Here is a 68,451-nt window from a genome sequence, read left to right on the forward strand (position 1 = left end):
AGACTGGCAGGCTACAGTGCATGGGGTTGCAAAGAGTCGGACACGACTGAGCGACTAAGCACAGAGTGGGTGGGGCTGGGACTCCAAGGGTAAAAGACACGTGGAGAGGAGGAAGGACTCTTCTAGGTTCAGAGACGAGCCTGATCACAGGCCAAGCTCAGGATGTAAAAACACAGGGTAGGTTCTGCTTAGTGGGGGTTAAAAACGAGGACTCGGGTGGCAGACAGGTGCGGGGCGGGGGGTAGTCAGGGCTTGGATGTGGCATTCAGGAGCTGCTCCGTCACGTTTTTGTTGTCCAGTTGCTCAGTCGTGTCTGACTCTTTGCGACCCCAGGGACTGCAGCACACCAGGCTTCCCTGTCTTTCACCATCTCCCGGAGTTTGCTCAAAACGCATGTCCATTGAGTCAGTGATGCCATCCAGCTATCTCATCCTCTGCCGCCCCCTTCTCCTTTTGCTGCTCCATCTTAGGTGGATTATTTAAGCCTCGGTTTCTTCCATAAAAGCAGGAATCATGGGGATAAAGCTAGTGCCTATCCACAGAGCCCTTGCAAAGGATGAATGGAATAATATATATAAAATACTGTGCACAGGACTCAGAGAAAGTACAATGACAGCAGCCAAAGCAAGCAGTTCAGGGTGTCCTGGAGCAGTGGGTGGTATGGATGGGTGTGGAGGCTAGTGTAAACTGGAGCCACATCTTGAACACCAAGCTCAGGACTCCCAAATTATCCATAGACAAAGGGGCCCCACTGTAAGGCTGGCAAGGGAAGCATTCTGATGAAATCTTAAGAGAAATCTGTGATGAGAATAAAATAGGGAAAGCAAAGGAAGCCCCCTCAGAGCTTCCCAGGTGGCTCAGTGGTAAACAATCTGCCTGCCCGTGCAGGAGATGCAGATTCCATCTCTGGGTCGGGAAGTTCCATGAGAGGAGGAAACGGCAATCCACTCCAGTATTCTTGCCTGGGAAGTCCCATGGACAGAGGAGCCTGGCGGGCTGCAGTCCATGGGGTCGCAAAGAGTTGGTCACGACTGAGTGACCAACAACAAACAACAAGGAAGCTACTCGTTCATGTATCAGCCAAATGTGTACAACCCGCCGGCTTTGGGGACTTCCCCGGTGGTCCAGTGGCCAAGGCTGGGCACTCCCATTGCAGGAGGCTGGAGTTCGATCCCTGGTCAGGGAATTAGGTCCCACATGCAGCACCCAAGGCTTTCCATGCTGAAACTAAGACCCAGTGCAGCCAAGTAAACAAACACCTCGCTCGTGCTGGTGAAGCTCAGTGAACTGGAAGCAAGAGCAGGCTCCTGCCGCTGGAAGCCTTTGTCCTGGTGGAGACTGGATGGCCCCGAGGTCCCCAGACAATATACCCTTATCACACAACAAGGGGAGGGTGGCAGGGGCACACCCGTGGAGCCAGAATGGAGAATACCGGGGAAATGGGTCACTTCAGCTCCTGTGCCAGATGCAAAAGATGTGATGTGTTAGGAGCTTGGGATTAACAGATACAAACTACCATGTAGAAAATAGATAGTGAAGACATGTTAAGCATCTCATGTTTTCGTTATATTAAAAGGTACCATTGTTGTGTTCTAAGGAAAAATCCTCCCCAAACTTCACTGGCTATTTCTTCAACTTTTTTAATTTGGTGGAAATAACCTGATATTTTTCAAAAATGACATAAATGATAAGGACCTACTGTATAGCCCAGGAAACCATACTCATTATCCTGTAATAAACCATCATAGAAAAGAATATGAAAAAGAACATACATAATACGTATGTATAACTGAGGGCTTCCCAGGTGGCCCTAGTGGTAGAGAACCTGCCAGTGCTGGAGATGTAAGAGGCATAGGTTCGATCGCTGGGTCAGGAAGATCCCCGGAGGAGGGCATGGCAACCCACTCCAGCATTTTCACCTGGAGAATGTCATGGACAGAGGAGCCGTGTGGGCAAGAGTCCACAGAGTTGCAAAGAGCTGGACACAACTGAAGCGACTGAGCCCTCAGGGACGCATGTACAACTGAATCACTTTGCTGTATGTCTGAAACTAACACCACATTGTAAATCAACTATTCTTCAATATAAAAAAATTTAAAAACCCACAAAGTGATGACGTGCAGGGCTTGGGAAACGAGGATTCTGGGAGCAGTGAGAACAGCGTGCTGGCTCTTCTTTTCTGGCTATTCCTGGGCTCTTGCAGAAGCTCAGAGGACTTTGCCCCCAGTCTCCTTGCAGTTGACTCCTCTGATCCTTCCTTTTCCGTTCCTGCAACCAGAGAGGATCATCCAGCTTTCAAATGCCATGTAAGTGAACCTCCTGTTGACTCTCAGCCTGGAATCCAGGTCTGTTTCAGAAGAACGAGGGAACACAATCTCCGCGTCATTCAGGAATGAGAGAGAGAGAGGGAGGGAGATACAGAGGGAAGAAGACATAACTGATCATCTCAATGAATTATCCTGGCACATGTCCTGCTGTCCTGGACGGAGTGAGAGGATCGTAGGCAGGAGGTGGCATTATGTTCTATTCTGTCTGGGTCCCCGTGCCTCTGAGTCTCTTAGCTCATTTCCGCTCCCCGTTTCTCCTCATACAACCATTCCCGCTTTTGTAGCTGGGGGTGATCTTAAAACACAGGAGATCACCATTTTGGAGAACCGTCTCCTGTCCATGTCCACCTTCACTAATGCTGTCTGCGTGAAAGCCTCCTTTTCCTGAGCTGGGTTCCTGCCGTCCTATGCACACACGTCTCACACTCCGGTATCGTTCCCATGTCCCTGCCAGCATGCCACTTGCTGGTTGCTCCCTGAGGGCAGAGATGGAGGCCCTTGGCATCCCAAACCCACCTGCTGGCACAAGGTAGGTGTTCGCTGCACTGTTTGTTCTGGAAGAATAAAGGGATCGATGACTATCCTCGGAGCATGTGGATGGGCTGGAGAAAAAGTCAGAAACAAGTGCTGCGGGTGAGTACACCCAGTGAGCCCCGTGTTCTTTGCTGAGAGAATGAAAGAGTCAAGGAGTGGAGTGAGTGAAGCATGGGATGCTACGCAAGCTCCGAGCCCTGGACCACAGCTACATGGGCTGCTGGGCTCCCTGTTCAGCAGGCAGGCAAGCAGGTCAGCAGCTCTAGGACCCCCCTGGCCTCTTGCCAGGGAAACACTCCTTTCCCTGTGCCCTCATTTCCTTCTCTCCCCGCTCACTGGTAGTGAGTAACTGGGAAGGAAGCTGACGGGGAAAGCCCTGCTCCACGGCTGAGAGCCTGCTGATTGGCTGCCAGGCACTGGCTGGCCCACAAGATAAACATCAGGCCAAAAGCACGGTTCCTGTCACCTTGCATCCCACGCTGTGGTTTATCGTAAGTTTTCTCTTTCGGCCAACAGTTCTAGGAATCAGAGGAACAGAGAATCCTTGGGCTGGGAGACTCGATGGGGCCAGCAAGCCTCCGTCTCCCCTTGACTGAGCATGCCCAAAGCTCTGGCTCGGTTCTGAGCTGTCAGCAGGATGTGAGCTGCAGCTGCCTGGGATGCCTATTCTGGAATCTTCTCAAGCAAGGGAGTTTACCCACAACCGGCATCCCTTCCATTCAGTCGTTGTCTGACTCTGCTCTTCTGATCAGCTCTGGCATCAAGGGAGGATGCTAAGAACATAATGCCCATCCCAGCCCAAGGAGGGGCAGGAGGTGCTGGGGCCAAGGGCAGAGTCTCCGGGGACAGACCAGCTAGGACCAAGCTCTGGCTACACCATGTCCCACCTCCCTGGTCTCATATAACTGCCCTCAGACTCAGTCTTCCTACCTGTAAAACGACCATGATCCTTGGCCTCACACCGGCCCCTCCTCAGAGGGCTGGTCTATGAACTAAACTAGCTGTTGTTGCTATTTAGTCGCTAAGCTGTGTCCAACTTAGCAAGTGTCTCTTTTGCAACCCCATGGACTGTAGCCCACCAGGCTCCTCTGTCCATGGGATTCCAGAAAGAATACTGGAGTGGGTTGCCATCTCCTTCTCCAGGGGGTCTTCCTGACCCAGGGATCGAACCCAGGTCTCTTTCATTGGCATGTAGGGTCTTTACCACTGAGCCCCAAGGGACACCTGAATTAAACTAGTAAATACACCTGAAGAGCTCAGCACACCTGGCACACGAAGAAGAGTCAGCACATGTCAGCTCACACTCTCGGGGCTCAGACACACACAGGCAAATGAGGACTCACGTGAGCAGCTCAGTGATGTCTTTTCATATATACATAAGGTAGACCTTATAGCATGCTTTTATACTTATCTCATTTGATGAAAGAATGAGAAGTAATGAAGACAATTCGTTGCTGCTGGAATTACATGCATGGTGCTGAGAGTAACCTCAGAATCAATATAATAGCAAGCCATCGTCATGCAGAGAAGAAAAATGAAATTTAAGTAATCTTACCCACACCATGCATCTCAAAAACAGTGAAAGTTGGGAAGATAACCTTGGTCTCCTAACTTCCCCACAGGATGTCCATTCCCTACATCATTAGCACACACAACCAGGGTCAAAAAGATGAAGAAATCCCACTGGGAGCATCTGCCTTCTTGTCTTTTCCTTGGTGAGATAGGAACATGGAAGGAGGTGCTCCTTGGGGTCCAAGGCCGAGGAGACGAGAGAAGTCACACCTAATTCACTAAGTGGGGACAAAACTGCTTCTCAGACCTCGGGTCCCCATGTGTGAGCCTCTGAGGCCAAGTTGGTGCTGCCTGCCCACACCCCTGTATTCCCTATAATTATATTGTCATGAGCTCAGACTTCCTCTCTGAACCCAAAGGAGTGCTGGCCCTCTTCTTCCCTTTTACTCTTCCCCTCCATGGCCTCAAGGTAAATGTTAGCCCTAATTTCCTCATGCCCTCTGCAAGTGGAGGGGAGGAAAGAATGAGCACTCTTAGTAATTTCATACATACAAGTGAACTGCAAGAGTTCAACACTTCCCAGCTTGCTTGATCCAACAAACTCCATCCCAGGCACCAAGGTTTGTGGCCAAGCATGGTCTCCACTAAGTTAGTTCAGCTTTTGAGATGTCCTCAAGAGTCAGTGCAGATGGTTTGATGTCTTTTATGCTTGACTCGCCAGTGTAGGAGACCTGGGTTCAATCCCTGGGTCTCCAAGATCTCCTAGAGAAAGAAATGGCAACCACTCCAGTATTCTTGTCTGGAAAATTCCATGGACAGACGTGCCTGGTGGGCTACAGTCCATGGGGTCGCAAAGAGTCAGACACGACTGAGCATCTGAGCAGGGACGCATGCATGCACTCCTCTTAAGAGAATCAGCATGACCAAATCTCTCAGGAAAAAAATGGTCAAATTTATGGCTTATGCACAGAAGAAAATTTATAGAACAATCATAACTAAATCTACCAGCCCCTGCTAACCAAACGTAACAAATGACCCTCTTGCTTACTCAGATCTCCCTAAAGTGAATAAGCTAATTGTCTTTGATGGCTGCAGGTTCCATTGTATTTATTTCTATTGAGAACTTCTTCACAACAGCAGACGTGTGCTCCAGAATATCTGGAGGTTTTGTTCCCATGGTTTCTGAAGTTCCAACTTTTCCATACGGCTCACATCTGCCTCTTGACATTAACAAAGGAGTGAAGAATGTATAACTAGCCAAACTCTATCAGTGATGCTTTCAAATTGTGGTGCTGGAGAAGACTCTTGAGAGTACCTTGAGCTGCAAGGAGATCAAACCAGTCCATCCTAAAGGAAATCAACCCTGAATATTCATTGGAAGGACTGATGCCAAAGCTGAAGCTCCAGTACTTTGGCCACCTGATGTGAAGAGCCAACTAACTCATTGGAAAAGACCCTGATGCTGGGAAAGATTGAGGGCAGGAGGAGAAGAGGGGGACAGAGGATGAGATGGTTGGACGGTATCACTGACTCAATGGACATGAGTTTGAGCAAACTCTGGGAGATAGTGGAGGACAGAGGAGCCTGGAGTGCTGCAGTCCATGGGGTCGAAAAGAGTCAGACATGACTTAGTGACTGAACAACAGCAACAACAAAGCCCCATCCAGAGCACATCATTCAAGGCCTCTAGAGAGTGTTTCTCTTTCCTTCTGTCCTAATGATCCAGGCCCTTTCCGAGTTCCAAAGATTCTTGGAATCTGAACCACACTCCTGGTACACTGCTGACGAGCAACAGTGGTCAGCGGGGAGCGCTGAGGGTAGGGAAGGGGGCGGGGGTCAGCGGAACGCTTGGCCTCTGTACCTTTGCAAGGTTTCGTTTCCCAGGGCAAGAGCATCCGTGCCTGGACACAGGCGTTTTCTGAGAAATGATCATCACTGCTGCCCCTCTTCCTGGACCAACTTTGGCAGATGCTAGCCGGAAACAAGTCTCTTCTCTTTACTGGAATGTTATCCCTGTTGCTCTTTCTGGAATTAGCATGTCATCTCTGCCTGTTACACACCCTCCTTACTATAAAGAAACACCAGCCTCACATGTGGGACTGCGTCCGTTCACTTAGTCCATGTATTCAGTAAACAAGCATCAAGCGCCTTTTGTGAGCTCAGACCATGTTGGCTCTATGGATGTGGACACAGTTACTAGAGAATTAGAATTATTAGAAATATGCCCTCTTCCCAGAAAGACTACATAAACTAGGAGAAGCAGAGGACCGTTTCCTGAAGGCAGCGCTCAGATCAATTCACTTTTACATAGTCTTTGTCATAGCTTTTATCTTCATGAAAACTGCAGCCCAAACAACTCTTTTCCCAGAAATTGTATTCTAAGTACCCTAATTAAAGTTTCTCTAGTCAAGTTTATGAGGAAGGACACTTAACTAGAGAAAAGTTGTATAAAGTCCTAAAGTCCCTTCCTTGCTTTCAAATTCCACAATTCTCTGAGATCAAGCCAGATCTTGCCCTAAGTGTTAACAGGATTCATTTAAAAAATTCATTTAAAAAATGAATCCTAAAAAAAGGCAAGGACGCAGTATGATCAAAGTCTGGCAAACACTAGTGTCATTAAGGTAAATGTGTACTTTATATAGCAAATCTCAAAACATGAAAATGTCAGCTCCCTTGTCAAAACTTCTTAAAGTTTTGGAAAAAATTAAAATATCTAAGTGCTATCAATTTCTGTGCAGGTGGTAAGGCTCTAGAACTCACTACTTCCAAGAGTTAATCTAGATGGAAAATATAGTTGGGCTTGGGACAGAAATTATATAAGTCAGCAGATAAGTTATCATCATGGACATGTTTGGGGACATGTTCCTGACCTAATGTGTTCTGGCCCAGGTTCTACTAAGTGCTGCAACACTAAGCCAGCTGTGAAAACTCAGACAAGGCACTTCCCCTCTCTGGGTCTCATCTGGAAAATAAGGGGGCTGGACTGCATGATTGCCAAGTCCCTCCATTCTCCACCGTTCTGAGAAACCGTCTTTTGGAACAGCTGGAGAAAACAGGATAGAGGGCTACGTGCCCTTGTGGGATGCAACTGCAATTCTGAAAAGAAACCTACGGTGGCTTCTTTTGTAACTAATTCACTTGTTATTTGTGAGATTCTGTATGCTTGTTCACAATGACTTGAATGCATATAAGCAGAGCCTGCACATTGGAAAAGACCCTGATGCTGGGAAAGATTGAAGGCAGGACGACAGAGGATGAGATGGTTGGATAGCATTACCAACTCAATGCACATGAATCTGAGCGAATTCTGGAGATTGGTGAAGGACAGGGAAGTTAGCTGCAGTCCATGGGGTTGCAAAGAGTCGGACACCACTTAGAGACCAACAACAAATGTAGTGTGGAGAAGCTATGCAGTCTGGGAGCAGTCAGAGGAGTCCAGGGATGAATCTTTCCTGGATTTTGGAGGGTGATCCAGGCAATGGGAATCGGGAACAGAACTGTGTGCCCGGCAGTCACTAAGGACACCTACTGAAGCCACTGAGTATCAGCAGATCCCAGGACTAGCTGCAGGTCAGCCACTTACATGATGTGGTTCAAGGTGGGTCAGAAATTCCTCTGAACTCCCTTCCTCCAGTCAAAAACACCCCTCCCGCCAACATGCATGAAAATGGCCATACCTGTGGACTTCCTGACAGATTATAATTTGTATTTTTGATTAAGAAAAACCAAATCAGTGTTTCATGTCACTATGCTTTGAATTTCATTTCCCTCTTAGTGAGAGAGCTCATTTCTAGATTCTGTGGGGTCAGAGAACTTTATTGCCCCGAGAGTGCTGGGTTGGCCATCTGTACCTTTGCAACTTGAATGAGCAAATACAGACAAAGGTGCCAGCAGTTACCAGCTTGAGAACCAGATTCTAAAGGTGGAAATCATCAGAAAATTTAAGAAACCAGGAAGTTTCTGAAACAAACTAACTTTTAGTTTCCTCATCTGCAAAGCAGGAATCAGTATTCATTTCTGTAGGGTTATTGTGAGGGTCAAATGTGATAATGTCTGTAAAATATCTGGTGGGTAGAGAGCAACTAGTATGTTTTTTGTTGGGTGGGAAAGTTACGACAAATCTAGATAGCGTGTTCAAAAGCAGAGACATTACTTTGCCAACAAAGGTTCGTCTAGTCAAGGCTATGGTTTTTCCTGTGGTCATGTATGGATGTGAGAGTTGGACTGTGAAGAAGGCTGAGCGCCGAAGAATTGCTGGTTTTGAACTGTGGTGTTGGAGAAGACTCTTGAGAGTCCCTTGGACTGCAAGGAGATCCAATCAGTCCATTCTGAAGGAGATCAGCCCTGGGATTTCTTTGCAAGGAATGATGCTAAAGCTGAAACTCCAGTACTTTGGCTACCTCATGCGAAGAGTTGACTCATTGGAAAAGACTGATGCTGGGAGGGATTGAGGGCAGGAGGAGAAGGGGACAACAGAGGATGAGATGGCTGGATAGCATCGCTGACTCCATGGACATGAGTCTGAGTGAACTCCGGGAGTTGGTGATGGACAGGGGAGGCCTGGCGTGCTGCAATTCATGGAGTCACAAAGAGTTGGACACGACTGAGCGACTGATCTGATCTGATCTGATTCAATATATTGCTGTATGTTGGAAAGTATTCACATTTTCATAGACGCCTACTGGAGACAGATCCTGAATATGAAGGAATGAATTTTTCACAACCATAATGAGATAGCTGTTGGAGGAGGTACAGAGTTTCAGTGACCACAGGCTCAGAGGTATGGGGATTACTTAGGGATTTAAAAAATGATCCTTTTCTTGGCCAAGGTTAGGATTTCTCTGGCAACACAGTTTCCTTAATATTTTTGTTGTTGTTCAATTGCTAAGTCGTGTCTGACTTTTTGTGGCCCCATGGAATGCAGCACGCCAGACTTCTCTGTCCTTCACTATCTCCCTGAATTTGCTCAAACTCACGTCTATTGAGTTGGTGATGCCATCCAACCATCTAGTCCTCTGTCATCCGCTTCTCCGCCTGCCTTCAATCTTTCCCAGCATCAGGGTCTTTTCCAATGTGAATCAAGTGGCCGAAGTACTGGAGCTTCAGTGTCAGCATCAGTCCTTCCAGTGAATATTCAGGGTTGATTTCCTTTAGGTTTAACTGGTCTGAGCTCCTTGCTGTCCAAGGGATTCTCAAGAGTCTTCTCCATCACCACATGTAGCTTCCATCAATTTGCTTCTAGTCAATTCTATGACTTATTAATCCTCAACCAAAGACTTTATCTGGATGTGGTCTGAGTCCCCTGATAAGTGAGCTCCTGGGCGCAGTGTAAGGACCTCTGCCCAGAGGCACTTTAAATAACATTCCTGGGCAGGGAGCCCCCACCATAAAGTTGATCTTGCTGACACCCTGTCCAGAGGGTCTGGTGAAGAAACTCAAAGGAAGGTGTTTGGGAGGGTCCTGGCCAGTAAGGTTTTTATGGGCTTAAGTATCTCCTGGAAATAAGATTCCCACCTCCTTCTCTGCTTTCCGATTGGCATAATCTTGTCTCTTTCTTATAAGATTTACTAAAGGCCACCAAAAACAGTCAGTGCTCCAATATGCTGAATTTCCCATCATTTCCCCTAATACCACACCCTCAATGGGCACTCACTTATCATCCCACAGTTCTACTGAAAATAGTTGCATCTGGTAACTCACAGCCTCATAGCAGTGTCCAGCTGTCCAGCCTGGACCAGCGGGGATCTTGATGCTGGCTCCTGCTTCCCCACCTCCTCCCCTCGCCCATCCCTCATTTGAGGGCCACTCTCTTCCTCACACCTGTCACCCCTTGGCTGTGCCCCTCTGCATGCACACCTTTCACTCCCACAGTGGCAGAAAAATAACTGTAGACACATCTATCACATGCAGATACCATCACCCCTTTCATACACTTTTCTGCGGGAGCGAGAATTTTCCTGAAGCCCACCAACAACCTCTCCTTTACGCCTCACCCATCACACTGGGCTGTGTGCGCACTCCCAGGCCAGCCTCTGGTGCGGTCACCATGACAGCTTTCAGCATGTGTTTAGAGGCCCCTGGGGGCACTGAGGTCCTTTCAGGAGGTTCATGAAGGGAAAAGTATTTTCATAACAGTATTGCCTTTCTCTCTCAGTCTCTCACGATGGACTTTTACAGCAACTGCATGCTGGGTGATAACACAGCAGACGGAACACAGGAGCGAATGTGGGCATCCAGCTGTGCTGCTATGAAGCCGGGCGCTGAAAGGAGTTTTGCAGACACGTAAAACAATGCTGCTCTTCTTACTGAGTGTTTTTGGTTTTGGAAAATAAGAGGTGTTTTCTTTAAAATATGCTAATCAGGTTACCATCTAACTGGCTTCTTGTTGCTATCTGTAAATTAATTCAAAAGAGTTCTTAAATTCCCTACTTCTAGTAGCAAATACAGTGAATACTGACAGATATAGCCCCTAGAAATGAAGGCTCTTTGAGTTCTTCAAAAAGTTTCAGAAGTGTGACGGTGTCTGACACAGATGTATGGATACCAAGGGGGAGGGGGAAGGGAGTGGGATGAACTGACAGATTGGGATTGATGCATATACGCGACTGTGTATAATGTAGGTAACTAATGAGAACCTTCTGTGTAGCACAGGGAACTCTACTCAGGGCTCTGTGGTGACCTAAATGGGAAAGAAATCCAAAAAAAGAGCGGATATATGCATAGGTATGGCTGATTCACTTTGCTGTACTGCAGAAACGAACACAACATTGTAAAGCAACTATCCTCCAATAAAACTTTATTTAAAAAAGAAAAAAGAGGGTAAAGCTGTCTGAAACTGAAAAGTTTGAGAACCAGTGCTTAAATTAATCAGCTTCCACCTATTGAGGCTGGGGCGGCCCGTGGTCAGCCTCCCCAAAGCTTTTCATAGAGGAGGGGTGCGTGTCTGAGCCAATCAGGATCTGTTGGAAAGGAGTAAAGGGCAAATAATTATTGAGCAGGCAGACAACAGTGTTCACGACAGAACACAGAATTTTTAAACCAAACTTAGACGTGCACTCACTGACTTGCCCAAGGTCACACAAAAGCTCTGCTGGAGTCAGAACTTAAAAGCAGGACTTCTGATTGCTGGTTAGAATCAGTTAGAAGTCTGACTGTTATGCTTTCTAAGCCTCACTGCTTTTTTGCAAAAGGTCTGAAAGAGGTTCAGAAGTCCTGGCAAGGTTGCAGTGATGGGCCGTGCTCATAAAATGCTGGTCGGAGTATAAGTGGTACAACCCTTCCGGAGAGCAATTTGGCAGCATGAGGGGCAGTGCTGAAAGTGTTTTTACCCTTTCACCCAGTAAGCCCACTTCTAGGAATTCACACAAAGGAAGTCATCAGAATGCGAACACAATCTGTGTGTGAGGATATTCATCAAAGTGTTATCTCTGGTGATGAGACAACCTGGATGTCCAACAACACGGAATAGTTAGAAATTCTGATAAAGCTGCTGGCTGCTTCGAATGGTTTTCTCTTGAGTTGAGAATATCAGGAATGTTCATAAACGTGAATATTTTTCAGGGATAAGTTTGGTGATCCAGAAAAAGAAAGATAAATAATAAAAAATAATTATGACCTTGAAAAACTAATGGTGAGGGAAAACACAATACTGAGTTGTTTTTTTTTTAAATAAGCATGGTGCCATACCAAATATATAATATAATATCATTTACATATGTCAGGGGTGGATTTCCGGAAGGAAATGTTCCTAAATGTTAACATTTGACACCATCTCTGGGGTATGAGATTATTGATGATTTTGCTTTCTTTTTTTTTTTTTTAATTTTTTAACAGCAAAGACATTTTGTACTGGGGTATAGCCAACTAATAATGCTGTGATAGTTTCAGGTGAAGGGTGAAGGGACTCAGTATCCATTCTCCCTCAAACTCCTCTCCTATCCAGGCCGCCACATAACCGTTGCTCTCTATTAAATTTTCCAAGGCTTTAGAATGAGCATCTTTTCCACTTGTAGTCATGGGAAAAGGAAGGTCATTATACAAATATAATAGGTGGCCAACGAGACACGAGACGAATCCCACCCGGGGCTCGGGAAGCTTTTCCTTGTGTTTCCCCTTTATCGCTGCCAGGAAAATGTACGTGATGTCTGGAGTTGGAGTGGCCATCTTTCAACTCCAGGGTCAAGGCTGAAGAATCAAAATGATATAGCCCTGATGATAAGCCATTGAACCATTGCCAGCAAACACCTACTAATATTTTTTTATTACCTGAGGAAAAAACCCTCTCTGTGTTTGAACTGTTGGCAGTTGGGTTCTCTGTCAATTATAGTGGTAAATATTCACTTTCAGTGGCAAATATTCATTTCATGAGAATTAATCTAACAGACTTGCATAGATTTTTTTCAGAGCTATTCTCAACCTCATCCTTGAACCCAGAACAAGCAGAGTTGCTCAGACAGAGTAAAAAATAAAAAGAAGTGGTGTGGAAATTATGCATTCATACTACAGAAGTTGAAAGAAAAGGAAAGAAAAAGACAAAAAATAAATACTAATGTAGAAGAAGTTATTTAAGTTTAGTCTCTAAGTTGTGTCTGACTCTACTGCAACCCTTCAGGCTTCTCTGTCCATGGGATTCCCCAGGCAAGAATACTGACTTGGGTTGCCATTTCCTTCTCCAGGAGATCTTCCCAACCCAGGGATCCGACCCACGTCGCGTGCTTGGCAGGCAGATTCTTTACCACTGAGCCACCTGGGAAGCTCAGGAAGAACTGGTCGGGATCCATCATTAAGTGGATTAAAAAAAATAGACACAAAACTGTTTATAGAGTTGTTTTAGTTATCTATTTCTACATAACAAATCACTGTTAAACAACAATCAGTGGCTATGGCTTACAGTTCTATAAATGAAGAATGCGAGTAGGGATTAGCTGGGGGCTTCTGCTCCACGTCAGCAGATGGCGTCAAGACTTGGCTGCATTTAGCGTTGGCTGTGCTGAACCAGAGGGTCCAAGAAGGTTTCACTCACATGCCTGGCTTCTCTCTCTCTTGCCGGGTGGCTGACTTAGATTTCCTCACAGTAGGGCAGTCTGGTGGCATTCAGGCTCTTTACAAGACTGCTGGCTTTCAAGAGAGAAGACACTTCGTCCTTCCAAGTATAAAATCTAGGTATAGGAAACAATACACCTGCAAGGAAGTAAAGTGAAGCTGACCTCAGACTTCCAGGAGCATTGTTTAACTGATAAATAATGGGGCAATATTTACAAAGTTTTGAGGAAGAGAAAGTGGCACTCCAAATTATAACCACCAAGAAGTCATTTAGCTAAAGTCAAGAAACAAAATTTATCAAACCTGAAAGAACTTAGGAAGATAGCACCCAGAAACTCTACTTGGGATGAGGGGGAAAAGCTATTTAATACAATTTTATATATTAAAAAAGAATCCAAACAAAAATTCAGGAAATGAGAAACAGCTGAAAAAGTACAGGTGGTAAACACTAAAACAATTAGATACTGACTGACGACTACACAATCATAGAACAGCTTTGATGATGTAAAATTAAGAATATAATTAGCAAAATTAGGGAGTTGTGAGAACACAGACATGTGAAAGATGCTAATTATTTTATTTTTCATAGCCTTTACCCAATTTGAAACCGCCAAATTTAAATCAGTCACCAAAAAAATGTTGATAGATAGGCAATGATTCTAACCTCTCAATGCTTTTATAATATTTTCATAATTTATTCTCTTAAATGTGGGAGGATTTTATCAAAACAATATCTCTTGTGCAAATGACTCATTTAACTGAAGTTCACCAATTACTTTGCCACTTTAACTTCCATTGTTTCCTTCCATTAAATCCAAGTAATATCGAATTAAAACATTTTTGTGTAAAAACATGAATATGTAGTATGATTCCATTTTTGTAAAAACACTTCTGTTAATGTTTCTGCCTATTCTTCTATCCATAAAGATACACATGAAATGGTGGTGGTGGTGCTCAGTCATATCTGACTGTTTTGTGACCCCATGGACTGTAGTCCACCATGCTCCTCTGTCCATGGGGATTTCCCAGGCAAGAATCCTGGATCGGGTTGCCATTTCCTTCTCCAGGAGATCTTCCCGAGCCTCGGCTCGAACCCTGGTCTCCTGCACTGCAGGCGGATTCTTTACCACTGAGCCACCAGGGAAGCCTATATATGGAGATATATACAATAAAGTTCATTCAAGAGTGGATATTGATAGATGGCAGGGTTTTTTTTTAAGCTTTGTTCTTTCTACTTTATTCTTTGTTCTTTTTTCACTCTATTTTCTTAAGTTATTTATGAGTAACAAATTCTCACAAAACAAAAAAAGGTGTTCAATAAAGGAAGATCTAAAGAAAATACACTGAGTTGTGATCAAATAACTTTTATCGCTCAGACAGAGTATGGGTATTTTCTTGCCTCTCTACTTTTCTATAGTTTACAAAGTTACTCACCTTTCAGATCTCGGTTTAGCCCTCATCATGTCCTCCCGGTTATTCACTGTCCTGTTTGCCAGGATGTGACCCACTGACACACTTTCTCCCTATTGCAATATTTACCAACTCTTAATGCGATTCATGGGGTCGCAAAGAGTTGAACATGACTGAGCGACTGAACTGAACTGAACTGAATGTGACTTCTGAAATTGTCTTTCTTCCCTGCTAAACAGTCACCACTTTGAGAGCAGAGGTCATGTCTATCACTTTTTACTGCTAAAGTATCATATAGCAACACTCCTCAATAAAAATGTATTTTAAAAGTGTATGTGCTGAAGCTGTGTATCAAACAGCAAATATTACCACTGCACATGGCAATTGCTTTTTATTTTCTAAATCGAATCCTCTGGTTTTGCCAAACTTATCAGGCTATAAGGTACATGGACGTTTGAAGAAGGAAATCTTTTAAGAGTTTATTTTTTGATGCCAGTTTTGGGTTCACAGCAAAATTGAGATGAAGAAGCAGAGATTTCCCATCCTCCCTGCCCCCAACATGCACGCTACTGCTACTGCTAAGTCACTTCAGTCGTGTCCGACTCTGTGCAACCTCATAGACGGCAGCCCACCAGGCTTCCCCGTCCCTGGGATTCTCCAGGCAAGAACACTGGAGTGGCCCAACATGCATAGCCTTTTCCTTGATCAATATCCCACACCAGAGTGGTACATTTGTTACAATTGATGAACCATATTGACACATGATCATCCAAAGTCCATAGTTTTCACCAGAGTTCACTTCTGATGTTGTTACAGATTCTATGGGTTTGGACACAGGGATCAAGTGACAGATACTCATCATTAGAGTATTTTTACAGCCTTGCCTGTGTGCTCGGTCATATCCAACTCTTTGCAACCCCATAGACTGTGCAGCCTGCCAAACTCCTCTATCCATGGGATTTTCCAGGCAAGAATATTGGAGTGGGTTGCCATTTCCTCCTCCAGGGGATATTCCTGACCCAGGAATCGAACCCGAGTCTCCTGCATTGGCAGGTGGATTCTTTACCATCTGAGCCACCTAGGAAGCCCAAGAAATATGCAGTTTAAACCCAGGGATACATCCTCTCTGCTCTGCCTATTCATCTCTCCACCCCCAAACCCTGGAAATAACTGATCTTTCACTGTCTCCATAGCATTGCCTTTTCCAAAAACTCACATAGCTGGAATCACACAGTATGTGGCCTTTTTCAGATTGGCTTCTTGCACTTAATACTAGACAATGAAGGTTCCTCTGTGTCTTTTCATGGCTTGATAGCATATTTATTTTTAGCACTGGAAGATCCCTTGGAGGAGGGTAGGGCAACCCACTCCAGTATTCTTGCTTGGAGACTCCCCATGGTCAGAGCAGCCTGGCAGGCTGCAGTCCATGGGGTCGCACAGAGTCAGACATGACTGAAGCGACTGGCACACACACACACGGGGTAAGAGTATGTTTAATCTTGCAAGAAACTGCCAAGCTGTTTTCCAAAGTGGTAGCACCATTTTGCCATTCCCACCAGCAGTGAGTGAGAATTCCTATTGCTCCATGTTCTCGGCAGTATTTGGCATTGTCAATTCTGAATACCAATCTAATAAGTGTGTAGTGTACAGGTGTGTAGTGGTATCTTATTGTTGGTTTAATTTGCCTTTCCCTGATGACATATGACGTGGAGTATCTTTCTGAATGTTTATTTGGCATCTGTATAGAATCTTTGTGTGAGGTGTCTGTTCAGATTTTATGCCTATTTTTTAATTGTTGTTTGTTTTCTTATTGATGAGTCTTCAGATTTCTTTGTATATTTTAGCTAACAGTCCTTTTTCAGATGTGCCTTTTGCAAACATTTTCTTCCAGTCTGCAGCTTCTCTTGACTTTATCTTTCTCAGAACCAAAGTTTTCACTGTAATGACTGGTATCTAAAAAGTCATTGCCAAACCCAAGGTCACTTACATTTTCTCAACCATATTATCTTCTAGGAGTTTTATAGTTTTGCAGTTTGAACCCAGAATTTAAAAATAGCCCCTGATTTCTCATCTCCTTCCTTGATTGGAGAAAACAGTAATGGATGGATTAGCCCTGTAAGCCCTTCCACAAAGAAAGCCTTATGAGTGGAACAAATGATCCAAATGGCAGTGGTATTCCTGTAAAGTTTTTCTTTTTGTGATTTGATAAATCAATCACTTTTTCTCTTGAGTTTCTTAACTAATTAGCCTAGACCATCACCCTGTGGCTCTTCCTATTAATGTTTCTCCACACTTTAAAGGAATGTCCACACTCTCCACTTTCATCCCCTCATTTATCTTGCCTTCAGTCCACACAATCTGGTTTCCAGTCCTACTCTTTAGAAAGAACTCTTTGCAAAATCAAGAATGAAAAATCGCAAAGCCTGATCCCTGAGCTTGTGTGTCCTCTCTGCAGTGTTGGGAATGGTTCTTCACACCCTCTTTCTGGAAATCTTGCTTCCTCCACTCTCCTTTTTTCCTCTCCTCATTCCTGATAATTAAGAACAAACATCAGGGAGCTGAAGACTTCCTCTTCACTCCAGCCCTGGGAATGAAATCTCACACGTGAGTCAATTACCAAAAGGCCTTGTTTCTCGGAGGTGTACACCCTGGGGTTCTGACACACTAGTGGCTGGAGCTCTTTAGAAGAAGGAATACATAAATCATAGCTAGGAACATCATGGAGTACGTCACACCAGGCTCTTCTCAGCCACTAAGTTCCCTTTCTTCCTTCCCTTCTCTCTGCCTCCTTAGATACCTGGTGGGAATCAAGGCCAGGCTGGAAGGAGGAGAGACCAGATGGGTTCTACTCCGGCCTCTCAGAGGAGGGTCTTCAGTTATTCCCTTTATTTAACTGTTCGTTCATTTCCTTCTTTGGGAAGTCACTGGAGATGAAGGATAATCTGCCTAGAAGGAGCCATACCCTTGGCCTACCTGTTGCCACACCCTGGGGACAAGGCTGGGCAGAGAGTGCGCCAGGGAGGGGGCGCTGAAATGGGGCCATCTCGCTGATGTGGGTGGTGATGTTACTGGCCATGGGGGCAGCAGGGACTTGAACCCAGGCTTTCGCTTTGTGTTTGTTTTCCTTCCCAGTTCAGTGCCCTGCCCTTATATCAGGCTCAGGAGGAACGCATCCCTTCATTCCGTAAATACTTAATAAGATCCTAACAGTGACTGCGGCCATGAAATTAAAAGACGCTTGCTCCTTGGAAGAAAAACTATGACAAACCTAGACAGCATATTAAAAAGTAGAGACATCACTTTGCTGACAAAGGTTTGTGTAGTCAAAGCTATGGTTTTTCCACTAGTCATGTACGGATGTGAGAGTTGGACCTTAAAGAAGGCTGAGCACCAAAGAATTTATATTTTCAAATTATGGTGCTAGAGAAGACTTTTGAGAGTTCCTTAGCTGCAAGGGCAAAACAGTTAATCCTAAAGGAAATCAACGCTGAATATTCATTGGAAGGACTGATGCTGAAGCTAAAGCTCCAATACTTTGGCCACCTGATGTGAAGAGCTGACTCACTGGAGAAGACCCTGATGCTGGGAAAGACTGAGGTCAAGAAGAGAAGAGGGCGACAGAGGATAAGATGGTTGGATGGCATCACTAGCTCAATGGACACGAATTTGAGCAAACTCCGGGAGATAGCGGAGGACAGAGGAGCCTGGCGTGCTGCACAGTCCATGGGGTTGTAAAGAGTCGGACACGACTTAGAGACTGAACAACAACCAAACAAAAACAACAAGCTCCAATATGTGACAGGCATCGGCAGTAACTCTGAAATGACAGCGGCTCTGAAGGTCACTTGTGAGGAATTATGACTGCAGGCAAGATCCAGGTGGGAATGGTCGGACGGTTCCCACCTGGATCTACAGTAGGAGGCTGGAGTTTGGAAAAGGAACTACCAGTGGCAAGAAAAACTAACCATCTACCAAGCAGGGCTACGTGGCCCCTTCCCATGAGACTGTGTACCCATTGTATTAAATCTTATTGACCATCTAAAGACACAGGTATAATTATGGTTTCTTTTTTAAAAAACACTTTTCCTTTTATATTGAAATATAGTTGATTAACAGTGTAGTGATAACTTCAGGTGTATAGCAAAGTGATTCAGTCTTGCATATGGTGATGGTGGTTTAGTCGCTCAGCCGTGTCCAGCTCTTTTCGACCCCATGGACTGTAGTCTGGCAGGCTCCTCTATCCATGGGATTTCCCAGGCAAGAATACTGAAGTGGGTTGCCATTTCCTACACCAGGGGATCATCCCCAATCCAGGGAGGGAATCTGTGTCTTCTGCTTGGCAGGATTCTTTACCACTGAGACATCTGGGAAGCCCAGTTATACATACTCATGCATCTATTCTTTTTCAAATGCTTTTCCCATTTAGGTTGCTATATAATATTGAGCAGAATTCCCTGTGCCCTGCAGTAGGTTTAACCTCTTTTTTGACAGATGAGAGAACCAAGTCTCAGAGTGGGGAAATGGCTTGATGGTGCAGAGCTCGGGTTCTGGCCCAAACTGTCGAACCCCAGGACCTTCCTTCAACCACAGATCTCTGCTCACTCCAAGCCACACTGAAGACAAGTGATTCCCGCAGGGAGACGGGGCAGGGGGTCAGAGCACAGAGGTGCCAGGCGGCTGGCTTCTCGCCTCGCCCTGTGGACTCCCCGCCCCTCCCCATCGTGCGGCAGGAGCATCCTGCCTGCCCCACCCCCACGTGTCAGCAGCTGTGACCTCCAGCAGCCCAGGGGGATGCCTTTCTCCGGAAGCCCCCGCATCCTGCTTTCTGCTGAACCCAAGCACGTCAGGCCGCCCATCCCAGCTGCAGCACGCAGACAACCTGACCTGACAGGCTGGGCTGAATCACCAGCCCCCTCAGCTAGAAATAGCCCTCCAAGAAGTGTGCGGTGGCTACGTGTCCACCGGGAGGGGAGGAGGCTGGGCAGGGGGGCCAAGGAGTCCCAGGACCCCGAGATAACACAGGCCCGGATGTGCGGCATCCCAAACCCGGTGGACTGGCCTGGGTCACAGGCTCCGAGGAGGTGAGTGGGCACCAGGATGTCTGCTCTCCGACGTGGGCTGCGTGACAAGCCCCAGGCATCCTGCGAGGGCGGGCTGGGTTCCGATGGGCAGCCTGCAAGTGCCAATCAGATCAGGCAGACCGTGCACACACACACGCACACACACACACACACACACACACACACACAAAGCAACTCTGCAGTTCACAGTTCCCATTGTTCTTCCCTGGACACAATCCCAGCTTGACAAGCATCCTTGTCTTCTCTCTGGTTCTGGTCAAAAGAGCAGAGTAGGAGGGGTTAGGAGGAGATAGCAGCCCAGCAAAGTTTAGCAAGCAGGATAACCAAGGCTTCTAGACCTTTCTCCTTCTTCCCCACCTGTGTGTGTGTGCTCAGTCATGTCTGACTCTTTGTGACCCCATAGACTATAGCCCAACAGGCTCCTCTGTCCACAGGTATTCTCCAGACAAGAATACTGAGGTGGGTTGCCATGCCCTTCTTCAGGGGATCTTCCCAACCCAAGGATGGAACCCTGGTCTCTTATGTCTCCTGCATTGGCAGGCAGGTTCTTTACCACTGGTGCCACCTGGGAATCCCTCTTCCCCACCTAAAAGAGAGAAAACATTCCAAGTTCCTCCTGCAGAGCCTAATTCCAGGGTACCAGATCCCTCCAGCTCTCCCTGCCACTGCTCTCTGCCCACCATGTTCCCACCCCAGCCACTCGGTTAAAGTCCCTGAAAATGGGAACACACAGCAGATATGGGGCAAGGGGGTATCTTTGGCAGAGCTCTGAATTCAGAGCAAGAAGGCCAGGGTCTGTCTCCCGGCTGTGCCTCAGAGGAAACATAAAACCTTGCGTAAGTCCCAGATTGATCCTTGGTTTCTTCAGACATCAAATGGGATTCCTACTCTCCCACGGAGTGGTTCTGAAGATCAGATAAGAGAATGCATGTAAGAGGGGCTTCCCTGGCGGTCCAGTGGATAAGACTCTGAGCTTCCAATGCAGGGGCCGCAGGTTTAATCCCTGATCAGGGAACTAGAAATCCATATGCTGCAGAGTAGCCAAGAAAAGAGAGAGAGAGAATGGATGTGAGGATGTTCTGTCAGACTATTCCATTTAGAAAGCCCTTTGTAAATGTTAAGGGTGGAGCTTTGTTATTACATGAGACCTAGGGCATGCGGGCCAGTCCCGGCTTCAGTGTGGATCACCTTGGAGACACTGCTGAAAATCTGCTGGGACACTGCCCTCGCCTCCTCCTTGGGCTTACACAGGGGCTCGGGCCCGAGTAGGTGTGAGAAAGCACTTTATCCCTAGGGCTGTTTTTATACCTGGAGCAAGTGTGATGACCTTGGAATGGGGCTTCCCAATCTTCCTCACACGGGGGTCCAGATAGAAGGTGGCATCTGTCTGCAAGCTGACCACCCATCCCCCCAGGTCCCCGCCATGCCCTGCGCACCTGCTATCCCTGGGGATTCACAGGACACAGAGCTCAGGAAAGCACCACTTCAAATTATAAACTTCTTTTTTTTTTTTTAAGTGAGATTTGTTGGTGGGGGTCAGGGTAACAAATTGACAAACTTTATATTGAGAATCCTCAGGCGGCAGAGAATGAGACAGTTGGATGGCATCACTGACTCAATGGACTTGAGTCTGAGCAAACTCCGGGAGACAGTGATGGACAGGAAGCCTGGTGTGCTGCAGTCCACGGGGTCGCAAGAGTCGGACGCGACTTGGCAACTGAACAGCAACAGCAACAAATACTGAGAATCCTTATTCAAAAGCTGGCTACCCCAGTCCATCCCATGCTGCCTTCCCCGCTTGGTTTCCATGTTTGTTCTCTATGTCTGTGTCTCTCTTGTGCAAGTAAGATCATTTATACCCTTTTCCTTTTACTGATTTACTTCTGTCTGGATGACACACTCTGGAGTCATCCCTGTCTGACTGGGACTGACACATATACACTCTGGATACCATGTATCAAATAGGTAACTAATGAGAACCTACCATATAGCCCAGGGAACTCTACTCAGTGCTCCGAGCGACCTAGATGGGAAGGAAATCCCAAAGGGAGGGGATGTGTGTATACGTACGGCTGATTCACTTTGCTGCACAGCAGAAACTAACTCAGCATTGGAATGCAATTAGACTCCGATAAAAAATTAATTTTAAAAAATAAATGAAATCTTTTGTTTTTATACAAAAACATATAAAGTCTTATCTCAAAATAAAATCTCATCTCAAAAACAAGCTGTGTTCCCCCATTCCCTCCCCCACACCCTCAGGCCCACCTCTCCCCGCTTCCCCAGCAAGCCTGACCCCAGTCTCTGGCTCTGCTCTGAATGGACCCAGCGCAGCCCCTCTCTTCTCACCCAAAGTGAACCCTCTGAAATCCCTCCCGCAGCCCGGGACACGCAGTGTTGTCTTATCTCTCCCCGGCCGTCGTGGAGGAGGCCAGGAGAGGGCTTCCAGTAAGAAGGGTGTCAGCGGAAAAGAGGAAGGGGGGAGGTGGCAGAGGAAAGGGGACGTGAGCTGCAGCCTCGGGTCAGTCTATGTTGCGCTGTCAGGCTCTTCTGTGACCCGCCCTTGACCAGGGTCCCCAGCGAAGGCGTCTGCAAGGCTTTAACTCCTCCTTGTCCTGCAACATGAGCTTCATTCGGACCACCACAGGCCAGACAGCAGCAACATGGGTTCTGTGACATTCGAGAAGCCGTTTGCATTTCACTGGGGAATGTATCAGGCGGGTTCTGTCTATATATTTGGATTTCCTCTTGAGCACATCTGTTGGGCTGAGACTGATATTATAGAGACCTATAATATTAAATGTTAAAAATACACAATCCTTTGTGTGATGTTCAATATTAAATTAACAGCATCTGTAGCATTTGTAATTTAAAAAACTATATGATAAAGGACAGAGAGGAAATAGAAATTTAAAAAACAATTTAAAAAAATGAAAAAACCAAGAGCTGGTTCATTTAAAGGATAAACAAGACTGGCAAATCTCTGACCAGACTCACCAAGAAGAGAGAGAGAATCCAAATAAGTGAAACAAGAAATGGAAAAGGAGACATAACAACTGATACCGCAGAAACACCAAATAACACAAGGGAACACTATGAACAGTTACATACCAACAAATTCGACAGCCTAGAAAGAATGCGCAAGTTTCTAGAAACATACAGCCCACCAAAATTGAATTAAGAAAAAAACAGATCATTTAAACAGACTGATCACCAAAAACCAAAATCTCCAATTTTATAAAGTAGTACAATAAATAAAATAACATCTGTAATTTAAAACCAAATGATCGGAGAAGAAATAAAAGACAATAGAGAGTGAAGGCATCTTTCTTGCTTGAGTTGATCCCTAGTCCAGTGTGAACATTATAAGCAAGGCAAGAGGGGAAAAATGAGGCCAGCAGCAGAGAACAATAAACCCTCTGTCTACATCCGCAGGTGGGCACTTCCCAGCTGACCAGGTCAAGTGTAGCAAGTGATAAAGTGAGTTATTGAGGAGGGGAATGGATGACATGACAGGATCTGACCCCAGAGACACTGCCAGACTGAGACACCCGGTAGGGACTTGAGAGATTATTTCATTCACACATCCACCTCCCCAGCAGACAGCTGGGAACACAGGTCGGAGAGGAGGATGCGGTTCCGCAGTTTGCAGGCACAGATTTAGAAAAAAATAAGTCTGCACAGCGACGGAGAAGCTGCTCCATGTGACAGGGCAGGTGAGAGACTGAACGTGTCTTATCTCAAGGCACGAAAGGTAACGAGTCAACGCAGGCGGATGGGTGCTGTTTCAGCAGACCCCATTTCTCTGACCCTGGAATGAATTGTTCCAGGTGGCGATCCCATTTCGACCCCCATTCAGGCAAATGCCATGGCTGAGTTTTGTTCTCATTCTTTGGAATATACGTTCTTTTTTTAGGGCAGTTATAACAGTGGACTTCCCAGACAGCTCAGTAGTAAAGAATCTGCCTGCCAATGCAGGAGACATCAGAGAGGCAGATTCGATCCCTGGGTCGGAAACAGCCCCTGGAGGAAGAAACGGCAACCCACTCAAGTATTCTTGACTGGAGAGTCCCATGGACAGAGGAGCCTGGTGAGCTACAGTCCATGGGGTCCCAAAGAGTCGGACACAACTGCTCGACTGAGCATACACACATAAGTTAACAACAAAATTGAGCAGAGAGCTTTCATATACCTCCCCCAGCACATAATCTCCTCTACTACCAGCATCTTGCATTAAGTATTGCATTTGTCACAATCATTGAAGCAATATTGAGATGTGATGACTAACAAAGGTCTTGAGTTTACATGAGGGTTCGCTCCTTGGGTCGTGAATTCTATGTGGGTGTGTGTCCACCATTGCAGTCTCTCTGAGAACAGTTTCACAGCCCTAAAGCTCCCCTGTGCTCCAGCGCTTGGCTGTGGGTGTCCTCCCAGCGCTCAGCTCCTCTCACTGTCTTAGATGGTGCCCAAGTACCAGCCACAGACGACAGGGTGCAGGGCATGACTGTGCACTCGCAGGGCTGGCCCCGCCCTAAAGCCTTTGCCCTCCAGGGATGCTGTTTCCTAAGACGTCCTCCGTCTCCTGGTTCTCCTCGCCCCCAGCCACTCCTTCCACATTCTCATGACAGCTTCCTCTCAGTCAGCAAGTAGCAGAGCACCCCCACTCACACACAGATATACCCTGCAAGCCTCTTCAGAATTCCTATCCAGCATGACGTATACCTTCTTGAAAAATGTTAAACCCCTATGCTGAGCAAGCACTCAGATATCATTTTCATCAAACACACTTAAACAATTGTTATTTTTCAAAAAAGCTTTCGAGCTCTGTAGTGGTAGCAGTTTAGTCAGTAAGTCGTATCCCACTCTTTTGCAACCCCATGGACTGTATGTAGCTCGCCAGGCTCCTCTGTCCATGGGATTTCCTAGGCAAGAATACTGGAGTGAGTAGCTGTTTCCTTCTCCAAGGGGATCTTCCCGACCCAGGGACTGAACCTGGCAGGCAGATTCTTTAACCAGCTGAGCCACCAGGGAAGCCCTTCAAGCTCTGCAGTAAGTTGATACTAGGTGGCAAAGTTGAATGGTATGCATTTGAAAGTCAAAGCTTATTTTTCCAAAAGTCAAGTAAATAATACCCAGATGCCTATCCTTCTCATCCACAGCCATTGCCGACCCGTCAGTGTCAGTAATTACAGATTTACAAGGTCACTGGAAGCTTGGGGTTCACTGGCAGGAGCAGCAGGTGCAGATGACAAGTCCTCCCAAGGGCCTTTATTTTGGAAAGTTCTTTAAGAACTTCATCACCTCTCAGTCAAGTATCAAAACCTCCCATGGGGTCACTCACCTCCTCTTCCATCTTTATCCTCCCAAAAGAGATGTTTCAATTTCTCCTTCCCAAGGCAGACATTTCAGCTTATTTTTCTTGTCATGGCAAGTGAAAGTCGCTCAGTCATGTCCTACTCTTTGTAACTCCATGGACTATACAGTCCATGGAATTCTCCAGGCCAGAATACTGGAGTGGGTAGCTTTTCCCTTCTGCAAGGGATCTTCCAAACCCAGGGATCAAATCCAGGTCTCCCACATTGCAGGCAGATTCTTTACCAGCTGAGCCACAAGCAGAGCCCAAGAATACTAGAGTGGGTAGCCTATCCCTTCCCCAGGGGATCTTCCTGACCTAGGAATTGAATCAGGGTCTCCTGCATTGCAGGCAGATTCTTTACCAACTGAGCTATCAGGGAAGATTTGGTCATGGTAGCCTTCCCAAAATAAAGGCCCTTGGGGGGACTTGGGAGGACACCTTGGGAGGTATTGATTCTTGACTGAGCGGTGATGAGCTTTTTAAGGGTATTTTATTGAACTACAGTGGATTTACACTGTGCGTTAGTGTCTGGTGTATAGCAAAGTGGTTCAGTTATACATACGCTTATATGTTAATATACATGGTTTATATATATATACATGCACTTGTTAATCCCAAACTCCCAGTCCATCCCTTCCCAACCTGCCTCCACCTCGGCAACCACAAGTCCGCTCTCTATGTCTGTGGGTCTGTTTCCGTTTTGTAAATAAATCCATTTGCGTCATATGTGAGAGTCCACATAGAAGTGATATCCTGTGATATTTGTCTTTGTCCGATTTACTCCACTTAGTATGATAATCTCTAGGTCCATCCATGCTGCCACAAATGGCATTATTTCACTTTTTTTATGACTGAGTCGTATTCCATTGTACATATATGTACCACATCTTCTTTATCCATTCATCTGTTGATGGACATTTAAGTTGCTTCCACGTCTTGACTATTGTAAATAGTGTTGCTAGGAACATAGGGTTCGTGTATCTTTTCAAATTATAGTTTTCTCCACATATATGCCCAGGAGTGGGATTGCTAGATCATACGGCAATTTTATGTTTAGTTTTTTGAGGAACTTCCATGTTGCTCTCCATAATGGCTGCACCAATTTACATCCCCACTAACAGTGTAGGGGGGTTCCTTTTTCTCCAGAATTTATTATTTGTAGATTTTTGCATGATGGCTCTTCCGACCAGTGTGAGGTGGTTCTTCATCGTAGTTTTGAGATATAAAGTTCTTGAAGTGACCTGACAGCCTGTCTCACAGGACCGTCAGAGCATCAAGTGGGATGCTGGGTGTAGACGCAGATTGTAGGTTGGGAAGAGCCAGACAGAAGCTAGGCGTCTCCTGCCCCGCATGTCATCAGCTCCTTGAAGAACAGGACTGTCCTTTTTCATTCTTAGGCTTCCCTAAAGACTTCCTACAAAGCACTGGCTGTAAGATAGGGTTCCTATAAACACTTACGTGAGGATTGAGTGGATGTATTGGGGAAGAGAGAATCTGATTGGATATTAGGAAATGCACTTTAACTGTCAGCAGAACAACATACAGGGTGATGTTTTCAGGAAGGCCATCCCTCCTGGAGGCTTAGGCATTGATTTCCCTGACTCCAGGGACTGGATGAGCAAGATGGCGGGGGAAACCACTGTTGAAATGATACACCGTGAAGACGTACAGGTAGGGAGCAGAGACCTTCCTCTGCAGACAGGGGCTTCACAGTCCCACAAAGCAGAGAAAACCCTGACCCACCCTGAGACCACCTCCCGACAAGGGAAGGGGCCAGGGAGGTTTGCCTTCCAACCAGTCTGGGACTAGAGCCAATGCCCACATCCTCCTCCCAAGACACCTGCCCTGCGTCCCACCGTGCCTTGGCGGGGGCTGGGACACCCCTCCCCATCCACCCTGTGAGTCTCCCTCAAGCCTCTCTTGCCCTCAAGTCCTCCTTGACCACTGCGTCCACCCAGAGATCTGTCCCTCCTCCAGATGCCCTCGTAAGCCCCGCCCATCCTGGCCATCCAGTCCTTCTCAGGAGGCAACTTGTAGGGAACAAATCACAGGATCACGTCGTGGGTCCCTTGAAGACAAGTTTGCACTGTATTCTGTAACTCCTCCCCTGCCCGCTCTGGCACAGGGAAGGCTCTCAGTACCTGCGGCCGGCTTCACAGTGCTACCCACCACAGGTGCTCCTGAATGACTTGCACTTCAATCCTCAAAGCTGTTTCTTCAGTTCGCTGAGGCATGGGGTTCTTTGCATGGACCATTCTGTGACTGTTCCTAAAGAAGGCTGTCTGACACATAGCATCCGTGGTGGTGGTTTAGTCGCTCAGTCGTGTCTGACTCTTTGTGACCCCATGGACTGTAGCCCACCAGGCTCCTCTGTCCATGGATTTCCCAGGCAAGAATATTGGAGTGGGTTGCCCTTTCCTCCTCCAGGGGATCTTCCCGACCCAGGGATGAAACCCAGGTCTCCTGCATTGCCAGGAGGATTCTTTACCAGGGAAACCCCACATATAGCACTGAACTGTCCTAAATCTTCTCTCTAACCTGGGGCATCAGCACCCTGTCTTAGAGACACATTCTGGGTCCAGGTGAGGAGCACTGTGCACCTCTGCTCCTGGTCTTTCCTCTCCTGCCCTCATGACTTCAGCCCCAACCCGTGGTGGGCTCAGGATATGCAGCTTCAAACTCGACCACTCCCGGTATAAGCTGCGTGTTATTTAAACTGTCTGCACCAGCCTCCTCATCTACACAGAGGAGGTAACAGTTCCTCCCCCAGAGAGTTACTATGAAGAATAAATGAGTTATATGTAAAGCACTTAGTAAGCTCTCTGTAAGTGCCATGTGTAACCAGGATTATTATGGGGCCAGCGGCCTGGGGAAACTAAGATGCTGTCCCTGCTCTCCCGCTCATCTGATTTGTGACTCCAGACATATAAACCCCAAGAGCTCCCTTTCTTCATATATAAAGTTAAAATATTGTTAATGCCTGGTGTGTTTACCTCACAGGGTGGCCATGAGATCAGATGAGCAAATACATGTGAAAAATGCTTTTATAAACTATGAAAACATGTATACGTGCAGAATAACAAACACCCACTTTCTGTGCCTGCATCTGTGTGACCTCACACCCCGTGATGCCTTGTATAATAGTTCCTGACTCTTCTCTGCCTCCTGTGTTAGCTGGGGCAGGCATCACATCTCTCTCCTCCAATCAGAGGAAGCATCCAGTCCCAGGACCCAGGACCCCTAAGGACTGGGACACTGCTTAACTGTGGGGACCCCTGGCCTGCAGCTCTGCTCCAGGGACCCTCCTGGGCACTGCTCCCTGGGCATGGCCAACAGACGTCCCATCTTCACGAGCTCTCTGAATTCAACTCCACACTGCCGGGGAGACCACTATACTGGTGGAGTGGCTCTGGGCAGTCCTCATCAGGGGAACCAAGCAATCGAACCTCAGCATTTCATAAAGGAGAAGTGACTTTGGGTCTTTATTCTTCCTTCCCATCTCGAATCCTTCCCAAGGCGGCAACTTTGGCTTTGGGTGCCTCAGGCTCTGGCTCCCAAATCTTCACGAGGATGGAGTCTTGGAGGATGCCGCAGCCTGATGCTGACCTGGGTTACTTCTGCATCCCTCCAGACACCCACCTAGCACTGTGCACAGAGAACATTCTGGATGCACAGCTCCTGATTGGAATTCAAAACACTCGTTTGGGAGAGAAGCAAAATGAGTGGACTTGATGGGAGATTAATTGCACAGGCGTCTGTCGACTGCATGGCTGAAGCTGGATTTTTTCAGAACTGCTGGCTGCCTTCACATTTCCTGGTGGAAGTGGGGCAGGTCAGCAGACAGCCCAGAGTCGTAGATAACTTTTGCCCACACATCATTCACTTTTGGGAGCGTTGGCTTGAAATTGAGGGGTGTGTGTGTTTATGTGTGTGTGTGTGTGTGTCTGGAACCGACGTGCCTTCCGTGAGCCTCAGAGATCCCTGTATTCTCTTCAAATGGGCTGATTACAACACAGAGGATGTGGACGGTGGAGTTTTTCCTGTTTGATGTCACACTGCTACCCTTTAAAAGTCTGAGGGGAAAAAAGGAGGGAATGCAGCTGAGGAGCCTCAGGCCAGAAACCAGCAAGGAAGAGGAGAAAAAGGCCGGCAGAGTCAGAGAGGCAGGGTCGGGTTTCAGACTCAGCACCGATCACTCAGAAAGCTGCGATGCTGGGGGCCCGCCTGGGGCTCTGGGTCTGCACCCTGAGCTATGTGGTCCAAGCCTATCCCAACAGCTCCCCGCTGCTGGGCTCCAGCTGGGGCGGCCTGACCCACCTGTACACGGCCACGGCCAGGAACAGCTACCACCTGCAGATCCACGGAGACGGGCACGTAGATGGCTCCCCGCAGCAGACTGTCTACAGTGAGTGGGGCTTTGCCTACGCCAGGGGGAAGGGGGCTGCTCTGAGCATCCACCTGCAGGGCCTGGGGAGGCCTTAGCTGGGCCAGAGGGCGAATGCAGCCTCCTAGACCCTCGTACAGTGTGTGCGTGTGTGTGTGCGTGTGTGTGTGCGTGCGTGTGTGTGTGTGTGTGTGTGTTTAGACCTCGGGAGAATATTCTGTCACCTCCTCAGTTAGTGTTTATTGGTTTCTCCCAACAGAATAATTTCCATCTTAACTAAAATCTGTCTTCCCACAAAGAGCAACCTCTTCCCCTTTGCCCTGTCCAAAGAGTCATAAAAATGTACAAATGATAGACAAGGAGGCTGGGAGGAAGAGAAGCCAGACCAGTCAGTAGACACTGAGTTATGCTCATGAACGTTGGACTGGGTTAGCCTTGGAGGTTGTAAAGAGGATTCTTGTACCAGACCAAGGCTTGGGATAGATGAATCCAGGGGCTCTTTCCAACTCCGGGCTTCTAGTATTCTGGCCTTGTAAAAGTTCTCAGGAAAAATGCATCAAAGACTAGACTAGACAGCATTCACTGTCTTGATGAGTCTGACCCAGTGAATCCACACACCCATCCATCCACTCATCTATCCAACAACCTTACTGAGGGCTTCAGTGGTACCCAGGCTGCTATGAGCCAGTGAGTCTTCTCTGTGGAGCTGAAAGGTCTACCTAGTAGCAAATTGAGCTGCTTGGAAACTCACTGAAAACATAAGACAATCAGAATGTTTTTAAAGATCAGGTTTGTGGAAAATTGGACCACAGTCTACAATAGTCAGCCAACTAGCTGTGCTTCCGATGTCCTCAGAAGGGAAAATGGGGTGGGAAGAGGATGGATGTTTAAAAAAACATGGTCTTCTCTTTTATGAAAATTAGTAAAAATTACTCTAAGGATACAGAAAAATGCCAACTGATTCAAAATTCAATCAGAGGAGTGAAAGAGTAATCACAATCTCTGTTTAATTTTAAAAAGTGTATTGTAGGAATGACTTGCCCTTTATTGCTGCACGGAATGATTCAGTAATTTTGCAATGGGCTTGCTGTATGCAAGACATTCATTCTGCTAAGAATCAAAGGGCCTTAAACGTGGTAGCAAGACAGATGAACATGCAAAGCCGAGAGTTCAGATCTCAAGTTCTCAGCAGATGGTGACGGGAGATAGGAAGAAGGTCTCCCCAAATACCAAACGGTTTCCAGAACTCAGGGGAAAATGGTAGGATTCAGGCGTCAACATCTTGGGAGCCAAGTTTGAGCCACATGGCAAAAATCTGAACTAAATTGGGATACAGTTGTTGCCACCAACGGAGCACGTGTTTTATTCAATGGATACTTAGCAGCATCTGCAATGTGTCCGACATTCCCCAAAGCTAAGGTGACTTCAAAAGAAGACCCAGCCCTTCAAGCACCTCCAGGCTTCTAACCCTTCATGTCTTCCCGCTGTGAAGAGACTATTAGGAAACATGGTTTTGCACCTCTCATTGAGGGTCGTCCTCCCTTCAAGATGAGAGATGATTTTCGATGCAGGATAGTAGGGGAATTACTGTGATTCCCCTAGATGGAAAGGGCTGCAGACAATTAAAGACTGCTTCTAAAACTTATCTTCCTTTGATGAAAGGAAGCCCCCAAAGATGCATCCTGGTGGGGATGGGGGGAGGGCTGTGAGTGGTGTCAGAAGGGGGCGGGGCTTAGCCTACTGAGTTTGCAGAATGAATCAGAGAGCTTTCCCTCTTGTAGCCACTGACCTCAGGCCCCCAAAAGGCACAGAGCGCTAGTTGGAATGAATTAAAATCAGTGAGAGGAAGCAAAGTGAAATGAACTGATTTCAGATCTTTTTTTTTTTTTTTTACAGAAATGTGCTTTCGTCATATATAGGTCCTAGATAAGCCTGTGTCTCTGGCAATTAAGAAACCTGGGGAAGGGACAGAGTCAGGGGTGGGAGGGAGACACTTCTCCTAGTTTGTATAAACTTTTATATTATCCAGATCAGTTATCACATTACATTACATTACATACATATAGATTACATACATATAGAGCATTACATACATATAGATAAAGAAATAGAGAGAGAGAGAGAGAGGTAGGCTAAGATAAAAAGTTACCCAAAAAGGAAAGAAGAAACACCGATACATGTAACGAGGTAGCACAGCTAAGTACCAAGCCGAGGAAGAATTTGTAATGACCTCCCCAGTGAACACCAAGCAATGCTGGAATTTTTGTAAAACCAATGATGGTTTTACACTGATGGAAAGATGTGGGGTGTATTTTCCCTCCTAATTATTTCCAGTAAAATGCAGTTCACTTGATTAATGTGCTTTACTAAATTCTTTTTTTTTAACTTTTATAAGTGAGGGATTTTGATGAATCATTGAGTGTTCAGCCCATCTTTGGTTTGTTGATCATTATTAAATTATCTGCTACAAGATGCTAGAACCTCAGGACTCACAGCTGTGAATAGGGAACCCCTATGAAGCCTGTATCTCCTCCCTACTATAAACAAGATCAGCCTTTTGAATTCCGTGAGCCCCACTTTGTGGCAAGAGTAGCAACGAGATGCTTATTACTCCCAGTTAATATTTCTCTCTAGATCCTAAACTTTTTACTTCCTTCACCTTCCCCAGTGTCACTTTCTTTACATGAAGCTGAACCGTCCTTGGGCTTTTTAATCTTTCAAAATAATATCTTTCTTTTGGGGACCCCAAAGCTGTTTTGGAGAAGGAAATGGCAACCCACTCCTGTATTCTTGCCTGGAGAATCTCATGGACAGAGGAGCCCGGCGGTCTACACCCCATGGGGTCGCAAAGAGTCGGACATGACTGAGCAACTAACACACAACACAAAGCTGATTACACCCATCATCTTATTTATCACTTACTGGCCATGAGACGAGAATAGGGCAGAAAATTTTCTACTTTTACAGCAGAGGTTGAGGCAAATGGTCATAGTAACAATCACTGGTATTTAGAAAGTGTGTTTATAGTGGATAAAAATATTATCTCCTTACATCCCGAAGTTGACCAAATGGGGTAAATGATTGTGCTCCAAATGAGAAAAGAGATTCAGGAACACAGGTATCTGGCTCGTGGTCACATATGGTAAGTGACCTAAAGCACACCTGGACCGCATCCCACGCTTCTTCTGGAGTCAGGTACACAGACACGGCATCATGAAAGGAAATGTCCTTCACACCTGCCGGGCTCCAACAGATGTGGCCCCAGCAGCCAGGGGTTGGTTGATGCTTTCTTTCTGCCAAATTCTGCCCATGGGTCTGTGCAGACCTGCCTTGGGCCCCTGCACCAGGGAAGGAAAGCAGCTCTTGCCTTTGCTAGACTTCTGCATCGGCTCCCGTGGATTTGGTTCAAGCCTGCGCACCCTCACAGCAGCAGCTCCCTGTCCCTCTGCAGGCTGCCTTCTGTCCGCAGTGGCCCTGGACACCACACACACCACCCAGAGGGACGCAGGCATCTGCCAGTGACGGCGCACATGATGGCCTGTTGTCAAGGGCAGGCCAGCCACCCTCCATGGAGCCTTCCATCTGCTAAACATTTTCAAGGCACTTTTACAGCATCATCCCTTTTGATCCTGCTGCAGCCCAGGGGAGCAGGCAGCACAGCTGTGAGACGAGAGCGATGACTTGCTGAGGCTACAACATTAGGAAGAGGCGTAACGGGGAACAGAATCTTAGTGTCTGGGTTCCGGGCTGCTGGCTCAGAACCTCTCCCCTGACCCCCTCCAGGGCACCACGACCTGGAAGCCTCATAGCCATGGCCTGGATTTTGGCCCCTGATTGTGTCTTCTGAGGCTTGTTGTGACCTCAGTTGGAGATGAGCTCCTGGGCCGTGGGCAGAGGATGTCAGGGTCATGGATCGGAGTTTGAATATTGCCATAGGTTCCTCATCATTTAAGTTGGGAGGTTGCTATTTCCAATATTAATAGTGGTGACATTAACAACATAGCAGCTGGGGTTTTAAAAAATTCTTTTTTATTTCTTTAGTTTTAGTGCCCAAGGCATGTGGGATCTAAGTTCTCCAAGCAGGAATTGAACCTGAGCCCCCCTGCAATGGAAACTTAGGGTCTTAACCACTGGACCAGTAGGCAAGTCCCATAGCAGCTGTTTTGAGAATTTAAAATATATCAAGTACTCAGAGTACAACCTCTCAAAAACAGTTATGAAGTGTAATTTTTTTTTCAGCTAGACTAAAAAATCATCAGTCTAGAAACAGCTTCTTGTTCTTTATGTTTCAGGTCTTCCCTCAACAGTAGCTGTAGATCTGAGACACCCCGACAGACGCTACTATGGAGGATTTCATATCCTCTGTACCTCCCATAACCCACCCCACATCCAGAAGCTTCTGTCAAGGCCAATCCTTAGCCACACTTGGAAACCAATGGCCGCTCCACTTGGGCTTCTTTCTGGGCTCGCTCTCAGCCTCACGGCCTCTGCCTGTCATCATTCTGACTGCTCTGAGCTCACCTAGGGTCTGAGCACTGCCTGTAGCTGTCCTTGGAGGGCTCTGCATGGAGCCCACATGGGGTATATCTGGGGTGTAACTCACCCAGGAGGCGCCACCACTTACTGGGCACACAGGCCCGGTGTTCACAGCTCTCCAGGCTACCTTTCTAGAAGACCCCTGCCTGAACTACCTCCCTGGGGACTCTGAGGCCAAATGAGACATGTGGGGAACAATTCTCTGGTCGGCTAAGGGAAGAGACCCTGAGACTTAAACAAATGATCCTAGTAGAAAATGTCAGGAAATTAAACAGCATTTGGGGAGGAAGTCTTGCTCAATTATCACTCGCATCACACCTTTTATGGTCTACTTGTACCCTTGCTACAAAACAGAAACTTTAGACTTTATTTAACTAGTCACTGGTACTTCTTAAAACTGCAAGTCTCCACGGGGGGTGGGCAAGGGAGTGGGGGGTCACACTTAGAGCTGCTGTCACTTACTCAGGGTGTAAGTAGTGTGAATGGCTGTCAGGCTTTTGTCCAGGGCTAGGGGCTTATTCATTTGTTATTTCTGGCTGTGCTGGGTCTTCACTGCCGAGCGTGACTTTCTCTAGTTGCGGCGAGTGGGGGCTGCTCTTCATTGCAGCGCAAGGGCTTCTCGTCGCAGTGGCATCTCTTGCTGAGGAATATGGGCTCTAGAGCGTGTGGGCTTCGGTGGTTGTGGTGCCCAGGCTTAGCTGCCCGGCAGCATGTGGAATCTCCCGAACCAGGGATCGAAACCGTGTCCCCTGCATTGGCAGGTGGATTCCCAACCACTGGATCACCAGGGAAGCCCCAGGGCTAGGTTTTGAGAGAGGCTACCCCTGGGGGAGAGGGGCACCAGCAAGTGAGAAAAGGAAAAAGAATAGTGATGAAGAAGCAAGAAGTAATTCCCTGCATCCATTCAACACGGAAAGCTAAACCACCTGTTTCTCCACCCTAGAGAGGCATAAACTTATTAACACAGGTGATGAGGTACATGCTCTGATGGGGTGAGGCATTGTTTGGAGGGGCTGAGAAGAAAGAACAGTCCATGCAGATGAGGGAGATTAGAAAAGTCTCCATAAGATGGTGACATATGAGCCTGGCCTTGGAGCATGAGTGACCTGGATACACAGAAAGGAGAGGAGAAGATTCACACAGAAAGGGTGCTGACTGCCGCCTCGCCGGCTCCACACAGCTGTCTCGGTGGAGGATCAGGCTCCACATACAATCTGGATTCCTGAAAGACATCTGGGCATAGATTTCAAAATCACAAAAGCTTGGGAGAATGTGACCACCATGGCAAACATTAAGCAGTATGAGCCAAGGACTTCCCTGGTGGTCCAATGGTTAAGATTCTGCACTTTCAATGTGTGGGGGAAGGGGGGACACAGGTTCGATCCCTGGACGGGGAACTAAGATCCATACTGTCAAACAATAAAAGTATGAGCCAAACAAAGGGGACAACAGAGTCCAGGGAGAGAGAAACGTGTTGGCATGGGTAGAAGAATGCTGGGAGCTTGGGGTACTCCCTACAGGCAGGGGAGAAACAGGAGGCAAGGCGGAGGGGAGGGGCGTGGGGAAGTGGGAGTCAGAAGAGGCTGAACAGGGACAACTGTGAGGAGAGTTCTGTGAAGTCCTCACCCTGCCCCTTCAGATCAATCAAGGCAGGCTTCTTGGAGGTGGGGACCACATGTGAAGCCAGGTTTGGACATGAATGGTTTTCTCCACAGGCGCCCTGATGATCAGGTCGGAGGATGCCGGCTTCGTGGTGATAACAGGTGTGATGAGCAGGCGGTACCTCTGCATGGACTTCACAGGCAACATTTTTGGATCCGTGAGTTTCTTTCTGTGCTGGGTTATTATTTGCAAATACTTATCTCACAGCTCTGGCAAAACATAGAACCTTATAGCTTAAAGATTTCCACCTGCAGTGTATCTTGGTGATCTTTTCACTGAGGACTTTTACCCATCTAAGTATCAGATGCTCTGGTTTATACAACTGGGGTCTGAACCCAGGAAGTCCAGCTCATGGTTCCTGGGCTCTCAGCTTCTAATCTGACCTGCCCCCCTTTGTCCACATTTTTGTACCTGGCACAGCACCTTGTCTGCAGCCCAGGTCCTCACGTCACATCCGTTCATATTGTAAAGTCCGTTAGAAAGAAAGGGTGAGGAGCCACTGGCATCTCATGATGTTGTTCCTAGATGTCTGTGTCCTTGGGCAAGTCCTCTATTATCCGTCAATTTCAGTTTCCTGACCTGGAAGAAGTCAAGGGTGGGGATGTGGATCATATGCCCTGTGGGCTTCCCCCAATTCAAGGTCTGTAAGGAATTCTCTCTGTCCCAGCTGTGACAGCTGCTCTGAGCTGGAGAGCAAGGGCTTTTCCGACCTACAAGGCAGCACTGCCGTTCCAAACATCATGCCTTAGAACAGGAGCAGGAAGGCAGAGCCCTGGAGCTCCTCCCACCAGAAATTCCAAGACAGCAATTACTTTATGTTTTGCTTGCTGTGTCCCAGCACCCACCATAGAATCTGACCCAGAGCAGATAAATATCTGTTGAACAAATATAGATAAATAGATATGAAAATACCTGTTGACCACATACAGGCATATAGAGAGTCCTCATCTTTAAAATACTGACTTCCTGGACTCTGGGGCTTCCCTGGTAGCTCAGTCGGTAAAGAATCTGCCTACAGTGCAGGAGACCTGGGTTCAAACCCTGGGTGGGGAAGATCCCCTGAAGAAGGAAATGGCAACCCACTCCAGTATTCTTGCCTGGAGAATTCCTTGCACAAAGGAGACTGGCGGGCTACAGTCCACGGTGCCACAAAGAGTCAGACACGACTCAGTGCCTAACACTTTCTTTCCTGGACTTTGAGGATTAAATGGCATACTCTGCAAAGGTCCCAGCAGTCACTGGGCAAAACCCAGCCCCAGTGAGTGGCTGAGTGAGGGCTTGCCTAGGTCATCTGGTGATGAAGTTCATGTCCTGAATTCGCACGTTCTGTCTCGGCTGGGAGCACTTTCACTTATGCGGGGCCCCACAAACCTCACCCCACCTTTGTCCAGGTGAAAAGGCTAACCCAAGTCGCCGCTGAGCCCAAAAAGGTTTTAAAGGGCAGTGACAGGGCAGGACGAGGCTGCATGGAAGTCGGCCTCCCTCCAGAAAGCTAGTTTTGTCCAGCGTGGCTCCAGGCAGCCACAGGCCGCCAGTGAGTCCCCAGGCGGGCCAAGAGGAACCGCGCTGGGGGCCGGGTAGCTTAGAAATGAGTGGAAATCCCTTTTGCCCAGCAGGGCACGAAGGGGTTTTTAAGGCACGGCTCTTGCAGAGTGGGTGGGAGGGATGGGGTCCCTGGGGTGCAGCTGGTCGCGTCCAGTCCCCGCAGGCTCCAGGCTCACCCCAGTCGCCCCGCCCCGCTTGCAGCATCACTTCAACCCGGAGAGCTGCCGGTTCCGGCAGCGGACACTGGAGAACGGCTACGACGTGTACCACTCGCCGCAGCACCGCTTCCTCGTCAGCCTGGGCCGGGCCAAGCGCGCCTTCCTGCCGGGCACCAACCCGCCCCCATACGCGCAGTTCCTGTCGCGCAGGAACGAGATCCCGCTGCCGCACTTCGCCGCCACCGCGCGGCCCCGACGCCACACGCGCAGCGCACACGACGGCGGGGACCCGCTCAGCGTGCTCAAGCCGCGCGCCCGCGCCACGCCCGTGCCCGCCGCCTGCTCCCAGGAGCTGCCCAGCGCCGAGGACTCCGGCCCTGCCGCCAGCGACCCGCTCGGGGTGCTCCGCGGACACCGCCTGGACGTGCGCGCCGGCTCCGCGGGCGCCGAGCGCTGCCGGCCCTTCCCCGGCTTCGCCTAGGGCGCCCGACTTGGGAAAGCCACATCGTCTCCTGGGGGACAGGTTCCCCTGCCACCCCCAGCACAGGAGGTGGAGTGGAGTGGCGGCTCCCTCTCCGGGAAGACCGGCACTCCCTGCTCCAGGGGGAATCGCCCTTTGAGGCCTGCGGGATGGAACTCCTCACCTTCCTCATCCCACCTCTCCACGCACCCCTGGGAGAGAAGGTGTCCCCACCCACTCTCCTCTTCCCCCTCCTGTCCTCTCCATCAGTCCAATCATTAAGAACAAAGGCTTAGGGACTTCCCTGGTGGCCCAGTGGTTAAAATTCAGCCGTGCCAATGCAGGGCATGTGGGTTCGATCCCTGGTGGAGGAACTGAGATCCCACATATCTTGCGGGCCAAAACAAACAAAATTTAAAAAGCAACAAAGGTTTAGGCAGTTTATCCCCTCAACACGCCCACCTCTCACCCAGGGAGGTGAAGGGGAGACCCAAGCCAGCAGATCCTCCACTACCCACTACTTTGTGTCATCTGCCTGGACCCTGCTTGACCCTGACCTGAGAGGACACTAACAGATGGACTGGGCAGTTCTACTCGCAAACATCCTTAAGCATCTCTGGAAAAGCCTATCCACAAGATTGGCGGTAGGCTGGTCAAAATTTAGCCAGAATGACTCCTCAGAGACCGGAGGCAAGGGATCAAGGTGGAAACATCCCCTCCCTACTGGGCGGTCCCCCTGCCCTGCCCTGTCCCTCTCTGCAACCAAAGCCTGAGGCCCAGAGTGACGCCTGCGGCCCTGACACAGCTCTGCCTCCTGGACCGCCTCTGGCTTGAGTGAATTGAGCCTGAGGAGGGGATCCGGTCTTGGCTCCAGAGAATCTACCCTGCTAGGATTTGTTTTTCCAAGGGGAAAAAAATTCAAACTCTGCTTAGAGGCGTTTAGCTAAGTCTCTGCTTCCAGGTTGAGTGGCAATCCCAACTACACAACTGTTGCAGGGAGGGGCCTTGAGAACACTACTGTGGGTTCTGGGGTCTTTGTGGCAATTGTGCCCTTTCATGAAGTGGCATTGAGGATCCTGGGGAAAGAAATCCAGGACTGGGGACCCCAGTGCAGGAGTTAGAAAAAGCCAGCACTGTCAGCTCTTCATCACCACCCTACCTGCCCTGCAGCCATGGCCAGAGGCTTAGCTAGGCTCCTAGGCCGGCATGTCTGGGTGTTACTCCACTTGGAAGTTCTGGGGGCACCAAAGACAGTTTTCAGTCCCAGAAGCCCCAGTGGCATCCTGAGGAATACCGACTCTCACTTACAGACGATGGAGCACCAGGCAGGGCACTGATGACTTAGGCATCCTCAGGGGCCCCGTTCCTACCTCTGTTTCAATGGCCACCTGAAGAGGAGAATGTGGGCAAGCAGGGCAGATCTGAATAGCAGCTTCTTCCCAGTCACCTCACCACCCTCCTTGCCGCCCCCCACTTCTCATCATGCACCCAATCGTAGAAACTGATCCACTGTCCTCGCCTGATGCTTTAGGCTGAAGGACCGGTTCCTATTTTGAAACACTCAGACTGTGTATGACACTAAATAGCAGCACATGGCAACTGTTTCCTCTATAGTCTTCATTTCCCATCAGAGATACTATTATACTGTTTAAGAGCTACTGGAGAACTCCATGGAAAGGACTTTGGCAGAAAACTGGTTCTTTGGGGTTTTCTCTTTGGCAGAGTCGAGGGAGCCCCACAGTCTTTTGTCCCTTAGCACATGGCAATATTTATTTATTTATTTGGAAGATTTTGCCTCTCGCTCTGTATTTATAGATATTTATAAAAATGTAACCCCACCCTTTTCCTTTCTTCTGTTAAAAAAAATAAAATTTATCTCAGCTTCTCTGAGTGTTTCTTTTTTTGTATGCGTACATAAAAATATATCAAAACATGAGAATAAAAGGAATTATGGTAGAGGAGCACTGGGAAAATGTAGAGAAAGCAAAGTTGAAAAAAAATCAGAACTTTAAAATATTCCAAGTTTTCCCCATACACAAACGAACTCAGTAATTTTGACTAATTCAGACAGAATTCTGGAAAACAAAGAAAAAATTTTAATCATGATTATATTTCTGATCACTCTAGCTTGTTGTTTCCTTCAAAGAAAGAAAATTTTCTATTTGAAAAATACCCACAGACACAACAACATCAAGATCCCAGTAACCCTCTGAAGGAAGACGACACATTCCAGGCTCTGGACAAAATAAGGGGAAATGGCCCACAGTCCAGAGAAAATGCAATCACTAGAGACCAGCCATTAGATGAGCCAGATCCTGGAATCAGTGACAGGAACTTTGAAGCAGTTATGATAAATATATTTAAGGATTTAAAAGGAAAGAATGGTACTAAGGAATAAACAGATCAGAGAAAAGAAATAATAAAGAACCAAGTAGAAATCAAGAATTGAAAGATACAATATCTGAAATAATAAATTTATTAAGCAGATAAATAGCCATTGAAGATAATAAAGTCAACATATACTCTTAATCTGAAGAAAGAATAAATACGTTAAAAAAAATCATGACCGGTGTCTCAGTGATTTGTGTGACAGTATCAAATTGTCCAAAATATGTGTAAGTGGAGTTCCAGGAAAGGTACAGAAAAAGTTGAGGAATATTATTTGAAGATATAATGACTGAAACTTCCCCAAAACTGATGAAAAATGAACGTACTGATACAAGAAGTTCATCAAACCTCAAGAAAAATAACAACAAAGGTAATCACAGTCAAACTGTGATTTGGGGATGGCTACAGGAAGAATTTGCAGGAAGAATCCACCTGCAGTACAGGAGACACGGGAGACCTGGGTTTGGTCCCTGGGTCGGGAAGACCCCCTGGAAGAGGAAATGACAACCCACTCCAGTATTCTTGCCTGGAGAATCCCATGGACAGAGCAGCCTGGTGGGCTACAGTCCATGCGGTGGCAGAGTCGGACACGACTGAGTGACTAACACTTTCAACACACTGAAATTTTGCAGGGGAAAGGGCATGGGATCTCCAGATTGCTCTCCAGTGTTTCAGGGGGAAAACATACCCATAAGCCTGCAGGACAAAACAAATGGCTCAAAATGTAAGCAAGTGGTGAATCTGGGTGAAGAGATTAACATGAGGAGTTTCTTGTATTATTCTTGCCACTTTTCTGTGGGCATGACATATCAAAAGCAAAAGGTTACCAACACACACACACACTTTGTTATAATTATTCTCCACTTAATATAAGGAAATAGAAGCTCGGGGACACGAAGAGACTCACTCAGCCACAAAACTACTAGAAGCTGAACCCAAGTCTACTGACCACGGATCTTCCCCATGTTGCCGCCTGGTCCCATCAGACATTAACCCATCAACAGATGAGCCCCAGCCCTTAAGCCAGGCCTCCCTCCCTCATCCCTTCTGCTTTCTGCTCCCTTCTCCTGTCGCCCACCCAGACTTCCCAGTACCTGCTCCCCCCACACCAGCTTGGGTCCCACACAGAGCTTGACCCTTCCTCCTCCGTCCGTGTCCCCATCTCCATCTGGGTTGCTCGTCTCCTCCCACAGACGGGCAGAGTTCACTCTTGGTTTCAGTCTTTGGATCCCACCTTCTGCTCCCACCTGTGGGAACCCTCCCGGCATCCCTCAAATAAAGCCGCACGCCTCCCTCGGGTCTTCCCGCTTCATTTCCCTCCACTGCAAAGAGCCCACTGACAGGTTCTGTATTCATCTTCCTGGACAGAGTATGGCTTCCACAAGGATGGTCTATTTTTCTGTTCATTGCTATATATTCGCAGTTCTTAGAATAGCTCTAATAGTTCTTGTGACAGCCTGGCATGTATGTGCCATGCTCAAAATAAATCTACCGAATGACTAATTGAACACAGGCATGCGATTCCAGTTATAATTGCAACAGAGTTTTTCTGGAAATTAATGAACTGATTCCAACACCTGTACAGAATAGAGGTGCTCCCCGTACAGAGTACCTGGCCATGAAGCTGCAGTAACTGAGAGTGACAGTCCTACGGGAACAGAGTTGTTGTTTAGTGGCTAAGTCATGTCCGACTGTTTGCAACCCCACGGACTGGAGCCCACCAGGCTCCTCTGCCCGTGGGATTTCCCAGGCAAGTATACCAGCGTGCTTTACTGGGTTGCCATTTCCTTTGCCAGGGGATCTTGCCAACCCAGGGACTGAACTCAAGTCTCCTGCATCGCAGGTGGATTCTTTACAGCTGAACCACCCGGGAAGCCCGCATGGGAACCCAGAGCTCCCTGAACTGGGGCAAAGTCCACTCCCTCTAGCACATGTGGGTGCGTGGGGGTCTGCCTGAGAATCAGGAACCAACTGGGAAAAGAAAGACTTGGTAACCGTTCACCACATGGGAAAAAATATCTAAAACAGAATTCTGACTTTACAGTATTCAAAAACAAATTCCAGATGATGAGAGGAAACATTCAGAAAACTCCTTAACACTGTAAGAAAAAGGAGATTAGGATATGACCTCATGGTAGGAAAAGCTTCTTAAAGACACCCCCAACTCCCCCAAATCATAAACAATAGCGTATATCCGTTTGACTTCAAAATAAAAAAAGACACACATATGAAAAAGGTGTATGGTGGCATACACAAGAGATGAGTGAACTGGAGGACATCTTCAAGGCCTCCTATAACTCACCACAAAAAAGCTACGCAGCCGAACAGAAAGCCAGACCAAGAATGCATGCGGACTGATGACTTGCCAGAGAGGGAACCCCATGGTCAAGATGCACACACACACACAAATGCCCAGACTCCAGCAGTCACAGAAGAGCTCATTAACACAGGGGCATAGCCTTCACTCGTCAGATTAAAACAATTTCACCAGACAAAATCCAGTGTTGCCAAAGATGTGGAGACCAGGAGCTTTTGAAATACTTCCAGTGAGACTGAAAAACCTCTGTTCTGTAGAATACTGGCTCCTGTCAGGCTGGGGATACACGCTTTCTCTGACACAGCACAAGACCACTCCCTGAAGCACTGTTTCTATTCAGAAAATGGTGAATAAACCAAAACATCCACTGATGGGAGAATAAAGAAATAAAACGTACTGTGCTTATTCTGCAGAATACAGTGGTTAGAGAAGTGACCAGGTCTGTACACACCAGTATAGAGCCCCAAGATACACACAGGAAGTGAGAAGTCAGAATAGACCGATGCTGTGTCCATTTGTAAAACGCCAGAATGATAGCGTTCCCTGATGATACCAGGCAGCCATGTGAAGGACGGGTGGGAGTGCAGACCCGTGGTGCTGGCCGCCTTTGCGGAGAACAGGAGGCAACAGGGCAGTGACGGCTGCTTAGAGGAACTTTACTTCCATCTCAGTGCATTATTTAAAAAAGGAGGGCGTTAGTTATTACTTCTGGAGGGTGGGGGAGTGGGCATTTATTTGTCCTTTTCTGATTACTTGCCAGCTGTCTGCAGTGAGCTCCCTGTGCGCGACCACATCCTCCGTTCCAGGCCACCGGTGGCACTGGACACACTGAGGACTGCGTGATCCTAAACCTGACGCACGTCTAAGTGTGACTTTAGCCTTAAGTGACGGACAGACTCAGTCTTACCCTCTTGTGAGCTGAGGCTCACAGCATTCATCAACATGACTATTTATAAGCAAAACTGCATGGAAAACACTTTCTCCATGGAGACGAGGACTTCAGAGGGACCCCCATCTGTTGCACAGAATTTCAGTTCAGTTCCGTTGCTCAGTCCTGTCTGACTCTTTGCGACCCCAACGACAGCAGCGTGCCAGGCTTCCCTGTCCATCACCAACTTCCTGAGCTTGCTCAAACTCAGGTCTATGAAGTCGGTGATAACCCAAATCCCTTTTCTCTAGCACCATCTGGTGGAAAAGAGAGGAAACCTCATCTTGAACAAATCCCCACTGCTTTGAAGCAAATCAGCAACTGTGTGCTTTCTTAAGCACCATGTTCAAACTAAATTCTTCAGCCCACAGGTTAGATATGAAAGGTCTGCTCTTTTTGTTTCTCCTGCTTTGATTCCCTCTTTGAAAATTCTGTAATAGGTGATGGTTCTTCCTCAGTATACTGTTCTGAAACTACAAGCCACATTCATCTATATCTCAAACCCTCCAGAATCCACAGTTACAACAGTTGATTTCCATAGTAAAGATTTAGTGTCATTTGCTTTTACGTAAACTATGATAGCAGGTTTCCTTTAAGGACTTTTTGAATATAACATCTGTCACATAAATATGGAGTGGAAATTACAAGTACCCTCTTCCAAGCACTGGAAGAAGACAGCAAAAGAAAAAAAAAAAATACAGTATCATACCAAGAAAACAAGTTAGATTTTTCAGACATAAAAAAAAAACATTAAAAAAAAAAAAAAAGATATTAAAAAGGTGAAAAAAAAAAACCAAAAAAAACACCCCAAACCATAGTAACAGGGTTATTCATGCCTCAATTCACAATACTGAGTTCCCTCATCCATTTACAATACAGAGAGGTCACTGAGCAGGGTGGTAAAATTACCCTGGAAAATTCCAACTGTACTTGCACCAAAGAAGTCCATTTTCGATGGTTTTCTATTAGTGTTTTACATGGCTCTGATTCCACTCGAGTTTTATAACCTGCTGTAACAGACAGCTTTTTAACTGTTTCCAAATCTGCATTAGCAGAGGACGGAAGTAAAGTCAAGAGGCACTCCCTCAGAGGCTCACATGTGCTGATTTCCATGCAGATGATTCAGATTTAGGGAGTTTTGTTCACCCCGGCCAGGTGGCCCTGGAGGTTCACACACACACACTGGGCAGTTGGTCTCCCTTTGCCTCCTTTCTCAAAGTTTAGGATGAAGACAGTCATCCCTGTGTTAGGGCTGACTGACGTGAGCTCGGACCTGCTCAGAGTCGCTGGGAACGAGCACTTGAGGTCAGTCAGAAAGTAATCCAACAGGCTTCGTATGTAGGCGCCATGACTCACGACTAAGACACTGGCTGCTAGGCCCGGGGTGCCGCTGTCAGAGTTAAACGTGGAGGCACAGTTCTTCCCTAAAGGAAATATCTCTGCCAGGGAACTTTCCAGACAGCTGCTCGGGGCTTCCTGGGAAAACTGTTCATTCTGACCGGCTTCTTTCAGGATCAGTTGACAAAGAAATTCAAAAAAGTCTTTCCCACGCCTTTTCAGCTGCAATGAAAGAAAAAAAAAAGGTGAAATAAACTGACATTAATGACTATCTTAAGACATAAACAGGCTTCCCTGGTGGCTCAGATGGTAAAGAATGTGCCTGCAATGGAGGAGACCCGGGTTCAATCCCTGGGTCAGGAAGATCCCCTGAAGAAGGGAATGGCAACCCACTCCAGTATTCTTGCCTGAAGAATTCTATAGACAGAGGAGCCTGGCGGGCTACCGTCCATGGGGTCAAAAAGAGTTGGACACAATTGACTGAATAACACTTAGGATATAAACAGAACTGATTTTTCTGTAAGTCAGTAATACCACAGAAGCAGATGAAACTCTATTCATTCAATCAGTACTTCCACTGATACTAGTAAGTAAGCGCCTAATATATTTCTGGAACCATGAGAGCACTTTGGGGGCAAAGGTGAGTAAGCTACAATGCCCAACTCCTGACTTGAAGCAAACAGAAGGTCGTGAAACAGCGTCACCTAGGAAACCACGTCCAACGCTTCTGAAGCTCAATGACAGCAAGGATGAAAGGCCGGCCCTTGCTGAACTCTGCAAAGTCCTTACAAGGGAATTACGAAAATTAAAAATGGGGGAGACGACCACCCGTAACACACCTGAGCAGCAGAACACTCCAGGGGATATGATGTCACCTGGAGGGGTGGGGGCGGGGGAGGCGTGACGGCCTCTATCGGCTGCCCTCCCCGAGCGGCACACACCTGCTTCACTGACCCCCCTGTCACTGCAAAGACTGCTGCTCCCCGTTCTTAACAAGACCATCTAACAATGCATTTCCTCAAATCCATGATCAGTAATGATGCCAAATTAATAAATGAGATAGGACAGGTTAAAAGGGAGGAAAAATGGTATCATGCAGAGTTGTTCTGTGAACCAAACAACTTGCAAATTGCTCAGCTAAAACTCAGAAACATCTCGCTCACAAAGAGGAGTCAGGTTTCAGCTACTCGGATGTCGACCAGCTCGTGGACACAGCCACTTTCCCCCAGGCTGCATACCTGGTCCAAGGTCTCTCCTCCAGGCGGTGTGAACGCTGGGCACTCCTCCCCTGCCGCTTTGGCCATGGCCCTCAGCTCGCTCAGCGGCCTGCCTTCTGCAGCCCCATATTTCTGCAATGATCCAACAGACAAAAGTGCCTCAAGGGGAATTTGCAATTCACAGACAATTAAGTACATGTTTACAGCACACTTTCAGCTTACTTTATCCTATCTCCTCTGAAAAGATGCAAACCCAGGTCCATGTGACTTCATAGCTCGTTAGCTGTTTAGGCTCTTAAAAATCAAGACTTAGCAAAATGCACAAGTCACAGAGGAAATACCAATGGCCAAGAGACACGGAAAATCTACCTTCTCAGGAATCCATAGTAAGAAAGATTAAAATGACACCTTTCATAAGTCATTAAATCAGAAGACCAAAGAGACCACTAACAACCAGTGTTGATGTAGAAGGATCAGAGGCTGGGAAGAGAACTTTTCACTTTTAAACTCTTCTGTACTAAGTCCTCACAAGTATGCCTTGCTTTTATAATTTAAGATGCCTCTCGCCTACGATTTTAATGATTAAATAAGACACTATTCACGAGAGTAAGTAAGAGTAATTGCCACACAGTAGATTCTTCATGTAATAGCCAATTTCACATCCCAAGCAGGAAGGCATTTGATTTCTAGCCATGGGATAAACTGAGTTGCTGTAGTGATATTTTATGGTAGAAGAACAACATATAAGTAAGCTATTAATACTTACCCTTTCTCGGAGTCTTGAATCATACTTTACTGTCATATCTTTGCAAAATTTGCTCTTCTCCAAAATCCCATGCACGGTCTGCAAATCAAAAGACAACCATTTCTTTTCTCATAAAAATAATCATTGCTGGGGAATCCCCTAGCACGCCAATGGTCGGGGCATGCTTCCATTGCAGGGGGCACTGTTCAGATCCTTGGTTGGGGAACTAAGGTTCTGTATGACACGCACCCCGCCCCCCGAAAAAAATCATTCTGGGAGGGCTCAGGATGGTATCATAGGAAGACTCTCAACTCACCTCCTCCCAAGGACAAGGAAAACCCCAAAAGGCTAATAGTAGATTTTCTAGTAGAAATCTTACAGGCCAGAGGTAGTGGTGTGACATATTCAAAGTGCTGAGAATTCCAGCTAAAAACACTCTACCCAGCAAGGTTGCTCGGAATTGAAGACAAGATCAAGAGTTTTCCAGACAAACAAAAACTAAAGGAGTTCATCACCACGACACCAGCCCTACAAGAAATATATATGGGGCTTCTTTAAGCTGAAAAGAAAGGGCACTAATTAATAGCAAGAATACATGAAAGCAAAAATCTTATTGGAAAAGGTATATATATTAATATAATAAAGGTTGTAGATCAATCACTTATAAAAAGTTATTTACTGACAAATATATATGTGTCAGATATATACACACATATATAACATACACATTTATAATTTTCTCCCTCTATGTGTCTTATTTATGCTTTGTCCCAAAAAACTTTCATAAAGACCTTTCTCCTGTGTTTTCTTATAGAAGCCCCATAGCTTTAGCTTTTAGACTTGTTCTATGATGGGCTGCAAGTTAGTTTTTGTGTACTGTGTAGGCAAGAGTCACATGTCATGTTTTTCCAGATGGCTGGCCCATTGTTTCAACACCTTTTATTGAAAAGACCACCCTTTCAAACACAGAATTATCTTGGCATCTCTGTCAAAGTCCAACTGACCAAAAACACTTACAAAAACAACTGAGCATGTGAGTGTGGGTCCCTCAACTCACGCTTGAAAGAGAAAGTCTTTACTTCACCTTAATTTTCGAAAGCACTGCAGGGTTGTCATTTCTTCAAAGTATCTTTTACCTTCACACTCACCCCAACTCTCTTCCCTGTTTCCCTTTTGAGACTTCAACTATATGTTGAAGTCTGCACTGCCTGGTACTGTCCCACAGTTCAGAGACTCTTCATTTTTCCTTTTCCAGCCTTTTTTCCTTCCACAGTTAATTTTGGAATGTTCAGTTTCCATGTCTTCACATTCACTGACCTCCTCTTCTACAGTGTCTGTTGCTGCTGCTGCTGCTGCTAAGTCGCTTCAGTTGTGTCCGACTCTGTGCGACCCCATAGACGGCAGCCCACCAGGCCCCGCCGTCCCTGGGATTCTCCAGGCAAGAACACTGGAGTGGGTTGCCATTTCCTTCTCCAATGCATGGAAGTGAAAAGTCAACGTGAAGTCGCTCAGTCGTGTCCGACTCTTAGCAACCTCATGGACTGCAGCCTACCAGGCTCCTCCATCCATGGGATTTTCCAGACAAGAGTACTGGAGTGGGGTGCCATTGCCTTCTCCATCTACAGTGTCTAACCTACTGCTAATCCCACCCTGTGGAATTATCATTTCAGAACACTGCCTTTTTCATCTCTAGAAGATGGAGTTGCTTCTGCCGCCTCCTACTTCTCCCCTCGTTATGCTCCTCTGAGGGCAGTTTAGCCTCACGGTGAAGGGGTGACACACTCTCTGTATTCAGCAAAGCCTCCACTTGTGCTGTGGGAGCTCTCACACCTCCCCACTTTGTGTGGGCCCCAGGAATCAACTGGACAACCGCACCCCAGCAACTGTTCTCCCCCGGAGTTCCGTTTTCTGCCCTCGTGCGGTTCCAGCCACACCTGTGCAGACTAACTGTTCACCAGAGACTGATGAGGACTTCTATACACGTGTCTAGAGTCTTCTCTGTGCATTTCTCCCTCCAGCACGCCCACAGATTTTAGTTACTTAAGCCTTCCAAATTCTAAGCTTTGTTCCCTCAACTCGGAGACCAATGACCTCCAGCTGGCTGCTTTTGCAGAAGTCTGGAGATCACTTTAGTCAGAAAACCACGACAACTGAGGGCTTATCCCCTTTGTTTCACCCCATCTGAGACTGCAGCCCAAGCTTCCTGGAGTCCACTATCTGAAAACAGTTGTCTCACAGGTTTTGTCTTGTTTTCTGGTTGTTTGTTGGGGGAGGCTACATTCCAGCCCTGTTATTCCCCCATGGTTGTCACTAAAGTCTCCTTCCCTTAGCTTTCAGAAGTTGATTTGTTTTTTTCAAACCTCTGGGATTGTTTTTATAGTAATCTGCTCCCTAAAGATATTTCACTCATCTTTCATCTCTTTATAGCAACATAACTGCTTTTTAAACTCTATCTGAGTTTCAATATCTGATATCTCAATCGTTAAATCTCTGGTGTTTCCACTGAGTTTCTCTCACAACACCCTCTTTGCCTTTTTTTTGGCATTTTGTTAGACATTTCCCCCCAAGCTGCTCTGATTAAATTACCAAAATAAAATAAAATATTAAAGTGAAATAAAAAGAACTTCTGTCAGCGAGGAAAGAGGATTGGGGATGATGTTTGTGTGCGATTTAATTCTCTATGAATTCTGGGAGGAAATTTTTCAAGGTACAACTGTTGAAACTTTTGACTTACGAGCCTCATCCTTGACTAAACTTACCTGCTTTGTCCTTGTAAGGTCACTGGAGAAAACATGAGTAAACTTCACATCTTTAAGAAATATACCAGCAGCAGCTGCTTGTTTAAATCCAGTTTCTGAAAGAGGCTCATCTATTCCTTGTCCTGCAGTATTAAGAGAAGGAACAATAATGTTCAAATATATATAACGGATGCAAATAAAAATCATACCTAAGAGAATATAAAGAGCATTTATATTTTATTAAGACTTCCTTGAGTACTTTCCACATAACTGTTCAGAAAACCAAAAGCAAGCAAAATTAAGCTATAATCCCTATAGAGGTTCAGGTATCCAAGTGTTTTCCAGCATGTCTGCCTGATGGGAACTGGTGGGTGATGAGACTGTCTTCAGCTCCCCTGCCTTGCACCGCCCACCGCTTTACCAGTCTGTTTCATTAGTGCTGCCTCTGATCTACCTTCTCGGCCCAGCTGCTGTATTTGGGTGGTTGGATCATCACCTAGAGAAGTTTTCCTTCTTTATCTCCACTGTTTAAATTCAGTAACATACAGTACTGCAAATTACTCTCCATAAAGGCCGACAAGCCTTCTACCAGCTTAGAGCAAAGATCAGTTCGGCCAGCGACACGACACAGGACAATAAACCATCGTGAATGAGGGTCAGCAGAAACAACGGGTAACGGACTTGGAACCGCCAGTGCTTGAGACGTGGGATCAGCAGAGGCTGCACTCTGCATCACAAAGACAAGCAACAGCAAGTCCTCAAAACCAGACAGGTTTCTGAAGGGGCTAAACAAATCTTTCAACAATGAAAAAATGGAATTGCTGTGGAGGTAAAAAATATCCCTCAGTGGATAAAAGGAAATTCATTAAGCTGAGAAGCTTCACGAACCCAAAGGTAAGGCTGAAGTCGTCCCCCGTGCCCCTTTCCCACAGATATGAGGAGATAAGAGCACGTCTCAGACATGTTAAGACATGGAGGAAGGACAAGGATTCCTAACTACAGCCAGTGGGAACTCAAGAGAGAGAGAAATGGAGAACAAGAAGCATGAAACGGAACAGGAAGTGCTAAATGAAGAATAGGAAGTGTGAAATGGAGAACAGGAACTATGAAACAGAATAGGAAGTTTGAAATGGAGAACAGGAAGTGTGAAATGGAGAATAGGAAGTATGAAACAACAGGAAGTGTGAAATGGAGAACAGGAACATGAAACAGAACAGGAAGTGTGAAATGGAGAATAGGAAGTGTGAAACGGAGAATAGGAAGTATGAAATAATAGGAAGTGTGAAATGGAGAACAGGAAGTGTGAAATGGAGAACAGGAAGTGTGAAATGGAGAACAGGAAGTGTGAAACAAAGAACAGGAAGTGTGAAATGGAGAACAGGAAGAGCAAAATGGAGAACAGAAATCAGGAAAGACATAAAACTACAGATAAAGGAAACATGATGCACACCAAGGATAAATTATTTAAAAAAAAAAAAAACAAAAACCCTACCAGATTTAGTAAGAGAAACTGTAGAAAACCAAAATAAAAAGACTTTAAAAACAGCTACAGAGAAAGACAGATGGGACACCATGGGATATGATGGGACACCATGGCCATGATGGGATATCCACCATGGGACACCATTTGGTTGAGAGAAGATCTCTGGACAGGAGCAACAGAAGCCAAAATTAAAAAACCCAGCAGAGTAATGGCTTCCAAAAGAACCATCAGTCTAGAACTGGACTAAAGAAGACTAAAGAAAATAGAAACAGAACTGCATGGAAAAATAGAACGGATTGAAACTATCTTTACCACCAACCGATTTACACAAGAGAACTTCTCAGAAAAGATGCTTCAGGAATGAAGGTCCGAGATGCAAAAGAAATGGTGACAGGAGAAGCTGGCAAGTATGGCTGTAAATTAAACAAACACTAAGTAAAATAATGCCTAGGTTGCACAGGTGAAAAGGACAGGAGACTAAAACAACAGCACATGCCAACACATCTTTCAGGAGAGAGGATATTTACCTTATACTTTATTAGGTATGAATGGTGAAGATACAAAGACAACTATTAAAAGAACAGGCATGGCTTATTTCAAGGCCAGAAGGCAAGATAACAGTGGGTTGGATAAGGGAAAGAAAAGCAGGCACCTAAGAAGTAAAGGTGAGTGAGAAGGAAAAGATTAGAAAACGAAGGAAAAAAAAGAACCACAAAGGAAAAATCCAAACACACCAGAAACCAGAGTCAACATGGATTAAACCACTCTCACCAGTTAACAAAAAGACTGCTTTTTTTTTTTTTTTAAGAGAACCAGAATCAGCTGCCTACCATTGACAAGGTTAACACTTAGGAGACCAGTACCCAGCAAGGCTGAAAAGAAAGGGATGGGAAAATACACACCAGGAAAATTCCAACCCCACACAGCTGGAGCCGCCATATCACTCTCAGAAATACATGACTTTGTGACAGAAGTCTCACTAAGGATTGTGAAGATAACTATAAATAAGGTTCAATTCACCAGGAAGATAGAGCAATCTTTAAATTTGTATGTGCCTAATAAAATACTCTCGAAGGATGTAAAAGCAGAATATATATATATAAAGCACAAATTGATAAAATTGAAGGTATTTAAGGATGAATTGGCTATCACAGTGGGAAATTCAATATATCTCATGCATAAACTGACCCTTAGGTCATACAGGCACATGAGTAAATTTACAAAATTAGTAAAGTATGGGAAGATTTGAACGACAAAATCAAGATTAATGATTTGATATCAAACTCCAAACCCAACAATTAGAAAACAAAGATTTTTCTCAAACATATAGTAAATTTATAAAAACTGACCACGCTAACCAATTTCAGACATATTACCAAATAAGCCATATTGTCAAAACAGAAAGCAATCACACTCTAAGTCAATCACAAAAGATGAAGAACAAAACCAAAGAGTCCACTCATTTGGAAATTTAAAAAACAGTTCGAAATAACCTACAGAAATCATAAATCATAATGGAAATTTAAGATACTTGGTACTATTTACTAGATTACTATAAATCGAAACTGTAGGCATGCAACAAAAACGGTACTTAGAACCATATAAGCTTGAATGCTGACAAAACTTAAAAGAAAAAGGTGGCTGTGACTGAAGAAACTAAGCATCTAACTTCCAAAGTGAGAAAAAGAACACAAAACAAATCTAAACAACAGGTCCTGAACATGGAAACTTTTATTCATGTTCTACTGCCAGTTTCAAATGAAACGAGACAAGTGAGCAGGGCCCATGAACAAACAAGGTAATGAGTCCTGAGGATGCTCTGCGTGGGGCCCAGGTCAGTGGGAAACAGACTGGTTTCCAGCAGAAGGAGGCAGGCACGTGGGGTATTAAAAATCAGCTCCTGCAAACACCAGATGTCCCTAGCCCCAAAATATAAAACTCAACGCTTGTATCATCAGAGCACAGAAATAGCATGTCTAGCTGAAAGATATTCTTTAGAAGCCAGACCAGCTGGATCGCAGGGAGATTAAAAGAACCTGAGCCCAAATTAACAGAGCAAGCTCGGCTGAGGTGGGGTGGGGAGCAAGACAGAATAAAGTAACAACTCCATGTGAGAACAGGAATTCTCTTTTTAAACTATTTATTTCTTACGACTAAAAATAATATATCTTAGCAGGAAAAATACCATTAACACCAGCCAGTAAATTTTTGTTTCCAAATATGAAGTCATTTTAAACCCTGGCAGATATATTTGAAGACAATTAGACCCAATACAGCTCCTTAATCAGCTGAGAGGTCGCTTTGGAGCCGCCCACAAACAATTTAGACCACTGGTCTTCACATCCAATTCACTCAAGACACTCACTCCTCTTGAGTACCATCTACTCTGATCATACTTCTGTTACCATAGGTTTTAATTCCGTAATCCCAGCTCACAGTCCAGACCTGCCCCCGGTCCATCCTACCCTATCAGATCTCTTTAACCTACATTTCACATGAACATGAACAGAGAGAGCTAAACAATAAAAGTCAGAGAATACCAACCTTGAATTATTTTCTCCTTGTTGAGTCTTGTTTCTCCACTAAAATAGAAACACAGGGAGAAAGCCTTTATTATCAAATTAGGTTACTTTTGAAATGAGGGGAAAAAAATCAGCAATGAAAGGTCACGATATTTGTAAAGACAGCACATTGTACCTACGTTAGAATCTAACCTGTAAAAATGACACTCTAAACTACTATCTGCAGCTGTCTATTCTATGTACCGAATTGATGAGCTAAAAATTTCAAACTGTTCCAAAGTAAAATGTATATAGATAAATCTTCAGTGAATTGAAGGCAGAGAATATTACTTTTCAAAGTATATGTACAGATACACAATGGAGTGTCACTCAGCCATAAAAAGGAATGAACCTGAGTCAGTTGTAAGTGATGTGGATAAACCCAGAGCCTGTCGTACAGAGTGAAGCAAGTCGGAAAGAGAAAAACAAATATTGTACATTAACACATATATACGCAATCTAGAAAAAAGTCTTGATGCACCTCCTTGCAGGGTAGGAACAGAGACACAGATGTAGAAAGCGCATCTGTGGACGTGGTGGGGGAGGATGGCGGGGGCGGGGGGCAGACGAACTGAGTAGCACCGAGATGTACACACCACCACGTGTACAACAGATAGCTAGAGGGAGCTGCTGCACAGGGCAGGGGGCTCAGCTCGGCGCTCCGTGAAGCTAGGAGGGAGGGACGGCAGGGAGGCAACGTACGTGTACCGGTATCTGACTCATACTGTTGTACAGCAGAAACTAACAAAACACTGTAAAGCAATTATACCCCAATTAAAAAAAAAAAAGTGTATATACAGACAGAAAATTTTTGTTAAATCATCTTCAAATATGTTGACCAAAACTACTTCCCAGATGTCAGGACCAAATAGGACAGCCAGTCCACCCATTCATCTGCTGGGCTGAGCGAGCAAGTCCAGGGGACCATGAGTGGAGCAGAAAGGGGTACAGGGACCCACAGTCCCCACCCTGGCTTCCGAGTCCTCGAGCGGCCCCAGCTGCTCCGCTCTGCAATGCTGAGGTATTACAAAACCAAACCCAGCCCATTCTGAAGCAACCAGAAGAGTGACAGGGTGAGAAACACTGTCACAAAACAACTGGATTGAGGCTGGCCAGGGGAGGGTGGGGCGCACTGGCATCCTATGGGGCAGATTTTGCTTTCAAATCACCTTATAAACATCACAGAGAAGCAATCTAGTAACAGGATTTTTTCCCCCCCAAAAAATGTGCACAAATATTTAGTTTTACAGCTTTGTAAATGTTTGTTACAAACCAAACATTTCTCGAGAGGTTTGTACAAATGCTTGAAGCAACTGGTTATAGCTAATTTGGGGAGTGGGAAAGAAAAGTGGGTGGCTAGAATAGGTTTACTATTAATCCACTTCCCTAACCAAAGCTTGGCTTGTAGCAGCCACAGGGAAAATCAGGAGAGTGGAAAGGTCAGAGGAGTATATTTTGAAGGAGTCAGGAGTAACAGCACTCATTTGCAAAATCTGCAGTGGGATTCACTTCCAAGACAGATACCCGACTCTGTAAGAATCCCAAGCCTTATGACAAGAAGCCAAGTCTGATGACTGGCCATTTATAGGCCCTCAAATATGCACCGTTCGTTTGGGGGATTATCACGCTGTTCTTCACTTTAAAAGACATTTTATTTTGTTAGTTCTGGTTTATGCTCGACAGCGCTTCTCTAGAAACCATGTAAGAGAGCTTAATTTCCTAATCACATCCTTTTAAATAATTCAAATTCAGCAGACAAGTACTTGGGTTTGCCACAGGAGAGACAAATCATGGGACATTAGGGTACAACTGGGGCGAGTTGTCAAAGTAGATGTTCTGGTATACACGAGAATGGAGTGTACTCTCCCGCTATTCAACCATGAATATACAGCCTTACAGTGATTCCTCCACAATTAATTCATTTGCTTCCAAGGGCTAGGAATGTGAGGATTTTCACTGGATGGTTGGGTGGGAGTTAGGGAATGTAAAATACCCAATTCATGATACATTTGTATCTACATTAGATTAGTCCTAGCTGCACAGGCTCTTCCAATTAATAAATCCTACTCCCAGAAAACACACATCACAGGAACATAGCAATTACATGTATCTTTATAAGAGTTTACAGATGATCCAATATTCAACTTGCCTGCTCTATTAGAACAATGATTAGCATTCAGTGAAAACTAAGTAACTGCCAAAAGAGGCAGAATTAAAAAAATAAAATCAGTGTTGTGTCAATACCTATACTAATTAATCATCTTTCAGGAATTAAAAGTAAATTAGTTTGTAAAAATGTTTAAAGAACTAGCTAAAAATGGAAGTGAAATGGAGTAGTTTGGCAGGCAACTAACTGCAAACACCTACAAGAACGTTTCGAGGGAACCAGAGGCTTTTCTGCATTTATTGGGGTTTTCAACAATGCTGTTCTAAGACCATGAGAAACTACAGCTCAATCAGATTAGTAAACTTGAAGTCTGAAATCTGGGGTATTCTGTTCCAACAATGATACACACTGGCACTCTCACGTTCAAGGATGTTGATGAAGATCAACATGCTGACAGTAACAGCACAAGATTCATAAAGAATCTGGCTGAGCTTAAAGCACAAGATTCATAAAGGGTTTGGCTGAGCTTAAATTGCAATTAAAAAGTTTTCTTCCATTATCAGAAGAGTCACCATTCAATAAAACTCAATTCAGTTCAGTCGCTCAGTCGTGTCCGACTCTTTGCAACTCCGTGGACTGCAGCACGCCAGGACTCCCTGTCCATCACCAACTCCCAGAGTCTACTCAAACTCATGTCCATTGAGTCAGTGATGCCATCCAACCATCTCATCCTCTGTCGTCCCCTTCTCCTCCTGCCCTCAATCTTTCCAGGATCAGGGTCTTTCCAAAGAGTCAGCTCTTTGCATCAGGTGGCCAAAGTATTGGAGTTTCAGCTTCAACATCAGTCCTTCCAATGAACACCCAGGACTGATCTCCTTTAGGATGGACTGGTTGGATCTCCTTGCAGTCCAAGGGACTCTCAAGAGTCTTCTCCAACACCACAGTTCAAAAGCATCAGTTCTTCGGCGCTCAGCTTTCTTTATAGTCCAACTCTCACATCCACACATGACCACTGGAAAAACCATAGCCTTGACTATGTAATGACCTTTGTTGACAAAGTAATGTCTCTGCTTTTTAATATGCTGTCTAAGTTGGTCATAACTTTCCTTCCAAGGAGTAAGCGTCTTTTAGCATCTTGTTTCTTTTCCTGAAAGAATCATCAATTTTTAGCTTTGAGAATTCTGAAGGAGGAAACTAACTATTCCCTATCAATTATTTCAACACTTTCTCTGCAGTTTCTTATGGATGCCCGTGTGCTTGATGGCTAAGTAGCGTCCGACTCTTTTTGACCCCATGGACTGCAGCCTGCCAGGTTCCTCTGTTCATGGGATTTTCCAGGCAAGATTACTGGAGTGGGTTGCCATTTCCTCCTCCAGTGGATCTTCCCGTCCCAGGGATCAAACCTGCATCTCCTGCACTACAGGTGGATTCTTTATCACTGAACCACCAGAGAAGCCCTTTCCCATGAACAGAAAAGAACAAAGCAAACTGTTCTTATCACTCTTCACGGTCAGATCACAAGAAGTAAAAAGTAGCTTCTGAAATGGCTGGTGATAGTCAAGCAATCCACAAACACTAGGCTTTAATTCTAAAATAGGAGTCAGAAAGGCAAAGCAGTTAACAGGATGGGCCACAGTACCACCACCTTGGTTTAAACCCCCTCCCCAACTCATCACGTGATTTTAAGCAAGTCACATGACCTCTGTGTCTGTTTCCTCATCTGCAAATTGAGAGGCCCTCTTTACCACACTGGATGGTAGTCAGAATTTAATTACAACAGTACCTGGCAAATACTAATTCATTAAGACTTATTTTTAAATTAAGTCCTCAAAGGATTTCTTTGAGGAACAACTTTACACCTTTCAAGCCCTTTTTAAGAAGGGAGGAGGGGATAAAATATACATTCATGTAACAATTGTCTATTAAGCATCTAAATAGGGATCAGCTTGTTTTTCAAGGGGTGGTTTAGCCTAGATTTTCTATGGCTTCTGGGCTTCAATTTTATGTCAGGCACTGGGTCAGGCATCTAGAAAGTGCTGCAAATTAAGAGGAAAGTGCCATCAAGACTAGTTCCTGTTCTGCTACGGAGTAGCTGTAAGTCCTTGGAAGGTCACATGATGGTAATAAACCATTCTATAACATGCAGAGGAATGGGGTGGAGAAAGGATCTCCATTTCTCGCTTGGCCATTAAAATCCTGTGAGTCCTAAAGGGACAACTTCAGATAACAGCTGAGATAACCTTCCTATTCAGGAAGAACAGGACCAAAAAAAGACAGCAACTAAAGGCAGCTTGACAAGGTTAGACCATTCTGATGTTGCTTGCAAGCTCCAACAAGTCAAAAATGGAATCTTAGTGACCCGTAACCCAGTCCTCTGATACACAGAAGCCACTCAGAATGCTGGTCCCATTAACGACACACACACATACTGGACCACACGCTGCATTTTTATCAGAGCTGTCCTTAACACAAACAAAAGTTCGTTAATTCTCATATATGCTCCCCACCCCTCCCCAGTGCTATGCACTTTACCTTTCTAACATTTAATCATCACACTAATCCAGTGGGGTGGGGGCTATCACTATCCCCATTTTATAAATCAGGAAACTGAGGTCGTGTAAATTAAGTCGGTTAAAGGAAGCCCAGGTTACAAGGCTCCCAGGTGGAGCCCAGATTCCAATCTATGTCGCCCTTGCTTGAAAAATCTGTGCTCCTGACCGCCCTGAACTCAGTTAACACCGGGCAAACATAGAGTCGAAAAGGAAAAGGAAGGCATGGCAAGATATGTCAGCATTTGGCTCCCTGTAACGCTGCATGTTAAAAATATTTGTTGAGGGCGGTGCAGGCGGCTGAGAGCAGGGCGAGGCGCCCCCCCCCCCCCCACGGCCCCAGCTCCTCCCCCAGCGACCGAAGCTCTGCGGGGAAGAGAATCCCAGACCCGAGCCTGGGGGACAGAGGGTACAGAGTGGGAGCAGAGCCTGCAGGGGAAAGGTCAGCCCCGAGCCGGTCCACGCTGCAGACCCTGCGGGCCCAGCTGGGGGCAAACGCGCGGCCCGGGAGGTGAAGGGACTCGACTGTGTCTTCGGATTCAGCCGGCCCCAAGCTGGGGTGAGGTGGGGGGGGGGGGCGGGACCTTGACCTCACTCCTTCCGACATCCCTGTCCCCACGTACTGGGGGACCGATGACATCTGACCCCTGGCCTTCTGCTCAGCGTCGCTGGGCCAGTAGAGCCGGAAGGGGGTAACTCACTGGGAACATCCAGAAATCGCCAGGCCGAGCAGAGGGGGAACACACGTGACAGGACTGGCGCGGCGGGTGCGGATCCTGGGTCCCCCCGGCCCAGCCCCGCAGCACGCCACGGAAGGGACAAGGGCAGCCCGCGACGGCCATACTCACTGCCGGACCACGGTCAGAGCGAAGCGCGTCATCCCGCCCACGCCCGGAGCCAGAGGACCAAGGACCTCAGCGCCGCCAGAATCCGCACCCGCTGCCCAGCACTGCACCCGCTGCCCAGCACTGCGCCCGCCGAGCCCCGCCGCTTCCGTACCGCGCCGCCGGCCGGCTCCGCAGCTATAGGTGAAGGCGGACTCTACGTCACTCCCTGACCAGCCAATCAGAGAGGCGGAGGCCCGGCAGGTCGCGAAGACTGATGGGTGGCCAGATCCCGCCCGCCCAGGGCCGTGGCGCGTGCGCCGCTGCGCGCAGGCCCGTGATTGGAGCGCGGCAGGTGCGGCGGCCCCGCCCCGAGCCCGGCAGACGGGTCGCGCCGGGGCAAACCCAGGGCTGGAGGCTCAGCGATGATAAGGCTGCTGCCGCTCCGATTGCGGTTAGTCTGATTTGAGGCTGGAGTGCGGCCAGCAGTCCTGCTTCGTGGATGTACAGCTCCAGACACGTTCGGTCCTAGGGTTTAATGTTAACCGCTGGCACTGGGAGCGTGGGGTCAGCAGTGTGCTTAGACCCACCCGGCTTCAGCCCCCACCTCCGCCTAGACTGACCTGCTCCGGGCACAAAGTCCTAGGCTTGGCCCCTGGCAGCCCTTTGGCAACCCACTCCAGTACTCTTGCCTGGAAAATCCCATGGGCGGAGGAGCCTGGTAGGCTGCAGTCCATGGGGTCGCGAAGAGTCGGATATGACTGAGCGGCTTCACTTTCACTTTTCACTTTCATGCACTGGAGAAGGAAATGGCAACCCACTCCAGTGTTCTTGCCTGGAGAATCCCAGGGACGGGGGAGCCTGGTGGGCTGCCGTCTATGGGGTCGCACAGAGTCGGACACAACTGAAGCGACTTAGCAGCAGCAGCAGCAGCAGCCCTTATCTGGACTAGGCCTCTTGTTTCGCCTGCAGGCTCGATTTTTACCAAAAATCCTGCGAAGCCACTTGCTGGAGAATCCTTCCACCCTTGATGTCTAATCGAACTCCTCTTCCTCCATTCTGTAAATAAAATCACGTTCCTCTCCGTCCGCATTTCCCCAATATCTCACCTAGTTCCTCATGGTCGTATTTTCCGTTCTCTACCTCATTTTCTATTCTATCCTTCACCCTGCACCCTTGGCTATGCATATGTGCTCAGCTGTGTGTGACTCTGTGATCTTATGCACTGTAGCCCGCCAGGCTCCTCGGTCCATGGAATTTTCCAGGCAAGAATACTGGAGTAGGGTGTAATTAATTTCCTTTTCCAGGGAATCTTCCCGACTCAGGAATTGAACCTGCATCTTTTGCATTGCAGGCAGATTCTTTTCCCCGGAGCCTCTGGGTAGCCCACCCTTGGCTATAAATTTCCATTTGTTCTTGTGTTCAGAGTTGCATTCATTTGTCAAATCAAACATCTAAAAAAATTAGCTTTATAATATAAGAGGAGAGAATTGTTTTGGAAAAATTTAGAAAATTAAAATAATATGAAATGTTTGATTATCCAAGAACTACCTATAAAAACCATGTATGTTTTCAAAAACGTTGAGAATCAGGGAAAAAACAGTTGAAAAAATGAGACTCTTTGAAAGAATGGACATTATTCTGCGTTATTCGTTCAAGAGTTCAGAGACTACCCTACAGTTTATAAAATGAACAAGGAATTCATTTAAACTTTGTTTAGATATAAGCTGGAAATTACCACTGATAAGCTTTTGTTGATAACATATAAAATAACATGCTGGTTTGTTTTGTTTTTTTATAAAAAAGGATGCTTTGTTGTGGCAACTCATATGATAGAATTCTGAATTAGTCAGGATAGGCCAAGTTATGGTAACAAATTAATCCTGGAGTTTCCATGGCTTACTACATAAAAGTTTTCTCTCTCATGCTACATGTCTGACATGGATCAGGAAGGGGCTTTACTCCACAAAGTCCTAAGGTAACGGTTAACAATGACCTCCTTACATGGATTCACAATAACTAGGGCAGGAAGTGAGAACAATTGAGGGTGTTGAACCAGTTTTTAGATACTTCATTCAGTGTCTGAAGCTACGCACAGGACCCTCCTTAACTGCAAAGGTGGCAGGAAAAGTGAGGGACATGTGAGTGTTTAGCGTGTGGACCACGCCCCCCGTACAGCGTGTGTCCCGGTCTCCGTGGGGTATGCCTTTGGTCCTCTTCTGTTCTCCACCATGCAGTCTCCTCACTGATCCTACCCAGTGCACAGATACTTGTGTCTCCAGCCTGCAGTCCCCTCCCTCCGCTTTCTCCTTATTCGTTTACTTTTTCTTCCAGTTTTACCGAGATATAATGGACATACAGCACTCTATACGTTTAAGGTGTGCAACATAATGATGTAATTTATACCCATCACGGAATGACTGTCACAAAAAGTTTAGTGAATATCCCTCATCTTATCATGTCATGTGTTAGTCGCTCTCAGTCGTGTCTGACTCTTGGCGACCTCCGGACTGTACCCCGCCAGGCTCCTCTGTCCACGGGATTTTCCAGGCAAGAGTACTGGAGTGGGGTGCCATTTCCTCCTCCAGGGGATATTCCCAACCTAGGGATCAAACCCGGGTCTCCCGCATTGCAGGCAGCTTCTTTACCATCTGAGTCACCAGGGAAGTCCAGTAAAACTCTAGTGATTATCAATCAAGTTCGAAATTGTTTCTTTTCCTGAAAGAATCATCTTAGAGACACAAAATTGTAGCAAAAAAAAAGGCTTTTCTCCTGATGAGAACTCTTAGGATTTACTCTCTGCAGCTGTGTTTATATCTTTATCATGTTGTACATTACATCTCTAGTATTTATTTATCTTAGGGCTTCCCAGTGGAGAAGGCAATGGCACCCCACTCCAGTACTCTTGCCTGGAAAACCCCATGGATGGAGGAGCCTGGTGGGCTGCAGTCCACGGGGTCGCTAGAGTCGGACAGGACTGAGCGACTTCACTTTGACTTTTCACTTTCATGTATTGAAGAAGGAAATGGCAACCCACTCCAGTGTTCTTGCCTGGAGAATCCCAGGGACAGGGAAGCCTGGTAGGCTGCCGCCTCTGGGGTCACACAGAGCCGGACACGACTGAAGCGACTTAGCAGCAGCAGCAGCTTCCCGGGTGGCTCAGTGGTAAAGAATCCACCTGCCACTGCAGGAGACACCCATTCGACTCCTGGGTCGGGAAGATCCCCTGGAGAGGAAATGGTAACCCATTCCAGTATTCTTGCCTAGGAAATCCCATGGACGGAGAAGCCTGGCAGGGTACAGTCCATGGTGTCAAAAAAGAGTCGGACATGACTTAGAGACAAAATTTTATTTATCTTGCAACTGAAAGTGTGTACCTTTTGACTGCTTTCATCCAATTTCCCCACTCCTCAGCCCCCAGTAACTACAAACCTGATCTCCCCCCCTCCATGGATTTGTTGTTGAAGTATAATTGACCTAAAACTCTATGTTAGTTCCTGTTACAACATAGTGGCTTGACACATTTCAAAATGATCACCAGGATAAGTGGTTACAACACGTCACCTGTATTCCCCTCACTGAACCTGTAATACCCGCTGACTCATTTATTTTGCAGCTGGAAGTTTGTAATTCCTAATCTTTCTCACCTATTTGTTTCCTCCACTACCGCCATTTTGCCGCCTGTTTGCCCTCTGGATGTATAAATCCATTTCTGTTTTGTTATATGCTGGAATGTAGGGTTTTGGGTTTTTTTTTTTTTTTTTTTAAGGAAGGGACTCCCTTGTTCTCTTACACGTGCCTGGAATGTGACAGTCACGTTGCAGAAGCCCAATCAACATTTGTCATCCACAAAAATCATGCTCCTAAAGAATAAAGGGGGGGTGGGGGAGGAAAAAGCATAAGAGAAAACTCTTCACTATGGTCCGGGAAGAACCCACGTGCTCCTGAGCAACTGAGCCCGTGCACCACAACTTCTGAGTCTGCACGCCTAGAGCTTGGCAACATGACAAGCCACTGCTATGAGAAGCCAATGTACTGCAACGAAGAGGACCCCCACTCGCCACAACTAGAGAAAGCCCATGATCAGCAACGAGGACCCAGAGCAACTAAAAAAATAAAGAAAGAAAAAATGTTTTTAAAGACTCACCAAAATAGAGATGAGAAGATTTTGAGCTGAAGACTCAAAATGGACCAAGCTGACATCAGATGTTAGTCTAAACTAACGAGAGTCTTCAGGACCAACTAAAATTTGGTGCTTTTTCAATTATCCCAGTTACTGTACTTTTAACACCATGACTTTGCTTTTTGCTCCTCTGGCTTTTAAGTTGGAAATTGTCAGGGTTTATGCAAATGTAATAAAAGAGAAAGTCTGGGACTTTTATTGGCAGGGATTTTTTTTTTTTTACACCACCCACTGTCATAATTGATTACATGCTGTACCCTGATGGAAGAACAGAACTTCAAGGCCAATAACAAGTCACAAATACATGGTAAACCATCTGCTTTGTCCGGCGACTGAGAAATAATAATGTGAGCAGTGATCCAAGCAGGAAGGGGCTGCCAGTCCAACTGTGCCCAGTCCTCCATCAGCTTGATGTCTGAAGATGCAAGGAGATTTGTTTTGGCAGTCACTCTGTCAACATCTGACATCTGTCACCCAGAGTTCGCCATTACTGCTGCTTCCAAAAAATTATATCTGCCAGTCAAACGGCTTTTCTACTGATGGATGGTGGAAGGAGCCTGCTTCTGGGGAACTCCCCTGTATTTGAATACATGTATCCAGTAATCCCTTTTCATGCCTCGCCTGATAGCCTGTCACTTAGTGGGGGAGAGAACTTTGCCTAAGCCCAAGTTCACTGATGTTTGGGAGAAGGGCAGCAGAATGAAGGGGATACTGTGGGCAGAGTAAACGCTTATGGTTTCACTGTTGTGGATCAGAGCAGTCTCTTCTATCATGATCTACAGGCAAGCGATACCTCCCGTCATCTCTGCCCTTTTGGAAAGTTAACATTTGCATTCATAACGCCTTTAAAAATAGTTGACAAGGTACTTAATGTGTTTGCATATACAGTCACTGCCCACTGGAAACTGGTTCCAGGACCTTCCTTGGGTACCACCATCTGTGAATGTCCAAGTCCCTTATATACGATGGTGCGTATATAACGCACCATATACGATTAGCAGGTAACCTATGCACATCCTCCCAGACACTTTCAGTCATCTCTAGGTTACTCAGAATACCCAGAATGTAAAAGCTCTGTGAATAGCTGTCAGCACTCTGCAGATTCAAACTTTGCTTTTTAGGAGTGTAAGTCACTCAGTCGTTTCCAACTCTTTGCAACCTCATGGACTGTGGCCTGCCAGGCTCCTCTGTTCGTGGGATTCTCCAAGCAAGAATACTGGAGTGAGTAGCCATTCCCTTCTCCAGGGGATCTTCCCCACCCAGGGATCAAATCCGGGTCTCCTGCACTACCGGCAGATTCTTCTCTGTCTGAGCCACTAGGGAACTTGCTGGAATTTTTTTCTCAAATATTTTCGATCTTTGGTTGAACCTGTGGATGTGGAAGGGCTATGGTCACACACTGCTTGAAACTTACAGTATTAGGTGTTGTACCTACACTACCTCGTGTAATCCCTTTAATAATCCAGCATCTGACAGTTAACAAGCAACGGCCCTGGGATTCAAATGTAGAGCCTCTTGCTTAAGTGAAATGCCCTCTCTGCTACGCCATCCTGACCCTTCCTGTCACTGTGACAATCTGCAGGAAATGAATAAATGTACAACACTGTCAGCAACACTCCAGGCACTGGAGTATTAGGTCTTGATTGGGAAGGTTCCCCTAGAGCCAGGAAGAGTGCTCAGGAAGACCCTACAATCCTGTTCTCCTGGCCCTCGTATCTGGAAAGATTTAGGATGTGGAGCGGGTAAGGCCATAGGAAGCACCATATTGAAGCAGATCTTCCCTACCCTTTTTTCTGGTTTTGTTTTTTAATTTTTGGTCACACTCCACGACATGTGGGACCTTAGTTACCAGACCGGGGATCAATCCTCTCCCCTTGCATTAGAAGACACAATCTTAACCTAGGGACCACCAGGGGAGTCCCCCGTAGACTCTTCATTCTGATTCTGAGATAGAAGTGAGTGAGTGCTGTCAAAACATCTGACGCATCAAGACTTTCCAGGAAGGTACTGACTGAGGTGTCCAGACTCATTGAGCCCTGCCACAAACGGAAACCCACACGAGCTGAGAGCACTTTCCCTACGTCAAGGCCTCCATTGTTGAGGGACCCTACGCTGAGAACAGCATGAGCCCTAGCAGGGTTCAGGTTATCTTGTCGACAGCAGGATACCTTTGAGATGGTAATCAGTGTTTTTAGCTCCAGCACTTTTCCCTTGCATTTTTTGGCTCTTTATCCCATGTCCCCTTTTTAGGGAAGAGGAGGTGCCAGAGGCCAAGGAAATGACCATCTCTCCTTGGAGGATAAAAAAATAATCTTGACATAAGCAAGGGCTTGGGAGACTGTGATGAGATCTTCCCTGTCCCCTGGACCAGGAAGATTCTCTGGGCTGAGTTGTCATTGTTCAGTCGCTAAGTCATGTCTGACTCTTTGTGTCCCCATGGACTACAGAACACCAGGCTTCCTTGTCCTTCACCATCTCCCGGAGCTTGCTCAAATTCATGTCCATTGAGTTGGTGATGCCATCCAACCATCTGTGGACCCCTTCTCCTTCTGCCTTCAATCTTTCTCAGCATCAGGGTCTTTTCCAGTGAGTCAACTCTTTGAGTCAGATGGCCAAAGTACTGGAGCTTCAGCATCAATATTTCCAATGAATATAAGTCGCGATGGGAGTCAAGCTAAACATGCCCAAGGGCTGGATTTGGTCCATAAATTACTTTTTGCATCTCCAAATTAGACACTGAGAAGAACGGTAAGAAGTCATGAATAGCACCAGCCCATCCCAGGAGAAGTCAGAAGGCAGCAGTGCTGAGAGAGGCTGGGGAGGCAGCTGCCAGTTCTGCTCACCTGCGGGAGGGAGGTGTCGCCCTATACCTGTCTGCCAAGGTTCTCTCTGCAAGTTGCTCCCGCCCATGGCATTAGTGCCACCTAGCGGACTTCCCAGGAAGTTGATACCCACCAAGGCCAGAGGATGGCGGGGGCCCAGCTTGAGTGCTCAGTTGCTCAGTTGTGTCTGACTCCTTTGCGACCCCATGGACTGTAGCCCACCAGGCTCATCTGTCCATGGGATTCTCCAGGCAAGAATACTGGAGTGGGTTTCCATGCCCTCCTTGCCTTCCAGGGCATCTTCTCCACCCAGGGATCGAACCTGTGTCTCCTGCGTCTCTCCAGGTGGACTCCTCACCCACTGAGCCACCTGGAGCAAAAGCCAGAGTCAGAGCAAGTCACCACCAGTGAAATGGAAGCAGTGTTTTGGATAAGCATAGACACCAAGTTCCCATGGGATGCTGAGGCAGGGCCCTGGGACTGTCTTGCTGTGTTCTCAGGCCGCCCAGTTCTGTCTGCCTGTCTGATTGGATCCTGACGGAATCTGCCCCCCAACAGCAGGACATCCCTGAGCCCAAGCAATAAAGCTCAGAAAGGCCGGCTGTATGTATTTTCCTAAAACTCATTTGCTTGAGCAAACCCAACCATCTTGTCAGAAAGCACCCGGAGCCACCCAGGGCATCGGCGTTTGCCATCAGAGCTCTGTGCCGCCTCAGGGGTCTCATGGAAAACCTTCTAAACCGGAGAGCATGGGTTACGTCTGCTCTGCTTCTCCTTGAAGGCCAAGTGTAGCTGGCCCTGCACACACACACGCTGGCCGTGGCTGGTCAGCTCTTTGAGACACGCTGAATCTTCACACCCACTGTCACCACCATTCTTGCTGCCGTTGTTGCTGTAAGGACAAGGCAGAAATGATCCGGTGTAACACTCAGGTCTGAACACTCTCCTCACGGCAGCAGGTTGAGTGTGTTACCTGGGCAACTGGAACTTTTCATTTTGGTGTGACCTCTGTATCCCGACTCAAAGCCCCAGATCTCTGCAAAGTTGTTAGAAAAGTTCTCCCTAAAGCAGAAGCAAAGTTCAAGTGTTAGTCACTGAGTCGTGTCCGACTCTGTGACCCCATTGCCTGTAGCCTGCCAGGCTCCTCTGTCCGTGGGATTTTCCTAGGCAAGAATACTGGAGTGGGTAGACATTTCCTTCTCCAGGGACTCTTCCTGACCCAGGGATTAAACCCAGGTCTCCTGCATTGCAGGCACTCTTTACTGTCTGAGCCACCCGGGAAGACCAAAACATCTGGGTCTTACAGGGGGCACCCAGATTGAACCTGGGCCCCCTCCTTGGGAGTGCGGAGTCTTAGCCACTAGACCACCAGGGAAGTCCCTAGAGCAGAAACAGAAGACCTGGGATTTTGACATCTCTGCTCCACTTGCAGAAAGAACCCTTGCATCCTTTTCATGAGGGTAACATCGGTGTTCCAGAGATGGCAATGGCACCCCACTCCAGTACTCTTGCCTGGAAAATCCCATGGACGGAGGAGCCTGGTAGGCTGCAGTCCATGACTGAGCGACCTCACTTTCACTTCTCACTTTCATGCATTGGAGAAGGAAATGGCAACCCACTCCAGTGTTCTTGCCTGGAGAATCCCAGGGATGGAGGAGCCTGGTGGGCTGCCATCTCTGGGGTCGAAGAGTCGGACACAACTGAAGTGACTTAGCAGCAGCAGCAACATCGGTGTTCACGATGTTTAAAGTCTGAGATTTTCCAAGTGTAAGATGAAGTGGGTCTGAAAATGTGTGTGACGGGGCCAGTGGATGGATCCCAAGCCAGCTGTGCAGGGTGAGGCTTCGGCTTCCTTCCCACCTTCAATACCCAGAGCCCCGAAAGGGAGAAGCCGGCAGCAACTGGACGGTATTTGGGAGGAAAGGTGCCGGAGTGTTACTAACAGACAGGGCACAGGCACTGCGGGGCACAGATGGGGGAGGGGAAGGGAGGGAGGGACCTGGCTGCACTGTCGGTCGTGCAGAAGAGGATTCCAAGGATGGTTAAGAGCAACAACCAACCAAAGAGGTCTTGGAAACTCCCGAGAGGCCCAGCGGACGCCACTAGGCAGAAACCCAAGAAAAAGTTATGCCTGCTTTCCTCCAAGAACACTGGTAGTCCACGGCAGACAGAGACAAGGGGAACTTCTAGAGTGCTTCTAAGATGAAGCATCCTGTGGAGCGGAGTTACTAGGGGATAACAACG

The 68,451-nt window shown here is 46.7% G+C and overlaps 2 protein-coding genes across 2 annotated transcripts; one reads left to right on the top strand and one right to left on the bottom strand.

Moving 5' to 3' along the window:
- Positions 1–28,451: 28,451 nt before the first annotated feature.
- FGF23 (fibroblast growth factor 23) lies at positions 28,452–39,884 on the top strand. The gene is made up of 3 exons (XM_061418201.1): positions 28,452–29,667; positions 35,898–36,001; positions 37,591–39,884. Exons 1-3 carry the CDS (start codon positions 29,472–29,474, stop codon positions 38,026–38,028), a joined length of 738 nt encoding a protein of 245 aa, XP_061274185.1. The 5' UTR covers positions 28,452–29,471; the 3' UTR covers positions 38,029–39,884.
- Positions 39,885–40,465: 581 nt separating this feature from the next.
- On the bottom strand, positions 40,466–59,386 carry TIGAR (TP53 induced glycolysis regulatory phosphatase). The gene is made up of 6 exons (XM_061418200.1): positions 59,227–59,386; positions 53,706–53,743; positions 49,700–49,821; positions 46,962–47,039; positions 46,217–46,327; positions 40,466–45,200 (listed from the first exon to the last, which is right to left on the bottom strand). The coding sequence occupies exons 1-6, from the start codon at positions 59,256–59,258 to the stop codon at positions 44,769–44,771; spliced, it is 813 nt and encodes a 270-aa protein (XP_061274184.1). The 5' UTR covers positions 59,259–59,386; the 3' UTR covers positions 40,466–44,768.
- Between the last annotated feature and the right edge of the window lie 9,065 nt (positions 59,387–68,451).

The sequence above is a fragment of the Bos javanicus genome, chromosome 5 (genome assembly GCF_032452875.1).
Source record: "Bos javanicus breed banteng chromosome 5, ARS-OSU_banteng_1.0, whole genome shotgun sequence".
Taxonomy (NCBI): Eukaryota; Metazoa; Chordata; class Mammalia; order Artiodactyla; family Bovidae; genus Bos; species Bos javanicus.

Excerpts from the sequence above, each read along its gene's own strand:
- TIGAR (XM_061418200.1), bottom strand. The coding sequence starts at position 59,258 with ATGACGCGCTTCGCTCTGACCGTGGTCCGGCA. Across the intron at positions 53,744-59,226 it reads GCTCTGACCGTGGTCCGGCA|TGGAGAAACAAGACTCAACA; the intron begins GTGAGTATGGCC and ends TTTCTATTTTAG. Across the intron at positions 46,328-46,961 it reads ATTCAAGACTCCGAGAAAGG|AAATATGGGGCTGCAGAAGG; the intron begins GTAAGTATTAAT and ends GGATCATTGCAG.
- FGF23 (XM_061418201.1), top strand. The coding sequence starts at position 29,472 with ATGCTGGGGGCCCGCCTGGGGCTCTGGGTCTGCACCCTGAGCTATGTG. Across the intron at positions 29,668-35,897 it reads CCCGCAGCAGACTGTCTACA|GCGCCCTGATGATCAGGTCG; the intron begins GTGAGTGGGGCT and ends TTTTCTCCACAG. Across the intron at positions 36,002-37,590 it reads CAGGCAACATTTTTGGATCC|CATCACTTCAACCCGGAGAG; the intron begins GTGAGTTTCTTT and ends CCCCGCTTGCAG.